Raw genomic sequence first — 72,089 nt, forward strand, 5'->3', positions numbered from 1 at the left:
AAAAGAGGGTTATTTCAGATGGGAGGATATTAAAGCAAGTTATGAGTTCAAGGAAATGATATAAGAGAATAAAAATATTGAGCATAAAATAGAAGGACTCATTGGAACTGCCCCCTTGGGTAGGGAAGAAGGGATGAGACCCAGAGAACAAGGAGAAAGACCAGATTCATCTGTACATGAAGGCGGCAGAATAGGAAATGGGTATCCTGGAGAGCAAACATGGGGCCAGGGACCTTTCCTAAGAGGAATTTCATCTGGTAAGGAAACTGAAGCCTCCCCCCTCCCCCCCTCCCCCGCCCCCAGGGATTTCCTAATCACACAGCTAGTTAACAGCAAAACCACTCCTAATCACTGGTGAAATTATACCACCACATCTCTAGCTGCTAGAAAAAATTCGTTACTCTTTCTACACCCTATTGGATTGTCCCTATCAGACTCATCTTTGTTGTTGTTTCATTGTTTATTTTCTTTAGTGATCCTGAATTTCTTTTAAACTGTTTGGTCATCTTCCAAGCACTAATATACTCAGAAGTATGGAATTATGCCCTGAATGCCCATGTATAAAGAGTTTATAGTCCCCCACTGACTATTTGAGAAAAAGAAAGATATATTAAAAAAACTGAATCCACCTACCACATCTTCACAATGGGATCAAAACTCCCCAAATTTGGGCTGCAGTGCCTGCAGAGTGGCCTGCCTACAAAGGATGTTTGTTGAAATCTACTGATGAAATCTGTGAAGCATTTATATATTATAAGTGTTGAAACTTCTTAATCTGAGCCAGTTCTTTCTCAATCCTGATAGCAATTCCAGAGTTTCCGGTGCAAAATCAACATACCTCTGTTCAATTCAGTTGCTCAATCATGTCTTACTCTGTGACCCCATGCACTGCAGCATGCCAGGCTTCCCTGTCCATCACCAACAGCTGGATCTTGCTCAAACTCATGTCCATCAAGTCAGTGGTGCCATCCAACCATCTCATCCTTTGTCGTCCCCTTCTTCTCCTGCCTTCAATATTTCCCATCACCAGGGTCTTTTCCAGTGAGTCAGTTCTTGACATCAGGTGGCCAAAGTATTAGAGCTTCAGCTTCAGCATCAGTCTTTCCAATGAATATTCAGGACTGGTTTCCTTTAGGATTGCCTGGTTTGAACTCCTTGCCGCTCCAAGGACTCCAAAAGTCTTCTCTAAAACCACAGTTCAAAAGCATCAATTCTGTGGTGTTCAGCTTCCTTTATGGTCCAACTCTCACATCCATACATGACTACTGGAAAAACCATAGCTTTGACTAGATGGACTTTTGTCGGTAAAGTAATGTCTCTGCTTTTAAACATGCTGTCTAGGTTGGTCATAGCTTTTCTTCCAGGGAAAAAGTGTTTTTTAATTTCATGGCTGCAGTCACCATCTATAGTGATTTTGGAGCCCAAGAAAATAAAGTCAGCCATTGTTTCCACGGTTTCCCCATCTATTTTCCATGAAGTGATGGGACCAGATGCCATGATCTTAGTTTTTTTAATATCGAGTTTGAAGCCAACTTTTTCACTGTCCTCTTTCACCTCCATCAAGAGGCTCTTTAGTTCCTCTTCACTTTCTACCATAAGGGTGGTGTCATCTGTATATCTGAGGTTATTGATATTTCTCACTTCAATCTTGATTCCAGCTTGTGCTTCATCCAGACTGGCATTTCACATGATGTACTCTGCATATAAGTTAAAGAAGCAGGGTGACAGTATATACCTTGACATACTCCTTTCCCAATTTGGAGCCAGTCTGTTGTTCCAATCTCAATTGTTGCTTCTCTCTCAATTGTCCTGCTATTCTTGTCTTGAAGTTTCAGTCCACAGGGAATGAATCTCCAATTGCTTTACCCAGTGTGGGGGTGTGGGGTTGTGGGGAGCGGGAGTGGGGAGGGGTTGTATCTACCTCCTTCCTCAGTTGTGTGACCCTGAGTCATTCATGTAAATATCAAATGATTCAGGCCCGGCTGTTCACCACTTATAAAATCAAACTCATAAAGATTGGTATTCTGTCTTTCATCAGAATGCTGGCAGTCTGGGGAGATGGAGTACTCTGTGTCCCCAAAGAACCACCTCAAAAAAGTATTCTTGGCCATGAAAGTTTTAAAGGAAAGGAGAGAAGTAATCTCAGTTAATCACTGAGATGGGTGGGGAGGAGGGTCAGAGTCATTGCCATCCCTTCACTGTGTACAGGCTTGTGTGCTGGTTCGTGGACTCCTCGTGATCTTCCTCTAGATGTTGTCTTGTTCACACAGTTTGTTTAGGAGATTACTAAAGGCAAAACTAGGGAAGAGATCTGGTCATCTGTTAATTACTTGTCATTCTTTTCTACTTCTTTGAAAGAACTAACAAATCAGGCAAGATATTGTGTGATTAAAAGATTTGAAAGGTGTACTCCAGACAGAGATGACCAGAGCTTGGGGGTTGAAAGAGACACGTGTACCCCAATGTTCACCGCAGCACTGTTTATAACAGCCAGGACATGGAAGCAACCTAGATGTCCATCAGCAGACGAATGGATAAGAAAGCTGTGATACATATACACAATGGAGTATTATTCAGCCATTAAAAAGAATACATTTGAATCAGTTCTAATGAGGTGGATGAAACTGCAGCCTATTATACAGAGTGAAGTAAGCCAGAAAGAAAAACACAAATACAGTATACTAACGCATATATTTGGAATTTAGAAAGATGGTAACGATAACCCTGTATGCAAGACAGCAAAAGAGACACAGATGTATAGAAAAGTCTTTTGGACTCTGTGGGAGAGGAGAGAGTGGGATGATTTGGGAGAATGGCATTGAAACATGTATAATATCATATGTGAAACGAATCACCAGTCCAGGTTCAATGCAGAATACAGGATGCTTGGGGCTAGTGCACTGGTATGACCCAAAGGGATGGTACGGGGAGGGAGGTGGGAGGCGGGGTTCAGGATGGGGAACATGTGCATACCCGTGGAGGATTCATGTTGATGTATGGCAAAACCAATACAATATTTTAAAGTAATTAGTCTCCAATTAAAATAAATAAATTTAAATTTAAAAAAATAAAATAAAAGTTAGTTACAATAGCTTTGCTAAAGTGTCAAGGAAAGTGCCTTCCTGCTGAGGGTGGTTTCCTGCAAAGAGCTGCTTACAATATAACCTCCCTGAGCCTCAAATTCCTTGAGCATAAAATAATATTTCTCTTCCAAATTAGCTGGGAAGATTAAATAACATAAAATGTGCAAAGAGAGGAGCCTCGTATCTCCCTCCCATTTGTACATCTGAAGTCTCAGCAATCTTGAGCTCCTTCCTCCACACTGAAACATTTACTTTTCCATAAGAAACTCTCAGGAAATGCCAAGAACTTTTAAAATCACCTACTGTGAATGCATATATGGCCAGCAATGCAAGTGGTGAATTTACAGGTAAATGGATTTTCCTTACATTCTTATTCCTTCATTTCTTTTATTATTATTATTATTTTTATTGGAGGATTAATCACTTTGCAATGTTGTGCTGGTTTCTGCCATACATCAACGTGAATTATCCACAGGTATCCACATGCCCCTTCCCTCCTGAATCCCCCCTCCCATGTCTCTCCCCATCCTATCAAGCTTGACAGGGAACATTAATGAAACAGCTAATTGTCACATGGATAAAAATTGGTGAATATCATTTCTGATGTACAACTGCTGAAAAAAATATTTGGGGCACATTCTGCTTGTCCCCTGACTAAAGCATTGAGTAAGCTCAGTGTAGCTAATATTGGAATGTCAATTGCCCTGGGAGTGCATGCTAATTAAAAATGGAGAGAAGCCAACAGGGGCAAGTGGTGTGTGGCACTCAAACATTTGGGCTTGGTAAAATACCGCAAATCTGATTGTTTGTATTGCAAACCCTTAGGACAGGAATGATGTTTTTTTGAATCTGTACAACCCCAAGGATCTGTTGTTGCTCTATAAACATGAAACAAAATAGTAATATTCATAGTTTGCTATGTACATTTGTCAAACCTCCTGAGTCTGATATATCCAGTTGAGATTATTTCTAGCAGCTGCTTAGAAACTTATTTCTAGAAAGATGACAGAAAGTCCTCTCTTTCTTTCCAGAACTTGTTGTTTTAGTCATCCTCCAAGAATAAAGAAATCATTCATCATCCAGAGAGCCTTTCTGAATTGAGAAGCTTTCTGAGAAGCTGTTAGTACCTCAACCCCACTTTTTCTGACCATGTATCTCTCTTGATTGCTCTTACAGAAATTGACCCACATTAAAGCTTTACACTTATCCTTCATTACTCATAAAATAAAAAGCAATTTATTATATAGTGAAATTAATCTAATATGCAATATCCAATTACTAGACAATGCATTGGGCTTGCCTGGTGACTCAGACAGTATGAAGAATCCTCCTGTAATGGAGGAGACCTGGGTTTGATTCCCAGTTCAATCCCCTGGAAGAGGACAGGGCAACCCACTCCAGTATTCTTGCCTGGAGAACCCCATGGACAGAGGAGCCTGTCAGGCAACAGTTCACGGGGTCATAAAGGGTCAGACATGACTGAGCAACTAAGCACAGCACACAGACCATGCATAACCTTAAAACAACTACCCAGGTTCAAATCACAGCGCTCTCATTTATTACTTGTATGACTTTGCACAATTCTTTTAACTCTCTATGTCTCACTTCTTCATGCCTAAAATTTGGATAATAATGTTACTTACTTAACAGAGTGGTTAGAAAGACTAAATGAATTAATATTTGTAGAATATTTAGAATAGTGTCCAGAACACAGTAAGAACTGCATAAAATAACTATTGGTTATTTTTATATAAGCCACAAAAGGATGACTAATGTTCAGTGCAAAACAAAAGACATCTAATGTCCATGTGCAACAGAAATAGTTTAGTTAACTACATTGATCACAGAAAACCCATCAACACAATCCTTCCATTTGACTTCCTTATCTGCCAAGACCAATAGTAGCTGAAATAACCACCACCTAAAACAAATAGGTGTCAATTCTAACAGAAATTGTCCATTTAGAAACCTGCCTTACTCTGATTTGAAAGAGTTGAACATAAGCAGTTTGTTGAGAAAAAGACATGAAAAGGAACATCTGCAGTACTAACATGTGAGGCCTATCTCTTTTGGTGAAAAAAAATGAGGAGCTCAGTGCATCCAACAGAAGGGATGTCACAGGAGCACTGCCTCTCCCTACCTCACTCTCATCCTTAATCTCAGTCACATCTGACTACTCACTATCCCCTAACACACCCCGGGTTTTGTGTCTGTGGCCCTCATGAGTCATCCTCCACCCACCTCACATATTTCTCTCTCACCCACCACCCTTTCCTCAGAGTAAACTCTATTCAACTTGACTGAATAGTCACAGATATAGAAAACAAATCTATTAAGCAGGAAGGAAGAGATAAACTGGGAGATTAGGATTGACATATACACACCCAACTTTACTCACTTCAGTTGCTCAGTCATGTCCGACTCTTTGTGACCCCATGGACTGCAGCATGCCAAGCTTCCCTGTCCATCACCAACTCCTGGAGCTTACTCAAACTCGTCCATCAAGTTGGTGATGCCATCCAACCATCTCATCCTCTGTCATCCCCTTCTCCTTCCACCTTCAGTCTTTCCCAGCATCAGGATCTTTTCCAATGAGTCAGTTATTCACATCAGATGGCCAAAGTATTGGAGCTTCAGCTTCAGCATCAATCCTTCCAATGAATATTCAGGACTGAACTCCTTTAGAATGGATTGGTTGGATCTCCTTGCAGTCCAAGGGACTCTCAAGAGTCTTCTCCTACACCACAGTTCAAAAGCATCAATTCTTTGGCATTCAGCTTTCTTTATGGTCCAACTCTCACAGCCATACATGACTACTGGAAGAACCGTAGCTTTGACTAGATGGACCTTTGTTGACAAAGTAATGTCTCTACTTTTTAATATGCTGTCTGGGTTGGTCATAGTTTTTCTTCCAAGGAGCAAATGGCTTTTAATTTCATGGCTGCAGTCACCATCTGCAGTGATTCTTGGAGCCACAAAAAAACAGTCTCTCACTGTTTCCACTGTTTCCCCATCTATTTGCCATGAAGTGATGGGACCAGATGCCATGATCTTAGTTTTCTGAATGTTGAGTTTTAAGCCATTTTCACTTCCCTCATTCATTTTATCAAGAGGTTCTTTAGTTCCTCTTTGCTTTCTGCCATAAGGGTGGTATCATCTGCATATCTGAGATTATTGATATTTCTCCCAGCAATCTTGATTCCACCTTGTGCTTCATCCAGCCCAGCATTTCACTTGATGTATTTTGTAGAAAAGTTAAACAAGCAGGCTGACAATATACAGCCTTAAGGTACTCCTTTCCTAATTTTGTACCAATCTGTTGTTCCACATCCAGTTCTAACTATTGCTTCTTGACGTGTATACAGATTTCTCAGGAGGCGGGTCAGATGTTCTGGTATTCCCATCACGCGAAGAATTTTCCACAGTATGTTGTAATCCACATAGTCAAAGGCTTTGGCACAGTCGATAAAGCAAAATTAAATATTTTTCTGGAACTCTCTTGCTTTTTCAGTGATCCAGCGAATGTTGGCAATTTGATCTTTGGTTCCACTGCCTTTTCTAAATCCAGCTTGAACTTCTGGAAGTTCATGGTTTATGTACTGTTGAAGCCTGGCTTAAAGAATTTTGAGCATTACTTTGATAGTGTGTGAGATGAGTGCTATTGTGTGGTAGCTTGAACATTCTTTGGCATTGCCTTCTTTGGGATTGGAACTATGTACTAAATAGATAACCAATAACCTACTGTATAGCACAGGAAATGCTATCAATACTCTGTAATAACCTATACAGAAAAAAATCTAAAAAATGGATATACGTATATGTATAACTGACTCACTTTGCTGTATGCCTGAAACTAACACATTGTAAATCAACTACATATCATGCTTAGTTTCTCAAAAGTCATGTCCACATCCTTTATGATCTCATGGACTGTAGCCTACCATGCTCCTCTGTCCATGGAGTTCTCCAGGCAAGAATGCTGAAGTGGGTTGCCATTTCCTCCTCCAGGAGATCTTCCCAACACAGAGATTGAGCCACTGTCTCCTGCACTGCCATTTGGATTCTTTACCACTGCACCACCAGAGAATAGTACTCCAATAGAATTAAAAAACAAACAAACAAAAAAAACTTGACTCAATAAACTCTCTAAAACACTCCCAGATTCCCAAGCAAATTTCCCAGCTCTCTCCTTTACATTCCACACAAATGACTTGCCTCCGATTTCTACTAAATGCAGAGATTCTTGAAGGCAAAGATTTGTCCCTACAATTCTTTCTCTACACTACCAACCTCCAGAAAAGTGAAACATACAAACTATCAATACAAGAGCAATATTTGCATAATAATTTAATTAACTCAACTGTTGTTTAAGAGGAGAAACTGAGACAAAATAAGGAAATTAGCAGCAGTCTTATATGCATAGAACACAGATCACTTCTTAGCAATTTCCTGAAGGTTAGCCCTGCCAAGAGATCTGCTCAAATTCCCAAATTGCTTTGTGAACAAAAAAGATAAGAAAAAAACTCTTATAAAGTCAGACTTATAGAATTCTAATATGTTGAAATTTATCCTGATTCTAACTTAGGACTCCTTCTCAGAAAACCAATGACATCAGTTGAACACTGTTTGGACTCTCCCATTAGTGTCCTGATGAAGAAAACTTGTTCTGGAAGTGAATGCCTGTACACACAAGTTCTTGCAGGATCAGAGGTTCTAGTTGGTGTGTATTGACGTGGGAAGGGCAAAAAAGAAATCAAGAAAACATTAATTGCCCCAAACTACTAATCTGTGAGAACTGAGGCAAAATATAAGGAATAATTCTGACATTTTATGCCACTCTGCATTGATATGTCCTGCCCAAAGTGATTTCTTTGTCTCAAAAAAATAGAATATTCAATTAGATCAATTAGTTGTTTTAACTGTGCCAGGAAATCAGACTTAAGTACTATGCTTATATGAAAAAAATATATGTATCACAAGAGTTAGTCAAAAGCACTCTATAAAGTCCATTCTGGAAGCCCTTTCTCAGATTCAAATCTGCCTGGAGCTTATTCCAGTAAGTGCATCTCAACAGTGACACCTGTGGATGCAGGAGGATATATGTGTTTGTCATCTCACTGATAGGGGAGTCAATGAAGTTACCTTTTGATTCCAAAGAAAATACTCCTTTGTACTTTCACAATTTAAAGTATTTATTTATCATTCATCTGCCCTTATTTAATCTAACTGATTTTTTCTTTTCTGAAGCTGAAGTTTGAAGTATTGCAGAAAGTCAAAGACACACAATGCATTTTCACTTGGGTCAAACTTATTTTCATAAATAAAACAAATAGCAGAAAAATAATCACTGTTTGTCCATTCTAACACAGGAAGGATAGAATATCTGACCAAAGTTAATCTGCCTTAAGATAAACACAGTAAGGAAAATTGAAGATGAAGCAAATTAATCAACTGTAAGGTGCTAGTGAAAACAGAAGATATCGGACATGCATCCTTGCCAAAGTTAAAGTCTCTATAAGGATAAAGCAAGGTGAAGATTGCTATCTAAACTGCTTACATTTTGTCACTAAAACCATAAGGATTTATTCAATTGAATTACAAAATAGAAAACTGATTAATTTTATGTTATCCCTCTTCTCGGTTCCTCCAAAAACAAAATCTGTGGACCTTAAGTTCTTTGAATAAATGTGATAATATTTATGCTTCCTTTTCAGAGCTCCTTTGTGACTTGAAGTCGATGACATTCACCTCTCACATCACACAAGTACTATATTCAACCTCACAATACAGTACAAATGGGATCAGAGTTTTGCACATAAATAGTGTCTACACAATAGCATAAATAGTTGCAAGTGGAAAATTCAAACAGCATTTTCCATGAAATGACCCAAAGCCACAGTCTGGGATAATTTTTTTCACTGAACTGATTGAAATAAGCTTTTGTTTTTAAAATCAAACACAAAAACCCGGTTTTCATTCAAACCCATCGAAATCAAAACTAAAAAGAAAACCACTACTTCCAAGTGCTACCCCTAAGTGAAAAGAAAGAGAAATTCATTTTCTAGGACTAACTACCTAAGTTCACGCATGAGCATACAAAAACATTAAAGTTCTAAAAAAGCTGGAATAAATACACTGAAAACTAATCACTGTAGTTTCTGGTAGGCAAAGAAGCATTAGCAGTAATATAACAATAATAGCATGGTGTAATGGAGAGAGGAACTAGAAATCTGAAGATATGGGTTGTGGTTCATTTGCATCTGTGGTAGATGACCTTGGAAATTTAAATTCCATTGAATAAATATCTAAACTTGTATTTCCTTACATAAAATAGAAGTCATAGCTGACCCTATTTAACTCTACAGAAATTAGCAGCTTTCTAAAGTCATCATCATCATTACCATCAACATTTTTATCATAACCCCCCCTCCAACACTGCCTTTAGGGAGAGGATGCATGGGGGTACGTTCAGTCACCAAGTTATGCCGGACTCTACTACCCCATGGACTGTAGCCCACCTGGCTCCTCTGTCCATGGGATTCTCCAGGCAAGAATCCTCGAGTGGGTTGCCATTTCCTCCTCCAGGGGATCTTCCCTACCCAGGGGTCAAACCGGCCTCACCTGCGCTGGTAGGCAGATTCTTTACCACTGAGCCACCTGGGAAGCCCTAGAGAGAGCACAATTTCCAGTTTCATTAACTGTTACTTAATTGAACACAAATGACAAAGATGTAAGGCCTATTTTTATCTTTTAAAAACAGTCTGCAGAAAATTAACAATGTTAACACTTTTAGTAATGAGCTAGAATTCTTATAAGAGTAGATACCTTGAATTGTCCAATTGACATCTGCACCAAATTTATATGAATAAATGTATTTGTTTATTTTTCTGATCACCAAAGTGGTAGGACATGCTTATGGTTAACAAATTTGGAAACCTTTGAAAGGTTTAAAGAATAATCTCCACCCCAACTAATAATACTGCTGCTGCTGTCGTGTCTGACTCTTAGCGACCTCAAAGACTGCAGCCTACCAGGCTCCTCTGTCCATGAGATTTTCCAGGCAAGAGTACTGGAGTGGGGTACCATTGCCTTCTCCGACTAATAATACTGACCCCCCCCAAAAAAAGTACTATTAACAACTTAGTGTTTCTACTAAGAGATTTTATTTTTATGCAACTTTAAGTGTTTTTTTGTAAGAATTATCTGTATTTCTAAGGAGCAAGTTTTTTGATTGGCCCGTTCCATCTTGTTATTTTATTTTCTATTTCATTAAATTGTGCTCATTCGGCTATAAAAACTAAGCAGACTGAAGTGTTTCAATAAAGCCCTTAACAATGCAGATTACATTCATTTCAAAAAAAAATAAAGAGGCAAAGGATTCTAAATGACTATATCTTGATTCCACATTTCATCTTAGTAACAAGAAAAAAATTACCTAGTATTAATAAAGAGGTATGCTTAGAAGTGAGGTAAGGGTCTAATAAGATCTCATACAGTCTCTATCATGTGAAGGCCCTCAAAACCAATGTCACTATGGTCACCAAATGTTGAAAATGGTCCTTTTTTACTCTTATTTCCCTCCTGTCAGTGGAGTTTATTGTTGTTCAGTGACTAAGTCATGTCCCACTATTTTCAACCCCATGCTGCAGCACGCCAGGCTTCTCTGTCCTCCACTACCTCCCAGAGTTTCATTTCCATTGAGTCGGTGGTGCTATCTAACCACCTCATCCTCTGTCATCCCATTCTCCTTTTACCTTCAATCTTTCCCAGCATCAGGGTCTTTTCCAGTGAGTCAACTCTTCGCATCAAGTGGAGCATCAGCTTCAGCATTGGTCCTTTCATTGAATCTTCAGGGTTGATTTCCTTTAGGATTGACTGGTTTGATTTCATGCAGCCCAAAAGACTCTCAAGAGTCTTCTGTAGCACCACAGTTCGAAGTCATCAATTCTTTGGCGTTCAGCCTTCTTTATAGTCCAACTCTTACATCCATACACGACTACTGGAAAAACCAGTTCAGTCAGTCAATCAGTTCAGTTGCTCAGTCGTGTCTGACTCTTTGTGACCCCATGGACTGCAGCACACCAGACTTCCCTGTCCATCATCAACTCCCTGAGCTTATTCAAACTCATATCCATTGAGTTGGTGATACCATCCAACGATCTCATTCTAAGCTTTGACTATATGGACCTTTGCCAGTTAAGTGATGTCTCTGCTTTTTAATACACTGAAAGTCAAAGCTTGAACATTGAGCCCTCACAGGATGAGAATAGGAACCAGGATAGGAGGTAAAGCACTGACAGCCAATTGGAAACACCCAAGCATAAGCTCTAGCAAGCCTCGGGCAGATTGACCTCTCAGAATTGTCATAGCCCAAAGACTCTGCTGAAGCCTTGTCTGATTGTCACATCAAGGGGACATGGCCTTTGCTCCTGTGCTCCCTTCTACTTAAGCACTTGCTGCACCTAACTGTGTTCACATCCGCAAAACTTGACTGTGAGCCCCTGAGCAGCAGACTCTACATCCATCTTCTGTGTATCTCTAATTAAACACCTGGCACTCAAAGAAATTTTATAATTAAATTAATGAACAAATGAAGTTTTGCCATTTAAGGGTACATCATTGCCATTCACAAAAATCTCAGTTCTACAACCAAAAATCATTGAAAAGCATATTAGATCTTCAAAGAAGCCCCTTGAAGAGATGAAAAGGGAAATTACATTGCAGATCTCATCATCTCCTGACTCCCCCAAAGCCCATCTATCACAGCAGCCCCTCTCAACCCTCTTCTTTCTCTGTCCCTCTTCTTCTCCTCTGCTCTCTCAAAACTCCTGACTGACTGGCCATTGTAGGAGTTGCCCCCAATTTCTTCCTAATATTTGAACTTTTCTCAGCACCAATCTAAAATTACACTGATTATTTACAGCAACACAACAGAAGTCCAGACTTGACAGCCTCCTGAGAGCCAAGTATCCCTACTCCTCAGAAGCAGGCTTGAGGGAAGGCTATAAATACTTAAGCATTAATATTATTATCCTTGTCACAGAAAAAAAAAGAATTAATGATTTCCTGGGCCCTCTCTGGGGATGACCTCAATGCCTCCATCCCTTGATCCTTTCATCTCATTACCATTTCCTCCCTACTATCTTTCCTCCTTCCAGTCAGAAACTGTCATACATAAGTAATGGGCCATGTACACAGATCCTGTTCCTTCAACGAGCAGGGACTCTTTCCTCTCCCACCCCCATGTCTCCACAGGGTGCTCAATGCCTGTGTGTCATCCCTGAGCAATTTTCATCAACTTGCTCAGAACTTGCCTGAGGAGAAGGGGGGCTGGAGCGGAACCGTCTCTTTAATGGGATTTTAATGTGATCTTCAGCAAACTAATCTTATTTAGATATCATAGGAAGCCATGTAATCTCATCTGGGCACTCTTATTTCCTACAGAAAAGGGAAAGCTTTGTAATTCATTTTCAGCAACAGGAACACTTTAATAAAATCTGCTTCTGAAGGTTAAATAATCAGACAAACAGCTGCCGCCCTGAGACCCTATATCCATTTCATTGATTGGGGCAAGCATGACAACAAAATGACCACTACAGAGGTTGTTTAAATAAAATTTATGCTGAGAGCTTAAGTTACTGTCATAGGTCTCGATTTTTTGCCAGTGTTTTCAGTGCTGAGGGAGGCAGGATGCAATGAGTCAGAGTCTGCAAGGATAGTCCTTAACATGGTTCTGCCACCTACTTGCCAGTTGCAACCTTGAGTCTTTCTAAGCCTCATTTCCTTACTAAAAATGACTTGCAATGGCCTGTTTTCAGACATTTGGCAACCATGACAGGCTCATAAAATAAGTATGCCTTCAAAGCTATATTTTTTAAAGGTTTGCTCAAGGCATAGTGATGGAAGGGGCTGGAGACCACAGTGAAACAGAAGCCCAAAGGAGCTGAGCTGAGACAGCACAACGCTCATTCAGTCTCTCCATCATCAACTCCAACAACAGCCCTGGGCCCAAGCACCTGAAACCCTCTATCCCTAGGAGTTCCAGGAAATATAGTCTTCTCTGTCACCCAGGGATGTTTTAGTACTTCACAGATGGACTCCCTGGAAACCCACCTAAATACCACATGCACAATCCAGTCCTGACTACTTTAAAACTCATAGGAAAATCTGAGCATTACTATCCACCAAGCTGAACAAGGGGCTAGACTGAATGTTTGTCTCCCCCAGATTCACATGTTGAAACCTAATCTCCAATGTGATGGTTTTGGAGGTGGAGTCTTTGGGAGGTGATCAGGTCATGATAGTGGAGTCCTCATGAAAGGGGTTAGTGTCCTTATAAGGAGACCTCAGGAAGAGTCTGGGGGAGAATATGCATGCTATATATAAGTTGTTTCAGTCACGTCTGACTCTCTGCGACCCCATGGACTGTAGCCCACCAGGCTCCTCTGTTGATGAGATTCTCCAGGCAAGAATACTGGAGTGGGTTGCCATGCCCTCCTCCAGGGAATCTTCCTGACCCAGGGATCAAACTTGCATCTCTTATGTCTCCTGCATTGGCAGGCAGGTTCTTTACCACTAGTGCCACCTGGGAAGCCCTTGAGGAAGAATGGATACATGTGTATGTATGGCTGAGTCTCTTTGCTGTCCATATGAACCTATCAACATTGTTAATCAGCTATACTTCAATACAAAGTAAACAATTTTTGAAAAGGAAACCCCAGGAAGCTCCCTCTCCCCTTCTGCTGTGTGAGAACACAGCAAGAAGGCAGCTGTCTAAACCAGGAAGTGAGACATCATCAGACACTGAATCTGCTGCTGCTTTGATTTTGGACTTCCCAGCCTCCAGAACTATAAGAAATAAATTTCTACTTTTTGTAAGTCACTCAGCCTATGGTTGGGCTTCGCTGGTGGCTAAGTCAGTAAAAAAAATCTGCCTGCAGGAGATCTCCTGCAATGCAGGAGACCCGGATTCAATCCCTGAGTTGGGAAGATCCCCTGGAGAAGGAAATGGCAACCTATTCCAGTATTCTTGCCTTGAGAATCCCACGGACAGAGGAGCCTGATGGGCTACCGTCCATGGGGTCACAAGAGTTAGACAACAGCTTAGGAACTACACCACCACCACCACCAGTCTGTGGTATTCTGTTTTAGCAGCCCAAGCAGACTAAGACAATCTTTACTACACTTCCTTCTTCTTTTTGTGTACATCTCTTACCCTGAAGTGTGAACTCATTCAGTTAGGGACTGGACTTGTCCATTTGTCTACCCCAGCACCTAACATAGGATCTGATACATAACAAATGTTTGTTGTTAACAAAGATTTGTGCTGGGTAAATATTTGTTGAATGAAAGGATGAGTCCATGTGTCATGCTTAATGGCTACAGACATAAAGATTCTATAGACATTATCATCTTTAATTCTCACCAAAAAACCTATGATATAAGTATAATTTCCTTCTTAAAAATTAACAAAGCTAGAGTTCAAAAAGGATCATTTGTATAATATACATTTTGTGGATGACTAGTTGGAATTTAAATCCTGGTTTCTCTGATTCCAAGGTCAAGTGTTTTTTTTTTTTTCATTTTATCATGATTTCTCACCAACTTATATGTAAACTGTGAGTTAGAATTAATATTAATTGATTTGAAGCATAAGTCATTGAATTTGTTAAGGATTACTTCTTAGCCCTTTCAACTTGATTAGATGACTCAAAGTAAACAATAATCATGAAGACAGTTCCCATTTCCTGAGTCTTGTCTATTGAGGTTTCTTTCCTAAAACTTCATCTCCTTTCTTGTAAGAAAAACCTTTCCCTAAGGGAGGGCCAACCCTGTGTAAGGCAATCAGGAGCCACAACCTACATATGTGATAAGATTTGAAGGAAACTTCTCCTTGTTCTCAAAATATCCTTACCACTCTATCTTAACCCAGGTCACAGTGACCAGATTCTCATGTAAAGATTTGTATATAGGAGGTCTGGAGGGAGTGGTATATTCAGAAACAATGCATTTAAAGAGCATGAGGATGGCCTGGGATAAAGGGAGGAGTTGAGCCATAGTGAATTTCTAGAGAAGCCTCAGCTGACTCTTCAGGGAGCTTTGGGGCTGAATAGCTCTTCGGAGTTGTCCCTACTTTAGGTAAGAAAGCTAGACCTTTATATCCCAGCACTGACCAATATTAGAGGCAAAGAGCTCCCTGCAAGGGTACTTAACTTGGTTGAGTCAGCTTCAAAAAGAGGAAGACAATGCCAGGAGCAGAACCATCAGAACTGTCATTCTCAGTAATTGAGGAATGCGTGTGTCCATCATAAGTGGGATGGGGTGGGGGATGGCATCTGGGCAGTGTAGCATCCATTACATCACTGTGTTTGGATCTACTTGCTTCATTAAGTAACTATTACCTTGGGAATAGCTTCTCCAGGACATATCTCCTACTGCTGTACCCGCTCTCAAGGCCACAGGGGATACTCATTGTCTCTCTTTTCTGCAACTCATGTCCGGTTTCCATCTCCATTTGTTAGCATCTTGCTGGGCTATGTGGCTTACACAGTGGAATGACTGAGACCCTCATTCTGAGAGGTCTGAGCCTTCTCAGTCTCTGCACATGTTCATTTATGTCATGTTGGGAAAGAAGTTATCAAGAGGACCTCCCACATGATGAATCACCTGGGCAACAAACTATTTCACTGTCCCTGTTGTGAAAGAGCAGCCCCACCTCTTCCTGACTGTCAGGATCAATGATCATTGCCAGCTAGTGACTCCTCCTGCTGGCTTCCTGATACGAGTAGCCCATGGGAGGTTAGTAGCAACAAGAGATTAACACTTAATGGACTCTTACTGTCTCCCCTCATGGAGGTATTCCTTCTCTCAGAATCAAGACCTCTAGACTTACAAAGTAAGGAGACAGGACGCACAAACTCTCCAATGGTTCATCACTCCTTTTTCTAACCTGTTTTCCTCGGACATTTGTACCCTTTCTAACCATGAGCTGTTGATTTAGAATGTACACTGCATCCCCCAGCTCATGTTACAGCTGCACATTTCAAAAGCCATTTCATCATTCTATCAAGCTCACAGCCTTTGTGGGTATGCTATATGATAGGGCCATAGGACCTCATGATCACATGCCCACTGCCTCATCTCCTTTGCTATGGGACCCTTCATCCTGGATATTGAAAAATTCCTTTGCCATTGAATCACAGTGGCCTATAAATCTTTGGATACCAGTGCTGGTTGAGGCACAGAGCACAGGGAAAGAAAAATCACACCCATATATTCATTGACCCCACTCAAGACAAATCACTGTCCTTCAAGGGTAAAAGGGATCCAATGTAATCAGCACACCACAAAATGTCCAGTTGCTCTCCTCAAATGATGGTGCTGCAGCAGGGGCTCAGGATTCAACTCTGTTGCAGAAAGGTTGAACCCTCAGCAGCAGCACAGTCATATCAGCCTCAGTAAAAGAAAGCCATGCTGCTGACCTTTAGCATAGCTTCCATCCCTACCATCAGGGCACTCATTTGTGAGCTCCTGCAATAGTCTGATGGCAGAGGCTGGCTGACATGAACTGTCTGAGACTGTCTTACTCTAGCTGTTCACTGCCTCTCCCATGGTGGATGCTCACTGATGGGCTTACAAAGATCACCCTTCATGCCCACTTCCCTGTGTCCATCCATATGACTTCATGCTCCCAATCTAAATATTTTTCATTCCAGACCCCTTACCAACTAGCCAAGACATTCATGAATATTTATGAGTTTATATATATTTTTTTAATGTGTGTGTGTGTGTATGTGCTCACTTGTGTCCGATTCTTTGTGACCCCATGTACTGTTGCCCTCCAGGCGCCACTCTCCATGAGATTTCTTAGGCAAGAATACTGGAGTGTGTTGTTATTTCCTCCTCCAGGGGTTCTTCCCAACCCAGGGATTGAACCCACATCCCCAGTGTCTCCTGCATTGTAGGCATCTTCTTCACCACTGAGCCATGAAAGAAGGCCATGTATGTTTTTACATAGTGTCAATCCTAATTCCCAAAAAAGTGGGTAATTGATTACAGCACCCAAATCTTTGCCCCTGAAATGTTTCCCAGTGCTGTTGCTTTTCAAAGAAAGCCTTAACTGGGACTGAAGTGTAGCATTAGCTCCTTTTCGGCATATATCTCTTGCCCCCAGGGACACCATGTTCTATTAACTATCTCTAGAGCTCTCTATGGGTTGTACCCCGGGCTGCCATTCTAACCTTGCCACTCATTACAATTTTACCCATTTTGCTTTTGATAAAGTGTCACCAGCCAGCCTCTATTATTTCAGGATCTGACCATCCCTATTGCAATCAGGGAGCCTGGTTCTGTAACAGCACCTCCTACTGTCAGCCCTGGTTTAATCTCAGTGCTGCTGGGTCCCCTCTCACCAGGGCATCCCTAATTGCTCTGGTAAATGGAGTGTCCTGCAGGCCCTCCTAAAGAACAATCAGCTTTCCTCCTTTTCATTGCATATCCACACTAACATGCCTTCTTTTTCTGAGCCTTTTGTGCCTTTCTTCTATTGTCTGCCACAGCAGTTGTGGTATTTCTACTTCCCATTGCTTTCTCTAATCTTCCAAGAGTCATTCCAGCAGCTTGTTAGCACAGTCTCCCAGGGTCCTTTTCTGTATCGTGGGAGAGTTGAATCCTGTATCACAGGAGAGGGCTCTCATTTTCATCAATTCTGCCTTATCCAACTTTAGTGTTTATCACCCCTTGATTCAGCACCCTTAAGATCCAATCCCATAAATGCTATCTCAACTCTGCAGGTACGTAATGGTTATGTCCTACAGTACCTTTGGTTTAGAGTTTGTTTTTTCCTCAGCAGACCTGGCACCTCACTGGCCAAGTTATGTCATGATTTGACAATATTTATGGGTCTGGTGGTCAAGAGAGGAGAGTAAAGTTTCATCATAAGGTCAGCACATAGCATCTTGCAAGCAGAGGTCTCTGCCTTGTCTTCAAGCAAGGCAGGAAAGGCTAGTCTTTTAAAGGAAGGAGTGAGCCACTTCTGCAAGCCAGAGGGTACAGGGAGAGGGATGATCTCAAACTTCTTGAATGCACAGACACAGGTGTCACTGTCTCAAGACTTCAAGTCCCATTCTATCTAAACTACAGTCCTGTCTTTGTCATAGAAGACTTGCTGAGGCTTCAAATTTAACCTTCTCTGGACTTCAGTGATTCTGGGCCTGATCCTTAGCCAAAGATTTTTAGTGACTCGAGTGAGAATTTCTATGAGAGTAGGCACACTGAATTGTCCAATTGACCTCTGTACCAAATTTATATAAATAGGATTTATTTATTTATTTTTCCAAGTACCAAAGTGGTAGGACATATTTATTTTTAGCAAATTTGGAAACTTTTGAAACATATAAAGAATAAAATTAATATCAGCTTTGTCTGCTCTCCAGCTACAAAAAACAAAGAGTCTCTCTTTTTTTTTCCCAAGAGTCTCTTTTATATTATCAAGGAGGTTTTCTCAGTGGCACAGTTTGCCCTAAATTGGTAATTAATCACCTTCAGCCTTCTGTCATCTCTTTCCGATGCACTGAAAGCACTTAGCAACAGTCATCTCATTCCATATTCTTTAGATTCACTGCTTGCCCTCTACCTTCAAAACATCTGAGATATTACACCTTCCACTGATACTTGTGGACTTAAAAAATAATTGCAACCTAAAAGTTGGGAGTTATGTTTTATTTGGTGGGAATTTTTAGGATTTCAAGCCCAGGAGGCAGCATCTCAAGTAACCCTGAGAGAACTGTTCTGAGAAAAAGAGGGGAGGATCCAGGGTATATAGAAGTTCTTCAAGAAAGGGAAGGTAGTCTAAACATCAAAAGATTAATATTAATGAAAGGAAACCATAGATCCCAAGTTAAGGAATTTAGCACTTTTCTATGTATGGGAAGATGCAAGAATCTGGATTCATTGAAATTATTCCTTTCATATGCACCTCAGCTATCTGGGACGGTAGCCTGTGTTTTCACATCCTGAGTTTCCTCACGGCTCATCATAGGGAGTGGTAACAGACTGATGGCTGCTAGATGGCAGATGAAGCACAAGCTGGAACCAAGATTGCCAGTACAAACCACAGTAATATCAGACATGCAGATGGCACCACCCTAATGGCAGAAAGCAAAAAGAAACTGAAGGCCCTCTTGATGAAAAGAGGAAAAGGTTAAAGAGGAGAGGGAAAAAGCTGGCTTCAAACTCAACATTCAAAAACAAAGATCATGGCATCTGGTCCCATCACTTCATGGCAAATGGATGGGGAAAAGATGGAAATTGTGACAGACTTTATTTTCTTAGGCTCCAAAATCACTGCAGATGGTGATTGCAACCATGAAATTAAAAGACACTTGCTCCTTAGAAGGAAAGCTATGACAAACCTAGACAGCATATTGAAAAGCAGAGACATCACTTTGCTGACAAAGGTCCGTATAATCAAAGCTATGGTTTTTCCAGTAGTCGTGTATGGATGTGAGTGTTGGACCATCAAGCAGGCTGAGTGCCAGAGAATTGATGCTTTTAAACTGTGGTGCTGGAGAAGACTCTTGAGAGTCCCTTGGACTGCAAGGAGATCAAACCAATCAATCCTAAAGAAAATCAACTTTGGATAATCATTGGAAGAACTGATGCTAACGTTAAAACTCCAATACTTTGGCCACCTGATGCAAAGAGCCAACTCATTGGAAAAGATCTTGATGCTGGGAAAGATTGAGGGCAGGACGAGTAGCGGACGACAGAGGATGAGATGGTTGGATGGCATCATCAACTCAATGGACATGAATTTGAGCAAATTCCAGGAGATAGTGAAGAACAGGGAAGCCTGGTGTGCTGCAGTCCATGGGGTAGTAAAGAATCAGACACGACTGAGTGACTGAACAACAACAAGATGGCAGGTATTCTCTCTTTCCTGAGTTCCCTCAGGGCTCACCAGCTCACCATTGCTGATAGCTGCAATTGCTGACGACAATGACATCCTCTGTTTACTGATATGGCAGGAAATATTCCACTTCTCATATTCCATCCCTGTAACTGTATTCCATTCCATAACTGTATCTACTGCATACCTTGGGATCCTCCTTGCCAGCCAGTCAGTGGAAGACCTAGTTCCAAAATCCTATTTGAGAGACTGCTCCCTATGATCACGCCTGGTACCCACAGTCTTAGGTACAAGATTGCATACAGCATTTTCATGGAGGAGTATGCTTAGGGAAAAAAAAATTCTGAGGAAATTAAGAAAGCTATTTGAGCAGAGATAAGCTGAGATACAAACCATGAGTAACACCAACTTCAGCCATGCCCATAGGGAGCTCTGCCTCTAGGAGGGCCTTTCAGAGTTGTTCCCAAATGGAACAACTGAACAACGATTGAATGTGGCTGGTGTGCTTCTTTGGGCAAGGTAGCCCCTGTGATTCTTGGAGAGAAATGCACTGTAAATCATTAGCAGTCAACCCTGAGCAGCTAGGGGAATGAGAACCTCTATGTAGAAGGAGGGACCTGGGTCCTGCACCACAGCACCCATCACACCTTTCTTTGCATTAAGACATCAAAGGATATTGTTCATGTGCAAAAGATAATAATACAGATTTGCTCATTGATAACCATTAACATGCCAGATCACAGGATCACAGCAGTTTATGGGATTAAACCCAGCAAAGAGCAAGTGACTAAGAAACAGAAGATAAGTCTGGCAAATATTGATGAGACCAGAGATAAGAACGTAGTGGGCCTTGCAGGGTCCTTTTAGGACACTCCAGCTTGGACAGTCCCATAGCCAGGGGATAGGAAAAAAGCTCAAGTTTCCTAGTCTTAACTTCAAAAATATTCATTCACCACCTAAAAGTTGAGAGTATGTTTTATTCAGTGGGAATTTTTAGGATTTCAAACTCAGATAACATCTCAAGTAATTCTGGGCAAACTGCTCTGAAGAGACAAAGGGAGAAGCAGGTTATATCAAAGTTCTGCAACAAAGGACAGGTCGTCTGAACAAAAGATTCACTAAAGATTATTATTAATGAAAGAAAACCAGATAGCTCAAGTTAAGGAATTTAGCGCTTTTCTGTACATGAAGATGTAAGCATATGCACTCACTGAAATAATTTCTTTCATATGCACCTCAGCTGTCTGGGGCCAGAATCCTGTGTTTTCACATCCTGAGCTTCCTTGGGGCTCACCTCAGGAAGTAGCCGTAGTCTGATGGCTGCTAGATAGCAGATATTCTTCTCCTTCCTAAGTTCCTTAGGGGCTCACTGGCTCACATTGGAAGGCTGTAATCACTGTTTACTGCAATATGCTTGTTTACTGATATGACAGGAAATAATTCCATTTCTTACCAGGAAAAAAGAAGAGAAGGAGGAATGAGAGAGGAAGGAACAAAGAAGGGAAGGCAAGCTTTTGTCAACTACAAGATAGCACAAATGCCAAGAGATTTTACCAGCAACTGAACAATGACAAGGGCATTTGCCATCTGCCTATGCTGCTGCAGCTGATGACCTTCAACACTCTCCGAAGGGAATTCAGAGTGGAGTGAGGCACTCTGTGCTCCAGGTAATCTGATGGGACAGGTCTTTAGTTAGATATCTTCAGGAACCGATTTCATGGTCCCAGTCATTACATCACCTCATATCTAAAAAAAACACTAAATCTCTTCATGGTGACGTCAGCTCCTCATGACTAGCAGAAAACCTTTTGTAAAATGAGTGCTTGGTTGCATTGAACTCCCCTTTCACCAAAATCTTATTTATTAAACTTCCTCCACTGCCTCTTTGGAGTAGTCTCTCAGAGCTATCTGAGGTGCTGATTTCCAGGCTGCAGACCTCATTTTGTCCCCGAAAAAACTTAACTGGAAAATCTCACATTGTGCATGTCCATGCCCAGTATGGAACTCTCTGCAACAGACTTGAAGTCTTTTATCATATATTCAGTTCAGTTCAGTCGCTCAGTCGTATCCAACTCTTTGCGACCCCATGGACTGTAGCATGCCAGGCTTCCCTGTCCATTATCAACTCTGTCCGTAACCAAAGTTACCTATCCTCATTTGTGGAAAAAAAAAAAAAAGAATCAAGATGAATACCCATGAGTTCAATCTTCTCCCTCAAAGGAGTCAAAGAAACCAAAGTACATATTCCTTTGAGACATACATATTTATATGACCTACCCCTTGATTTTCTGGGTTGAAACTTACTTCAGATAGACATTTCTTTATTTTTAACATTCTTATGTGATTCTGTCATTCTTTCCATCTGTTCTTAAATCATTTTTTAGATCCTAGAGAGTGCCAGGCTCACTACTGGCACCCAGGCACGCAGTGATAAGGTTGCTACCCTCAAGGGTCTCACAGCCTCATGAGAAAAGCTTCCTATGAAAAAATAAATTACAGCAGGATTTAAGTCCTCTGGGCTTCCCTGATGGCTCAGCAGGTAAAGAATCCACCTGCTGCATTGGAGACGCAGGAGGTACTGGTTCGATCCCTGGGTTGGGAAAATCCCCTGGAGGAGGAAATGGCAACCCATTCCAGTATTCTTGCCTGGTAAATCCCACGGACAGAGGAACCTGGTGGGCTACAGTCCAAAGGGTTGCAAAGAGTCAGACACAACTAAGCGCATAAGTCCTCTACTGGGCAAGTACACAGCACCTCGGGAGCAGAGAGGAGGAGCAACCTGAACAGCGGCACGAGGTGACTCAGGAAACATCTCTGAGCCACCTTGAGTGTGCTGACTAAACCAACCAAGTTCACAAAATATCTTTGTCATCTCATATTTTATTTTCCACTCTGTCTGTTTGAGACAGTTCAAGAACTGGTATGCTTCAGATTCTTTCTCTGACTTTTTATTCCCAATATGGGAACAAGAACTTCTGAAAAGTACAATAATCCTTGCCATATGCAGATAATCTTTACATAAAATTCTAATATAAATGGCTTATCTCTATGTAAATTTCTACAATGACAATAATAACTTTAAGTTAGTTTTTTATTTCAAACGAAACATCAGATATTTCAAGTTGAGAAAATGAGAGCAAAAGATAGAGGGAGAGAGAGAGAAGAGAGAAAGCACGCCAGAAATGTGAAATTAAAATTGAGGAAGGCAAAAATGGATGGCAATGCTAGAGTAGAAATTTATATATTATAGTTTTGGAAGAATTGGAACAAGTTAAACTTGAACCATACAGTTTCACTCCTATGCTCTTTAGGTTGGCTGGAGTTAAAATACACATGAGGACCTAACAGACCCAGGTCCACAAGTTCCACATTTAAATGAATTCTGTAATGAAGCTTGAGAAAAGTGTTATGGAAATTTATAAATATGTTATTCAAAGGATAAAGTTTCTATATCACTTAGGAAGTCTATTATCTGCAAGTGACAGAGATTGGACCACAATAATTCTAACAAATAGTGGTTTCTTTTTCTCTTAGCACATGAGTATAAGATGACCATTGCAGCCTCCACAATCCAGTCCTTACTCAGAGAAGAAGGAGAGGAGCAAAGTGCTACCGCTAATCCATTCTTATTTTCAGTAAAGCAAATGATTCCCCAGAAGTGTCCTCAGCAGACTTCTGTGTAAGTTTGTGGCAAGATTTGTGTCCCACAGCCACTGGTCACTGCAAAGACTTAGATAAAGGAATATTTCAATGTCCAGCCTCTATATTGAGAAGTACCAATTAAGAATGGGTTGGGGGAGCCAATTAAGAGTATTAACCTAATTTTCACCAGTGACATTAAGACATTTCACATTAGGGTAAAATTTTAAGAAACATCTATTCATTCATGACAACTAAGATATCTAAATAAAGGTTATAAAACATTTTCTGTCTCATTCAAGTTATTAAACATCTCTGGGAATATAGTGGGATCTTAGAGTATGGAATTTGTAGGATAAACCATAGATAAGGGGGGAAATTGCCTGTTTGATGGATCTATATATTATACTAAAACAAAAATTAGATAGCTTAATGCTAAAATTTCCAAAGAGTAATGTCCTAAAAAGCTTCTAGAGAAATACAGAAAACAAATGAAGTTAACTGTACTTAATCAAATAATGTCACTTGTGGAAGACTTTCTCACAGATCATTGGACCCTATCCTAATGTAACTGAATCCTTGCGGTATTATGTTTAAGTCTTATAAACTTATTCTTGTGTTGCAGTTAAAATTTAGCTTTAAATATAATGTTTTCATTGCAAGAAGAATAATTGGCTTTTCATAATATATACATTGAAAGGACTGATTAAATCAATCATGTGCCTAAGCTGCCCCAATGCCTGTCTGCTGCCATTGCTAAGAACCATGACCATACTCAGGTTGCCCCATGAAAGTGAAAGCTCCCTTCATGATGCGCCAGTACGTTTTTCCGTGATGTTCTTCAGATCAGCCTTAAATGACAAGACACATGCCCAGATCTATGCAGTTGCTGTCACACTTGTTAGAATCTGTAGCCAGAACTACTACTCTCTAACTGAATGGGGCTGACTGGCCACAGCAACTCAAGACATGCTTAGACGATACCAACTGTTTCCCTCCGTTATCAGGATTTGTATACATTGTCTATATTTGTGAGAACTATAACATGTACCCTTCCCTGGACCAGGGGCTCCCATTTTCTTCCCTTCTCCACTTCTAGAGAGGTTAAAAGCTACATTAAAGCTTTCTTTTGTTTACTCAGTAATACCCCTACTTGTTTAGAGAAGCTTCAAATATTCTGTGTGTATATGGATGGATTTTTTTGTATGCTTGTTTCAAATCCACCTTGAACTGATGCATAGTCTTACTAAACATGGCTAAACAGGACACAATAGGAACTTATCAACATCTAAACTAGTGTACATTCTACAGTAAGACAAATCTACTGGTCATGCAATTGAATCCCACAGAAACACTGAATCACTGTAAGAGTTTCTAAGTAATCTCAACTTCTCTACTCTTGTGAATGAGAATTTTCCACAATGGACACATGTAGTTTAGAGAATCTTGTTTAAAGAAAAGGAAACTGCTCTTAGTTTCTTTTCGAAACCAGCATTTAGTATTCACTCACGTAATAGTACTGAGATCATTGACATTCTCAATTTTATCTGCAGAATCTATTCTTTCATTTTATGAACACTAAAACATTTATGAAGCTTTACCTCTTGAAATGCCTAAGTTTTTTATGTTTTAATTCTCTTACTCAAGTCACCTCAAAGGTGGTGAAAGCATCCTCTAGTTTTATCTACACATAGAACATTCTGGAATCATGATTAACCACCAGTCTACTGGGACTCCCTACTAGCTAACTGCTTCCAAAAGGGAAAAGAATTGTCTAATGTAGACAATGAATGTGTTGCTACAAGCCAAAGGCTGACTGAACATTATGGGTGTATGAATCAATTCATACAGCTGTAAAAAATATTCTGATGCATGTTCTGTGAATACTTTGTAATTGAAAATCCATTAACAGCATAAATGGAGATGAATAATGCTTAAATGTACTGACCAGGTGTGCCAAAATAAATGTGTGAAATGTATTCTAAAAGTGAGGTAAGATAATCCCCATAAAGCTGTCCAGTTTTTCCTCCCTTCTACTAGAAAATCATTGAAGGTGATTTAGATTGTTCTGAGACAAATCTGTTGACAGGGACTCTAATAAGATGAATGAGAGCAGAGAAGTATTTGGCATAGCAAGAGGAGCTTTAAAAAATGTGAATTTGCAGGCTACAAACAAATATCTAATACATTTCAGAGACAATCTCAACCAGGACTCAAAAATTAGTAGAAACAAAGTGAAATGCTGATGTTTCAAAAATAAGCTAAGCAAGAGGAATGGGCAAGAATAATAGTGTCACATTACCAGAATTAGAATTCATTCAGAAGGATATTGGGCTAAATTTTGTTTTCCTTCCAAAGCGCCTTATATAATTAGAATGAGAGCATGTTTTCCATGTCTGTGAGCATGATTGTTCTCCAGTGATCCAATCTAAGGGAAAAAAGATGCTAGATAGAATTGCAATATTGTGCATTAGGGAAGTGACATTCATATTACTATTTTCATTTCAATTCATTCTATAAGACTTACCATTCTGGGGATCTGATTTTCACATCATAAAATGAATATTCAAATACTAATTTACATATCACATATGGTTTGGATTTGAGTCATTTCTCCCCATACTGGAGGGATTTCTCTCAAGCAAATCTATGTGCATTCTTTTAGATACTTTTATTTAAAAATAAAAACCTAGAAAGAACTTAAGTAATCCAAGAAAAAAATCTGAACTACATATAAACTACATTTCTTCACTGTCTCAAATTTATAAAGTAGCCAGTCTAAATTATTTCCGAACTTTGGATACCTATTCACTTAAAATCCAAAGTCATTAAAAGAAGAATAAAACTCAGATGTTGAAATTAAGATTTGGAGATAAAAACATCAGAGAAAAGAAAATACAAGTGAAAATTACAAAAGCCATTAATACAAAGCCTATGGCAGGATATAATGTGTTATTAAAAATAATGCTAAATATTCAGTTAATTAACTGCATGAGACTCTAGTTAATTTAAATTTTCTAGATAATTGAGACTTTCCTTAAAATTTTTTTCTTTTTTGTGTGTGTCTATCCCTTAAAAAACTTTGAAATCATGACTGGATATTAACGCAAATGGAACAGAGATTTAAAAAGTAAAAGATGTGGGTTGAGCATGATGCTTTTCTGCAGGGTCATACCTGTGTATGTTTAAGTTTATCACATTTGCAGTATGAAATTATACTGGCAAGGTCAAGTAGGAAGAACCTACCATTTAGTTTATGCTTATGATGTGCTGGGCACCCTAACAGGTGCTTTCATACTTGAACTCATTTATTACTCCAGATGATCTTTAAGAGAGAAACTATCCTCATTTTACAAATAAAAAAATCATACTCTGGTTTCTCTTCAGATCATATAAATCTTTCATCTTTTACAAATAAGAAAATCAAAGCTCAGAATAGTTAATAAATTCTGCCCAAAATCACAGTGAGTAATAGGCAAGATGGCAACTCTAACTCAAGTCTGTCTAAGTCCATAGTCTTTCCGTCATGTCGCCATTACCTAGTTTCTACACCTAATTCTATCATGATTGGGCTACAACATCTGAGACCATATCTTTTACATTTATTGACCTTAGTTTATGAATCTCTAAAATTGGAATGTTCCTATCTATAGCAGAAACTACTAGTTGTCCCCTATCTTTTTTTCATTGTATTGGAACTCCAATATTCAGGTAAGCACGTGGCATAAATGTTACGTTTCCCGTGTTCCTTTGCACCTAGGCATGGCTATGTGACTAAGACAACTGATTAATCATCATTGGGTTGTGAGCAGAAGTGATAGGTATAAGGGCCAGTCATATTCTTAAAGGAACTTGTATGATCTTCTCGGTCCCTTTACTCTTTGAAAGCTGGAATGCAGAGATGATGGCAACAAATTCTGAACTTGACAGACAAGCCCAACAATTGATAGTTGCTTTAAGCAGTAAAGGAGGAGAAACTTGGGTATCTGAAAGCATAGAATGCCAAAGATCTCCATGTTGCTTATCTTGAGAAACATCTCTGTTTTAAGTTTTTGTATGTGTGTGTTTTTTTTGTCGGGGGGGGGTGCTCTTTATTACATCTAACTTTAATCCTGATCAATACTGTTCTCCTCCAATTCTAGATTTTATAATTGCAAATTTTTTATAGCAATTGCTATCAAATATGGTATGTTTGATGATTAGATAAATGAGTAAGTGAGCAAGAATTATTTTTGTTGGTTGTGGAAGTCATTTGAATCCTCCCCTAAAAGTAGCAAATAGAAATAAAATTTTGTGATTTACTTTCACTTAATCACAACTTTACTATTTTATACAATTTTCTAGGAAGAATAATTAATTTTCTCTTGTCTTTAAAGGGAGTTTTTTTTTCAATTATTAAGTAATCTAATTACTGAATGCTTTCTTATGGGTCATTTATTAAAAGGCTCAAAAAGGGCAAGGGTTTCAGATATGGTCAGTCATATTGGAACCAGGATGAAAATGTAAATCAAAATTTTTGAACTACATCTAATTTTTCCCAAATATTTTATATCAAAGTACAAAAATCTCTGCTCTAACTATTCTGTATATGGAAATTTAAGGTATACACAAATACACATGCCAAGAGGAAATAAAATGTTTCATAACCAGAACTCCAAAACAAGACTTAAGGATCTAACTGGAAAGCAGAGCAAATCAATCTTCCATAATGGATCTGATAAAATAAGGATAACTGGATGCAGTAGGGGGAGAATGGTTTAATTACATGTGCAGCATTTGATTTGACCAAGATGGGATCTGGAATGGTTGTATGATTGCAATTGAGTTCTCAAAGACAGAGAAGATTGAGCTGGAAATCATGCGAAGAAGAAATGATTGTCTTCCCTCTGCTGGCAGAAGAAACTCTGGGAGGGAATGAATTTCCCACAAAGCATAACTTGAACCAAACCATCAGTCAAGGTAAATGCAGAGCAAAATTTCAACTCAACAGTCCTATTGAAGCAGACTGGCTCTGCTGCCTTGCTTGGCTATAAGCTGCAGTTCTTATTGGGGAAGCATTTTGAATTAAATGTAGAACAGTTGATAGCCCACTTCTCTGTAGGGGAGCTAAACCCTCACATTTTCATAATGCCATTGTCAAGACAGATGATTATTCATTCATTAATTCAATAAGTATTTACTAAGTAACTACCCTATGCCATGTGCTGTTCTGGAAGCTGGAGATACAGCAGGAAACAATGCAGACATGATCAGTGTTCTCATGAAACTTACATTATGGAAGGAGAAAAGGACAGATAAGAAACAAATAAAGAATGTCAGATGCCAATAAGTACAATGAAGAAAATTAAGCAAAGAAGAAAAATAAGAACATATTGGGAAGGAACAGTGGGGTTTCATATAAAGGGATCAAAGAAAGCCTCCCTAAAAGATGACATTGAAGCAATAACTGCATAAAGATATTTGGGGAAATGATTCATTGGGAAGAGGAAAGACATAATTCCAAAACCCTAAAGGTGTAGCACAACCACTAAGTTCAAGGAACAGTAAGATGGTAAGAGCACCTGGAACTGAGTAAAGAAGGTGGAAAAAGGAGGAGAGGTAAGAAGTGAAACCAGATAACAAAGGATGCCAAAGGCTCAGGGTAAGGACTGGACACTAATAGGAAGAAATTAGATGACTCTGAACAGAGAAAAAAACATGATCCCCGTTATTTCCTAGAAGGAATCCTCTGCCCGTTGAGTGGAAAATAAAGTAGATGGACAGGGTCAAAGCAGTAAGACCAGTTAGGGGCTACCACCACAGTCCAGGTGGGAGGTGATTACAAATGAAGTAGTGGAAATATGAGCTGAGGAGGTGAGCATGGCTGGATTCTGGACAGATTTCTTAGATAAAGCTAATTCTATGCTGCATTATGGGCTTCACAGGTGGCACTAGTGATAAAGAACCTGCTTGCCAATGGAGGAAACAAGAGAAACACGGGTTCCATTCCTGAGTCGGGATGATCCCCTGGAGGAGGGCACTTCTATAATCTTGCCTGGAGAATCCTGTGGACAAAGGATCACAAAGAGTGATCATAGGGTGACAAAGAGTCGGACACGACTGAAGTGACTTAGCACACACACATGCACATTGCATTATGAGAGAAAGAAAACTACAGAGTTCTTTCTTGGCCTGAGCAATCCAGAGTCGCCATGTACTGAGATGGGGAAGTCGGTGAGGGAACACAGTTTAAAGGTAAGAAGCACAAGTTCAGGTTTAGACGTGTCACGCTTGAGATAGTTATTGGATTCCTGGTAGAGACATAAAGCAGATAACCAAATATTCAATTTTGAAATTTAGAGGAAAGATTAGGACTAGAGAGATAACTTGGAAGGGGGTGGAGAGGACTGTAAATCTAGTGTATGAGAACACCTGGGGAGCTAGGATAAATAGAGAAAAGAAGCAGTTTGAAGACTGAGTTTGACATGTCATAATAATGATGAATGGGCAGAGACTTCTAGTTGCCTTTCCAATGTCACTTTACCCTTCTTCCTAATAAAAGAAACTTGATATTAATGAAAAGCTGAAATGTTCCAAACTTAAAAATAAAAACTGCATTTCCCAGATTTCCTTGTAGAAAAGTACAGTGTGTTAAGGTAACTCTGCAAAGAAGGTTGACTCAACTTGAAAGTGTATCCTTTTATACTTCCTCTTTCCTTTTTTTCCTGCCTAGAAGCGGTTATGATGACCAGAACTGCAACAGCCAGTTTTCTCCCCTGAGGAAACATGGATAGTAGAAGCCATGTGCACAGAGAAATAGGGCAGATAGCAGGAGGCTGGAACACTGATGATACATGAGCCACCTTACCAGCCTAGACTATCTACCTGCAGCACTCAAGTCACATAAGAGAAAGGCACACGTACCTTTCTTCAGTTCAGTTCAGTTCAGTTGCTCGTCGTGTCCGACTCTGCGACCACATGAATCGCAGCAGGCCAGGCATCCCTGTCCATCACCAACTCCTGGAGTTCACCCAAACTCATGTGCATCCAGTCATTGATGCCATCCAGCCATCTCATCCTCTGTCATCCCCTTCTCCTCCTGCCCCCAATCCCTCCCAGCATCAGTGTCTTTTCCAATGAGTCAACTCTTCGCATGAGGTGACCAAAGTATTGGAGTTTCAGCCTCAGCATCAGTCCTTCCAATGAACACCCAGGACTCATCTCCTTTAGAATGGACTGGTTGGATCTCCTTGTAGTCCAAGAGACTCTCAAGAGCCTTCTCCAACACCACAGCTCAAAAGCATCAATTCTTTGGCACTCAGCTTTCTTCACAGTCCAACTCTCACATCCATACATGACTACTGGAAAAACCATAGCCTTGACTAGATGGACTTTTGTTGGCAAAGTAATATCTCTGCTTTTTAATATGCTATCTAGGTTGGTCATAACTATCCTTAGTACCTTTCTTAAGCCACTATTTTTCTGAGTTCTCTTATTAGCAGCCAGATATAAACTCTAATTAATACAAGGATGGACCAGCAAAAGAGGCTGAGGATTGGCTGAGTACAGCAGTATAGAAAGAGAGTGGATTTTAGTGGCTTAGTGTTTTCAAGAGAAAAACTAGGTCACATTGTGATAACAGGCTGTAACAGGAAAATTGAGAAACAGCCATTGGATTTGGCGACACAGAGGCCATTGGTGAGCTTGACAAGAATGATCTTGTTAAGAAGTGACAGCAAAGGTCTGAATAGAGTAGGTATGAGAAAAAATAAGAGTGGACTAAGTGGATGTAGACAACTCTTCAGTTTGCCATTAGGGAAATGAGGTGTTACCTGGAGGAAGGATTCGGGATTCAGAGAAGGTTAATTTTAAGATTACAGTGTTTTGGATACTGATGAGAATGCTACTGTAGAAAGTGAGGAGAGGTGATGCAGAAAGGGAGTAAGAACAACTAGTAGAGTGGTGTCCTTGATGAGGTGATAAGGGTGGATCCACAGTCCAAGCCCTTGCTTGGTGATGAGGCTCATTCTCTTTTCTCACTCTGCTTCAATTACTTAAGTTTTGTACCTCTGACATACAGGCTAAGTACATGCTTATCACTACATTTTCAGAACAGCCATTGTGCCAACCATTATACTCTAGATCCACAAAGTTTAGCAGACAAAATGAGACAGAGAAATATATTAGGAGTCTGAAGCCAGACAGTCCTGGGTTTGAATCCTTGCTCTGTGTCTGTGTCCTGAAATGAGTTCTTAACCTCCCCAAACTTTATCAGCTGTGTATCTTTGCTGAGAGAAAGAAATAATACATGTGCAAAAAGCACATGGCAAGTTGCTCTGCAAGGTTAGCTACTACAGTCATCAATTACTCTCCTTCACATGCACTTTTAACTAGGTGCCTTCTAGATGCAGTGTGCAATGAGGCAGGAGCAAAAATGGGAAAGACCATTAGTGTCTATGAACGCATGAAGTTTCCATGTACCAAAGAGATTTTTTTATGACTTCATGATTTTTTCATGTGATCTGATCAGATAAAAAAATAACTGGTTCTTTCTCTATTCGACTTTAGGAAAAAACTACAGCAGGGACTTTGCCCTTTTAAATGTTTCATTAAGCAAGATGAGTGCTTGCTCTATACAACTTCAAAAATAACCACCACGGTACTTGTGATGGAGGAAGATTCCAGCCTACCTGAGCACACTTGAATCTATGTGCTTTCCCTAGGGCAAAGACCTGTCTGATACATTCATCACCTGAACATGTAGCAAAGATTTTCTCTGCCTTTATCTTGTCACCTCCAAGCCCTGTACCACCATATGGTCTATTCTGTGAAAATGATTAAACAGACTTTCTGCCATGGGTAAAAGCTGTATTTCCCACTGGATACAGCAAAATCCCTGTAACTTTATCCCAGTAGAGTGAGTCTAGAATTCTAAGTGACTCAATGGGACAGGTAGAAGAGAAAGCCAGTATGCTGACAGGCCCATAATTTGTGGTTTCTATTGGCATAAAGAAAAATACAGTCCGTGTGCTATTTCTCCTGGACAAAATGGAGGTCAGAAGGCTGCATTCAAAAATAATCTTAAACATCAAAGGCTTTGCACAGGTGATCTCTCTCCCTAGAATGCCCTTTCCCATCTATTCACCCAAGTTTCTTAAACTCTTGTTTTTTTGGCCGCATCATGTAGTATGTAGGATCTTACTTCCCTGACTAGGGATAGAACCCCCACGCTCTGCAGTAGAAGCACAGTTTTATCCACTGGATTTCCAGGGAATCCTCATATCCTCAATATTTGCTGCAGTACTGTCACATGTTCCACGTAGTGAAGTTGTCTGCCTTGGCCAAGTCTCCCTGTGATTTCCAAACTCTCGGGGCTTCTCACTATTATAACATTTATCACACTGCATAAGAATTTTGCATTTACTTGTCTACTTTACACACACACACACACACACATACACACACACCCTGTTTCCCTAAGGGTTATTTTAATCTCTGAAATTTCAATGCCTGCATGCATGTGTGCTAAGTCCCTTCAATCATGTCTGACTCTTTGTGACCCTATGGATTGTAGCCTGCCAGGCTCCTCTGTCCATGGGATTCTCCAGGCAAGAATACAGGAGTGGGTTGCCATTACCTTCTCCAGGGGATCTTCCCAACCCAGGGATGGAACCCTTGTCTCTTATGTCTCCTGCATTGGTAAGCAAGTTCTTTACCACTAGCACCACCCAGGAAGCTCATTAAATACATTTTAAATAAATATACTTCATAATTAACAGACATACACAAATACATACCAAAATGCACTAAAATGATACAGTATTTCTAGGAGGTAGTGCTATTCTCTTTTTTCTTTGATTTTTGTTGAATTTACCAAAAGTTAAACAATAAATATACTACTTTCAATTTTTTTCAATAATAATATTTTGTTCTATTTAGTAATGATGATAAGCTACTAATTGACTGACCACTAGTAAGATACCTGCTTGGAGACGTATTGTTTAGTGACTGTATGGCTTTTTACAATTTTCTCAACCTTTTGAAGACTCTGTTTCATCCATAAAATATGTGGATTAAATAGATTATTATGTGGATTAAGTAAGACAACATGTATATAAAATGCTTTTTGTAGTACTTGATACATAGTAGATGTTCAATTTTAAAAGGTGGTAGGTTGGACATACTGTTTTTAGAAATGCAGTTTATAGTCAGGAAACAAAAAATTTCTCTTTAGTGAAAATAGAGAAACAACTGCTACAAACCACCATGATAACTTTAATTTCTCAAGTGGAATATGAGGCAGTTTTTGCTTGGCAAATACCTGCAATCACTATCACCAGCTACCTGAGTCCTTGTCAACCCCTCCATTCTCCATCCCTGCCGGGGCCTGGGAGCTACACATGGCAGCCACCCCAGGCCTCTGTGACCATGTGAGTTCAAGACACCAGCCTAGACCCCCATGACTGACACACAGCATTACGTGAGCTGTCAGGGCTAGACACTCTGGCTGTGTACTTATATCCTACCAGCCTGATATCTGTCAGCAGCCTCCACCTCTGTGTGCTCACAGCAAGACCCAGTAGCCACAGGAGTACATGCTGACAGCTAGAACCCTCACACTGCCAGTGCTCCTGCTGTTGACCCTAGCCTTGCTAACTTCTCTGGCCTACCACTATATGTGTGTTTGCAACTAGATCCTGCATGACACAGGCATCTGCAGCTGGTACCTATAGCCCAATGTGTGCACACCACTAGCTCTGAACACTGGTGCTGCTTTTCCTTGTCCCTAGCCACTAGACTGAAGGTACAGTTGATGAACCCAACAGCCCTTGCAGCCTCTGTGAACACCCCTGCAGCACTCACCAAGGATTACACAGTTGTGGAAGCTGTGAATCCCCAGGGGCCCCCAGTCCCAGAGTCACCATACACCTCCACGCTTGGCTCCCTGTCCCACTAGACCCAGTAACACACCATGCTCTAACATGTGCCTACCCACAGATGAAAGTCATCCCTTACCAAAGTTATTTCATAAAGTCTGGGAAAAGTGACTGCTCCTTCAAATGTGCTATAGGGAATGAAGAAGCAGGGAGAGATAGGGAACACAGTAAACCTCCAGTGAGTGTGTGCGTGCTCAGCTGCTCAGTCACGTCCGATGCTTTACTACCCCAAAGACTGCAGCCCACCGAGCTCCTCTGTCTATGGGATTCTCTAGGCAAGAATACTGGAGTGGGTTGCCATTTCCTTCTCCAGGTGATCTTCCCAATGCAGGGATCAAACCCACATCTCCTGTGTCTCCTGAATTGCAGGTGGATTCTTTACCACTGAGCCACTGGGGAAGACCCTAAACCTCCAGTAACTGGTCCCAAGGATAAGAAGATACAGGACTTATCCATTAAAGTATTCAAAGTCACTGTTTTAAAGAAGCTTAGAGAGCTACAAGAGAAGAAAATTTCTTTTTTTAATTTGAGTATAATTGCTTTACAATGTTGTGTTAGTTCCAGCTGTACAATAATGTAAATCAACTGTAAATATACATGTATCCCCTCCCTCTTGAGCCTCCCTCCTACCCCCTCATCGCACTCCTCTAGGTCATCATAAAGCACAGAGTTGAGCTCCCTGTGTTATACAGCAGCTCCCCACTAGCTATCTATTTTACACATGGCACTGCATATATGTAAATACTACTCTGGAAAATAAAATGAGACATTCAACAGAGAGATAGAAAACATAAGAAAGAATCAAAAGAAATTTTGGTGCTGCAGAATATAATGACTAAACTGAAGAATTCAATAATGAGCCTTAACAGTAGACTAAACTAAGCAGAATAAAGAATCAGTGAGCTCAAAGACATATCTTTTCAAATTACCACTCATAAGAAAAAGAATGAAAAAGAATGAAAAAAGCCAACAGGTCTCATGTGTCATGATGAAAAGAAACAAAGCATTATTGGAGTCCTGGAAAGAGAAGAGAAGGAGAAAGGGCTGGAAAGTTTATTTAAAGAAATACCAACTGAGAACTTCCCAAACCTGGGGAGAGTTTTTGGTATCCAAGTTTATAAAGCTAACCAGTTCAGTTCAGTTCAGTCGCTCAGTCGTGTCTGACTTTTTGGGACCCCATGAATCACAGCACGCCAGGCCTCCCTATCCATCACCAACTCCCGGAGTTCACTCAAACTCATGTCCATCGAGTCGGTGATGCCATCCAGCCATCTCATCCTCTGTCGTCCCCTTCTCCTCCTGTCCCCAATTCCTCCCAGCATCAGAGTCTTTTCCAATGAGTCAACTCTTTGCATGAGGTGGCCAAAGTACTGGAGTTTCAGCTTTAGCATCAGTCCTTCCAATGTACATGCAGGACTGGTCTCCTTTAGGATGGACTGGTTGGACCTCCTTGCAGTCCAAGGGACTCTCAAGAATCTTCTCCAACACCACAGTTCAAAAGCATCAATTCTTCGGTGCTCAGCTTTCTTCACAGTACAACTCTCACATCCATACATGACCACTGGAAAAACCATAGCCTTGACTAGACAGACCTTTGTTGGCAAAGTAATGTCTCTGCTTTTTAATATGCTGTCCAGGTTGATCATAACTTTCCTTCCAAGGAGTAAGCATCTTTTAATTTCATGGCTGCAGTCACCATCTGCAGTGATTTTGGAGCCCCCCAAAATAAAGTCTGACACTGTTTCCACTGTTTCCCCATCTATTTCCCATGAAGTGATGGGACCAGATGCCATGATCTTAGTTTACTGAATAGGTCATCCTAAAATTTTGATCCAAAACCATCTTACCCAAGGCACTTTATAATTTTTTTAAAATGAAGACAGACAGAAACATTTTAAAGCAGCAAAGAAAAAAATCTTATACAAGTATATCCTGTAGGGCTATTAGATTTCTCAGCACAGACCTTTCAGGGCAGGAGACAATGAAGTAATAAATTCAAAGTGTTGAAAGAAAGAAACTGCCAACCAAGAGTACTATCCCAGCAAAGCTGTCCTTCAGAAATAAAGATGAGATACAGACTTTTTAAAACAAACTAAAGCCAAAAATGTTTATCACTATTAGACCTCCCTTACAAGAAATGCTTAAAGGACTTTTTCAAGCTAAAAGACTGCTTACTAACATAAAAATCTTATGAATAAACAACATACTGGTAAAGGCAAGTACACAGTCAAATTCAGAATACTCTAATACTGTAATATAGAGGTTATTAACTATTTAACACTAGTATAAAGGCTAAAGGACAAAAGTATTAAGGATCGGTACAGCTACAACAATTTGCTAAAGTATACACAATATAAAAAGATGTAAGTAAGACAGAAAAGAACATAAATATGGGTGAAAGGAGAATAAAGCATGGTGTATGCAAAGTTAAGTTATCAGCTCAAAGTAGACTGTTATAAGATGATTCAAGTAAGCCTCAGGGTAACCTCAAAACAAAAACCTAAACAAAATATTCAACAATATATACACAAAACAAAACAGACATTAATACATACACAAAAGATAGAGAAGGCAATCAAAGTACACTACTAAGGAAAATCATCAAATCACAAAGGGAAATAACAAAAGAACAAAAAGAAAAAAACTACAAAACATCCAGAAAAGTAGTTTATCAAAAGGGAAAGTCCTTAACTGTAAATAACTACTTCAGATGTAAATGGATTAAAAATTTCAATCAAAAGGCATAGAATGGCTAACTGAATTTTTTAAAGACACAACTATATTGAAAAAGAATATGTGGGTGTATAACTGAATCACTTTGATGTACATGCAAAACTAATACAACATTGTAAATCAACTATACTTAAATAAAAAATAAAATTATGAAAAAGCATGAGTATGTGCTGTTAATAAGAGACTCACTTCAGCTTCAGGGACATATATAGGTCCAAAGTGAAGAGGCAGACAAAGATACTCCACACACATGTAAATTAAAAGAAAAAAAAGAGTAACTATATTTATTTCAGAAAAAAATATACACTCTGTCAAAAACTGAAACAAGACAAAGATCATTATATAATGATAAAGCAGTCAATTCATTAAGAGGATATAACAGCTATAACTACACATGCACTCAACATTGCAGCAGCTAAACATAAGTGAATACTAACAGATCTGAAGGAAAAATTCGCACAATATAATACAAAGAGGAAAATTCAATATCTACTTTCAACAGTGGATAAATCATGCAGACAGAAAATCAGTAAGAAAACATTGGACTTGAACTATGTTTTGACTAAATGAACCTAACACACATATACAAAACATTCCATCCAAAAGCAGCAGAATACATTCTTCTCAGCATACACAGAACATTCTGCAAGATAAATCATATATTAGTTAATAAAATGAGTCTCAGAAAAATGTAAAAGACTCAGATTATAACAAGTATTTTTTTACTTCCCTGGTGGTACAGTGGATAAGAATCTGCCTGCCAATGCATGGGACACAGGTTCAATCCCTGGTCTAGGAGGATTCCACATGTCTCAGAGCAATTGGACCAGGACTTCCCTGGTGGCTCAGGTGGTAGCGTCTGTCTACAATGAGGGAGACCTGGGTTCAATCCCTGGGTCGGGAAGATTCCCCTGGAGAAGGAAATGGCAATCCACTCCAGTACTATTGCCTAAAAAATCCAATGGACAGAGGATCCTGGTAGGCTACAGTCCATGGGCTCTCAAAGAGTCGGACACAACTGAGCGACTTCACTTTCACCACAACTACTGAGCCTGTGCTCTAGAGCCCACAAGCCACAATGACTAAAGCCCACATGTCTAGAGCCTGTGCTCTGCAATAAAAGAAGCTACTGCAGTGAGAAGCCCATGCACCACAATGAAGCGTAGCCTTCACTTGCCACAACTAGAAAAAAGCCCACACCGCAATGAAGACCCATCACAGCCAAAAATAAATTAAATTAAATTAAAAAATTATAAAAAAATAACAAGTGTTTTTTTTTTTCAGAACAAAATAGTTTGAAATCAGAAATCATAATAGAAAGAAAACTGAAAAATTCACAAATACGTGGAAATTAGACAACAAACTCTTGAACAGTCAATGGGTCAAAGAAGAAATCAAAAATGGAAGAAAAAATATATTGAAACAAACACAAATGGAAACACTGCATACCAAAACTTAAGGCATACAGCAAAAGTAATACTCAGAGGGAAGTTTGGAGTACTAAATGCCTACATTACGAAAAAAGAAAAATCTCAAATAAACAACCTAACTTTATACATTAAAGAATTAGAAAAACAAGAACTAAGCAAAAAGTTAGCAGAAGGAAGGAGATTTAAAAAATCAGCAGAAATAAATGAAATGAAGATCATAAGATCAAGAAGTTGAGTTGGTGTTTTGAAAAGATAAAATTGACAAACTACTACCTAGCTTTAATAAGAAAATAAAAAAGAAACAACTCAAATAAAATTATAAATTAAAGAGGAAACTTTACAATTGATACCACGAAATACAAAGGATCTTAAGAGATGACTATGAACAATTTTGAGCAAGCTCCAGGAGATGGTGAAGGACAGGGAAGACTGACCTGCTACAGTCCATGGGGTCACAAAGAGTTAGACACAACTGAGTGACTAAACAACAAGAAACAAACAATTATAAGCCAACAATCAGACAACCTAGAAGAAATTAATAGATCCCTAAAAATATACATCCTATCAAGTATGATCTATAAAGAAATAGAAAATCTGAACAAACAAATAACATGTATTTTGAATTTGTAATCAAAAAGTCCCAAAGAAAATCCCAGGACCAGATGGCTTGTGAATTCTACCAAATATTTAAAGAGTTAATGCCAATTCTTCTCAAACTCATCTAGAAAAATGAAGAGTAAGCAACATTTTCAAATATATTTTACAATTACCCTGATACTAAAGCCAGATAAGGACACTACAAGAAAAGAAAACTATAAGACAGTACCCCTGATTGACATAGACGTAAAAATCCTAAACAAAATACTAGTAAACTGAATTCATCAGCACATGAAGGGGATCATACACTATAATCAAGTGGGATTTATCCCTGAGATACAAGGATAGTTTGATATACGCAAATCAACAAATGTGATAAGACATGTTAATAAAATCTAAGGCAAAACCCATATAATCATCTCAACAGATGCAAAATTTAACATCCTTTCCTGATAAAAACTCTCAAAATATTGGATATAGAAGGACTATCCTTCAACATAATAAAGGTCACATATGACCAACTCACAGCTTACATCACACTCAAGGGTGAAAGGTTGAAAGCTTTCTTCATAAGAACCCGGGTAGTACCATGGTTCATACTCTTAATTCAACATAGTACTAGAAGTCCTAATTAGAGTAATTAGACAAGAAAAAGAAATAAAATACATCTAATATGGAAAGGAAGAAGTGAAATTGTTTCTGTTTGCTGATGACATGACCTTGTACATAGAAAATCCTAAGATTCCCCCAAAAATTGTTAGATGTAATAAATGAATTCTGTGAAATTTCAGGATAAGAATGTAACATACAAAAATCAGTTATATTTCTGTACACTAAAATCAACTACCTGAAAAAGAAATAAAGAAATAACAATCCCTTAAAGAATAATAGAAACAATAAAATACTCAAGAATAATTTATCCAAAGTTAAAGATCTATATACTTAAAACTATAACATTGATGAAATAAATTGAAGAAGACACAAATAAATGGGAAAATATCTCATATTATGGATCAGGAGAGTTAACATTGCTAAAATGTCCATTCTACCTACTTATCTATATATTTAAATCAATCTTTATCAAGATTCCAATGGCATTTTTCACAGAAATAGACAAAGCAATCCTAAAAAGAAATTTTGAGAAAGAACAAAGTCAAAGGCATGCTTCCTGATTTCAAACTATATTAATAATCTACAGTAATTAAAATGATATAGTACCTGCATAAAAACAGACATAAAACAATGGAACAAAAAAAAAAAAAAAACAATGGAACAGAACTGAAAGCCTAGAAATAAACCCTGGCATATATGGTCAGCTAATATTTGATAAGGATAAGGAACCAGACCACCGGATCTGCCTCTTGAGAAATTTGTACGCAGGTCAGGAAGCAACAGTTAGAACTGGACATGCAACAACAGACTGGTTCCAAATAGGAAAAGGAGTACGTCAAGGCTGTATATTCTCACCCTGCTTATTTAACTTACATGCAGAGTACATCATGAGAAACGCTGGGCTGGAAGAAGCACAAGCTGGAATCAAGATTGCCGGGAGAAATATCAATAACCTCAGACATGCAGATGACACCACCCTTATGGCAGAAAGTGAAGAGGAACTCAAAAGCCTCTTGATGAAAATGAAAGTGGAGAGTGAAAAAGTTGGCTTAAAGCTCAACATTCAGAAAATGAAGATCATGGCATCTAGTCCCATCACTTCATGGGAAATAGATGGGGAAACAGTGGAAACAGTGTCAGACTTTATTTTTCTGGGCTCCAAAATCACTGCAGATGGTGACTGCAGCCATGAAATTAAAAGATGCTTACTCCTTGGAAGGAAAGTTATGACCAACCTAGATAGCATATTCAAAAGCAGAGACATTACTTTACCAACAAAGGTTCGTCTAGTCAAGGCTATGGTTTTCCCTGTGGTCATGTATGCATGTGAGAGTTGGACTGTGAAGAAGGCTGAGCACCGAAGAATTGATGCTTTTGAACTGTGATGTTGGAGAAGACTCTTGAGAGTCCCTTGGACTGCAAGATCCAACCAGTCCATTGTGAAGGAGATCAGCCCTGGGATTTCTCTGGACGGAATGATGCTAAAGCTGAAACTTTAGTACCTTGGCCACCTCATGCGAAGAGTTGACTCATTGGAAAAGACTTTGATGCTGGGAGGGATTGGGGGCAGGAGGAGAAGGGGACGACAGAGGATGAGATGGCTGGATGGCATCACTGGCTCGATGGACATGAGTCTGAGTGAGCTCCAGGAGTTGGTGATGGACAGGGAGGCCAGGCATGCTGCGATTCATGGGGTCGCAAAGAGTCGCACACCACTGAGCGACTGATCTGATCTGATCTGATCTGAAGGAAACCAATAGTACTCATTGAGGAAAGGAGAGTCTCATCAATAAACGGTATTGGGAAAACTAGATATCCATAGGTAAAAGAATGAATTTGGACAAATCTATATCACACCACTCACAAAAATTAACTCAAAATGGATTAAAGACGTAAACATGAGACCTGAATGCGTAAAACTCCTAACAGAAAGCACAAGGAAAAATCCCTTGACATTGGTCTTAGCAATGAGTTTTTGGATATGACACGGAAAGCACAAGGAACAAAAGCAAAAGTGTCAGGACTGAGTGACTGAGCACGCACGCGCACACACACACATACACACACCCCCTTATTAAGACTAAACTGGATTAAACTGACTGAAAATTTTCTGCCCCAGGTAATCTCCTTGGCTCCTTGGTCAACTGCTGTTCACTCCACTTTCTCTGAGACTTCCTTGGACCCCGCACAGAGCACAGAGATGCAGTAGAAAGAGCTGTGTGCTTTTCTTGAAGAGGACTGAGGACTTCACTGCAGCAAATCTTCCTGATAGTCATTAGAGTTCATAATCCTTTGGGTATGTCATCCTTCATATTTAGGCAAGAGTTTTCAATAATAATTATACTTTGGAATCACCTGATAAGCTTTTAAAAAATTACTATTTCCCCAGGACCAACTTCATTAGAATATCTGAAGATGATGACCCCCATCTCCAAGAGTTTGATAAAGCTCTATGGCTAATTCTAATGTGTAGCCACAGTTGAGAACTCTGCTATCAAAGCTTCATAGTATTAATACTAGAAATTCCCCTGCTGAAATGCAAAAAAAAAAAAAAAGAAAAAAGAGCAAAAGTGAAAAAAACAATTACCAGTCACCAACATCTCTGCTGCTGCTGCTGCTGCTGCTGCTAAGTCGCTTCAGTAGTGTCCAACTCTCTGCGACCCCATGGACGGCAGCCCACCAGGCTCCCCCATCCTTGGGATTCTCCAGGCAAGAACACTGGAGTGGGGTGCCATTTCCTTCTCCAATGCATGAAAGTGAAAAGTGAAAGTGAAGTCGCTCAGTCATGTCCGACTCTTAACGACCCCATGGACTGCAGCCTACCAGGCTCCTCCAGGGGATTTTCCAGGCAAGAGTACTGGAGTGGGGTGCCATTGCCTTCTCCGATCAACATCTCTAGAATGAACTAATTTTATGAGATAAATTCAAATCTGGCTGGCTAGCCAGAGCAGACGGAAGACTTCAGAGTGTTCAGGCATTGTCCATGAAAGACTAGGAGTGAGAAGATGGGAATATATAAAAGAGAGATGTGATATTGGGTATCAGGAAGCAGTATTAAGGTTTCATAGGAATATAATAGTGTCCAAGCTCACACTTGAGGTTAGCTCGCCCACAAGCCACAAGGCACTGGGTCCCAGGATGAAAAAAGAGTTTATCTGTTGGCTTCCCTGGTGGCTCAGTGGTATAGAATTCTCATGCCAATGCAGGAGATATGGGTTAAATTCCTGTTCTGGAAAGATCTCATATGCCTTATGGCAACTAGTCCATGTGCCACTTGTACTGAGGCTGTACTCTAGAGACTGGGAGCTGTAACTACTGAAGCCCTTAATCCCAGACCCCATGTGCCACAACAAGAGAAGCTACTACAGTGAGAAGCCCGCACACCACAACAAAGTGTAGCCCCCACCCACCACAACTAGAGAAAGCCCATATGCAGCAACGAAGACCCAGTACAGCCAAAAATAAATAAATAATAAATAAAATTATTTTTAAAAAAGGATTTACCTGCTCATTGACTTTCAGCCACACAGAGGGCAGATCAAAAGCAGTATCATTGTATAGAAACCCATTTTGGTGGAATGGGAAGAAGACACTGACTGGCTCCTACTGTAGTACAAACAGATACAAAGGAGAACCACACATCGATTTCAAAACAAAGAAAACATTGTCTTACTGGCAAAGACACCTCCCATACAGCGCTATGCAAACTCAAAAGGGCTGAGGGCTGATGCTTGGGTTCCAGCCCTCTTGACTTTACTGGGTAAATGGATGCCCTTGGGCTAGCTATTTAATGGTCCTCACTGTCCCTGATAGAAGGAGTTGTATTCTGATCTCAAAGGCATTGTCTGGTTCTGGCATTCTGTTGTTCTCTGTGAGGTAAGTCATGCTGAAGGGAAGTGGGTCAGAGTGTTCACCGCTCAGCACACCCTTCCTCTAACTGCCTACTTGGTTACATAGCACCAGGCCATCAAGCCAATCCTTCACTTTCATCCTTGTACCTGAAAACTCTAACTCTTGAAACATTGCCATTATGCGTTTTCACCTACCTTTTGTCAGAGGTTTCATTTCAGGTGAAACTCACCTGAAATGAATTGATTAGCAATTGAAATAGCAATTGAAAAAAATCAGAAAAGAAGGAGCCAGGCCTTCCAGAAATAAGAAAAGTATGAATATTAGCCAGAGCAAGAGGAGGGGTCCTATTTGCACAGATGTTCTTAACTGAGAGCTTTCATAAAATAAGCAAAATCTACCCGATTTTTCATTATCCCATTCTGTTTTGTTGCTTCAGTCAAATTGTCTGATACCTCTTACCTGCTGCGGAGGCCTAGTGGGGGATCCAGGAAGTGTCGACCTCATATAAGCAAAAGTGGATGATGTGACGGACCAGACAGATCTGTTACCCACAGTCAGGTGGGGACCAGCAGACCACTGCAAGATTATTTCAGAAGACAGCATGAGGTTTAGAAGTAGGGAAGCAAAGACAAATGGCCAAATGACCATCAACATGAAGAAAGTCTCATTTTGAGTATCAGAAGTTGATGTACTTCTGGAGGGATTGGGTACCTACGATGAAGACAGCAGAGGCCTCTCGGTTCAATAGAGAAACAGGAGGGTGTGTGGGCAAGCACAGACGCATACAGCTAAGCTCAGAAGTACCCAGAATGGCTTTTAATGTGGGTAGGTCACATCAACCAAGAGCCCCAGATGAGACAGACACAAATGGCCAGCCCTTCTCAATAAAAACAAGGTAAACTTTTTCTTTCTTTAAAATCTTTATTAAATCAAATGAAGCCAGGGTCCCGTGGCTGTGATTTATTGCACTGGGAAAAGCCAGAACAACCAAATGACATATTTTCTTTTACTCCCGGCAAGTAATTAGGCTCTGTGTTGCTAACGGGCCTGTCAGCAGCCCTGTCAAGAAAAAAGAAAACCCAGCTACTTAGAAATGCTAGGCTTTTTGCATTACTCACTTTCTCCTTTGTCCTTAAAGACATAGTCCTTCTTTGCTGGTCCACTGTCTCTGCATAAGTAAGACGGGGAGAAGGATCAGCAGTGGCAGCATGGCCAGTCACTGACCACAGACTGGATCTGTTGTGTTGGAGGAAAACGAAAGAGCTCTTCCTCCTCTCCATGGGCAAATTTTGCATAAGAATCACTGATAACACTTGCCATGGTTCACCTCTGTTAATCCTTGCAGCCACCCTGAAAGTTTAGCTCTCATTTATCAAGGGGGAAAGTAATTTTTAAATTTGCAGAGATTAATTCACCCAAGGCCAGGCAGATCCTGGCGGAAGGGGCAGGATTTGAACCCATGTCGGCCTTCCTCTCTAGGCCATTCTGGGTCCAGTAGTGCCTTAAAGCATACAAGGCTTAGGTGGCATCTAACACCACACCTGGGGACTTTCCTAGTGTTCTGGTGGTTAAGAATCCACCTCGCAGGGGGAATGGATACATGTATGCTGCTGCTGCTGCTGCTAAGTTGCTTTGGTCATGTCCGACTCTGTGCGACCCCATAGATGGCAGCCCACCAGGCTCCCCCGTCCCTGGGATTCTCCCGGCAAGAACACTGGAGTGGGTTGCCATTTCCTTCTCCAATGCATGAAAGTGAAAAGTGAAAGTGAAGTCACTCAGTCATGTCTGACCCTTAGCAACCCCATGGACTGCAGCCCACCAGGCTCCTCCGTCCATGGGATTTTCCAGGCAAGAGTACTGGAGTGGGGTGCCATTGTGGCTAAATCCATTCTCTGTTCACTTGAAACTACCTCAACATTATTAATCGGCTATATCCCAAAACAAAATTAAAAGCTAAAAAAATAAGAATCTGTCTTGCAATGCAGGAGACACTGGTTCAATCAATCCCTGGTCCAGAAAGATCCAACATGCCTCGGGGCAACTATGCCCGTGCACCGCAAGTACTGAGCGGTGTACCACATGCTACAACTACTGAAGCCCTGGAGCCCATGCTCCACAACAAGAGAAGCCAGTGCAATGAGAAGCCCATGCACGGCAGCTAGATTCTGCTTCTCAGCAACTAGAGAAAACCTGACACAGCAGCAGAGACCCAGCATGGCCAAAAATAAAATAAGTACACAAAATAAAACACCATGCCTGGAATGGAGCAGTTGCTTCATTGATGTTAACTATCTTCTTCCCTTTCTTCTCAGTGATGACAATTGCTCAAATATCATATATACAAAGATTGTATACATTTGTGATGTTCAATTTTGCCCCATGAGGGTTATTTGGCAACATGAGGAGACACTTTTGGTAGTCACAACTGGGAAGGGAGAGATGTAACTGTCATCTACTGAACAGAGGTCAGGGACACAGGTCAATATGCCAGAGTGCACAGGACAAACACCCACAACAGACATGTATGATGCAAAGTGCTAACAGGGACAAAGATAAGAAACTCTGAAATAAATAAAATAAAGGTATGGTAGTATAAAATAAAAGATATTCATACTCTTCCCCTTTTATTCCCTGATGCAGACATTCCTCACACTATCTAAATGAGAGCAAATTTTCAGAGATAGCCAGTGGCTAGTGCCAGGTTGGACACCCTAAAAGAAACTGAGTCCACGGAGCTTGTGTGTGCCGACCATATTTCTTGAGCACTTTCCCTCTCCAGATACTCGGCTTCTACTGAGTTACTCACTTCTCCAACCACTGCTCCCTAAGCCCTCCCTTGATAGGTTTAAAAAAAAAAAAAAAAAAAAACAGACCCAGTGTGCTAGGGTTCTGAATTCACATGTGTGATATATGGAAGGCAAAAGGGAGACAGGCTTTTTTTTTCTGGTTGCAGAGTTACAGAGATATTGGGTTTTTCTATATCCACGGCCATGATAGTCAGCAGCCCCATGGTGTGGAGAGGCAGTTGTGTGGTGGCAGTACCTGGATGGCAGCAGCTCTGCTAGTGGTGGCCCCCTGCCTGCCCTCTTCCCTCACTGGGGTGGAGGTGGATACCCCACATCGGGCCAGTGCAGCCACTGAGTTTCAGCACCTACTCCTGGATGCCAAGCCCAGAGCTGCTCCTCCACTCTTCCCATCAGTTGCTGTTGTAGTTCAGTTGCTCAGTCATGTCTAACTCTTTACTACCCCACAAACTGCAGCATGCCAGGCTTGCCTGTCCTTCATTATCTCACTGAGTTTACTCAAACTCATGTCCATTGAGTTGATGATGCCATCCAACCATTTCATCCTCCGTTACCCCCTTGTCCTCTTGCCCTCAATCTTTCCCAGCATCAGGGTCTTTTCCAATGAGTCAAGACTTTGCATCAGGTGGCCTTATACTAGTTTTGATGCCATTCCTTGAGCTTATCACCATTTCATGTCAATCCCCTTAATCTCACTCACTTGCCCATGAAGTTCTTTTATTAAGCTATCTTCAATTAAACTTTCTGTCTGCACTTTCTACTTCTTATCAGTAACCCGACTGACTCTCCTCCTTTCCCCTTTATAAAATGCTCTGCATGGACAAAGTAATCAATATTACTTTTTATACATTTTATCTATTTTTTTCATGCACATAGATCCAGAGAAAAGGTTGATGACCTTATAGAGATGCCTGGCATGCAAGACAGAAACGAATCACCAGTCCAAGTTCAATGCAGGATACAGGATGCTTGGGGCTAGTGCACTGGCATGACCCAGAGGGATGGAATGAGGAGGGAGGTGGGAGGGGGGTTCAGGATTGGAAACACATGTACACCCGTGACGGATTCATGTTGATGTATGGCAAAACCAATATAATATTGTAAAGTAATTAGCCTCCAATTAAAATAAGTAAATTTAAATTTAAAAAAATAATTTAGTGCAATAGTAGTAGTAAGTAGTAATAAAAACAATAATAATAGTAGCTAAAATATTAGTGCCTACTATGTGCAAAAACTATGTGCTTAGTCATTCAGTCATGTCTGACTCTTTGCAACCCCATGGACTGTACCCCTCCATCCAGGGTTGTCTGTCTATGGGGATTCTCCAGGCAAGAGTACTGGAGTGGGTTGCCATGCCCTCCTCCAGGGGATCTTCCCAACCGTGGGATCCAACCCAGGTATCCCACATTGCAGGAAGATTCTTTACCGTCTGAGCCACCAGGGAAGCCCATAAAGTTCCTTTATTAAGCTATCTTCAGTTAAACCTGAAGCAAAAAGCTATAACAAATGCTTTATATACATTGTCCTATTAAATTCACACAACCCTACAGAGTATTTATCTTCTACCATTTACAGATGAAGAAATTGAGTCACAAGTAAAAGCCACATAACTAGTAAGTGGCAAAAGCAGGATCTGGACTTAGAAGTGATAGAAAAGTAATCAGTCTTTTCATTATACCTCTTATTTATGTTTTTGGTGAATAGAACTCTTGCACTTTCAAGTGGCAGAAATCTAACCAGATCTGGCTTAAAGATAAAAAGGTTATAAAGGTACTGCAGAAGCTCACAGAATCAAAACAGGAGGTTAACAACCTGGATTTGGAAATCATGGGATCTGAACATCTGAATCCCCTTCCAGCCCTGTTCCAAATCCAGCTCCATTGAATAAAACTCAGATACTACCCCCACCACACACACACACACACACAGGACCCTGTCTGACTCTTAATCACTTCTCTGAGACCAGCTTCCTCTTCTCTCCTAGGCCTTTCCATGCAAGCAGATACGTAAGATGAAAAATCTGGAAGAAAAGCCCTAGAAACAAATCTAGGATTCATAATACAACAGTTTAGCCAGCATCTCACAGACTCATCTACTTTGCCATCTACTCATCAACCTTGCCACCAGGCAAGAAAAGGCTTTTCTCCAGTTACTCAAGTACAAAAAATTCCAGGAAAGTTCTCTGATTTGTCCACCTGGGTTACATGTCCAACTTCTAGAAAAATTAGTATAGTCAGAAGGATAGTTTTATTTGAGTAACATCTCCATCCCTGTAGGTGGGAAAGAGATGATGCTTTGATTGGCAGTTGCTTGAGAAACAGAGGGATAAAAGGAGACAAAACCAGAAGAAGGGAAAGAGGCACTGGGCACACAACGACAATAAATACACATTATGAAGTCCTTGCAAATCACCTTTGTCAATACATGCCTCATTTTGGAGATTTGAAAGAATGACGACTCAAACTGAACTCAGATAATACTTGAAACCTTGAAAGTTTTAATTCTCTATTTCTTCTGAAAACTATATGAGATGAACTATCTGGTACTAGCAAATCAGAGTACAAGTGGGAATGATTAGACCATTAACATTTTTAGTTCTTGACAGCTCAGTGGATTAGTCCCCTAAGGTGACACATGCCCAAGCAGACCAAGGTGTTATCAGTCTAGGCACAGGAAAGCATGGAAAGAATGCAGATCTAGTATCTCCGGTAGCCCCTAGAAATCCAGCCAAGAAGGAAACTAGGAAGCATAATGAGAAAATAATGCTGACAATAGTAGTAGATAAGAGTTGGCTCTCACAATGTACCAGAAACTATTTCAAAGTGTTGCTCAGTCGTGGCCGACTCTTTACAACCTCATGGACTGTAGCCTGTCGGACTCCTCTGTTCATGGGATTTTCCAGGCAAGAAACTGGAGTGGGTAACCATTTCCTTCTCCAGGGGATCTTCTCAACCCAGGAATCAATCCAGGGTCTCCCACATTGCAACCAGATTCTTTATAATCTAAGCCACTTCTACTAATTTAATTTCCACAACAACCCTAAAAGGTAGACACTATAGGATCATCCTCAGAGTGAGTTTAAGTAACATGCCCAAAGTAAGTGATCCAAACACAAGCATTCTCACTCTAGAACTTGTACCTTGAAACACTGCACTATACCCTAGAAAATAATCTGGAATCATTAGAGCAAACCTGAACTTGCCTAACCATTGGGTTGCTATTGTAATTAAGAATTTAGGAACCAAAAGAAAAGGCCCTTCTCACCTCTCATGTGTGCATGCATGCTCAGTCACTTTAGTCCATCCGACTCTTTGAAACCCCATGGACTATACCCCGCCAGGCTCCTCTGTCCATGTGGTTTTCTCATAGCAAGAATACTGGAGTGGGTTGCCATGCCCTACTGCAGAGGATCTTCCCAACCCAGGGATTGAACCTGCATTTCCTGCTTCTCCTGCATTGCAGGCAGATTCTTCACCGCCAAGCCACCAGGGAAGCCCCTTACCTCTCATGTGGGCTGTGCTTAGTCGCTCAGTCACGTCCGACTCTTTGCAACCCCATGAACTGTAAGCCTGCCAGGCTCATCTGTTCATGGGGATTCTCCAGGCAAGAATATTGGAGTGGGTTGCCATGCCCTCCTCCTTACCTCTCATGTATGCTCACAAATGTCATATTACCAATGAAACAATGTCAATAGTGAGAGGTAGGTGAAGGATTTCTTCAACAAGCCATGCAAAATATATATCATCAGGATGACAGCTGGTAAATTTGACATCAAAATTTAATATTTTTATATAATAAAAGACATAATAAAATTCAAAGTCACAAACCAGAAAAAGTGCTGTTAATATTCAAAGCTAACAAAAGATTACAATCCCACATACATATAAAAAAAAAAAATCCTACGAATTAGCAACCCAAGAGAAAAAAATAGACGAATTATAAAAAAGCATTTCACAGACACAGATGCATAAAAAGACTGTCAAGGCCATGTACAGTCAGGAAGACATGAATACAGCACTATAGGGGAGCACAACTTGCCACCCCAAAATGTCTCTTTGGTATGCAAATTATTTCAAACTGAAAACCATCCAGGCCCAAAAGACTCAGGGAGAAACTTCATCTTCCCCTGATTGCCTAAAAAGTTTAGATAGAGGGCCTGTTCCCCCAGTGCAGATATCACCAGAAAAATCTGCAAGAAATATGGGTGAGATGTGATGGGGAAACAGGGCCTAGAGATCAGAGTCCATCCTGTGTCCCGTTGTATCTGCAGGCCCAGCAAACCTTTGTTTACCAAATGTTTGCTTTTCCATCTCCATGTGACTTGCCTTCCTCCCCCTTGAAGCCCCAGTCACCTACCCTCAACTTCCTCTTTAGTCTTCAACTAAAGATGGTGTTTAAGTTCAGAGCTTCATCTATTTTGGCAAGTTACTCAACTCCAATTTCCTTGGTCTCTCCCATGTTAACATGTTATTAAACTTTGTTTGATTTTTTTCCTGTTAATCTACTTCATGTTGATTTAATTCTTAGACTATCCAAAAGAACCTAGAAGGGTAGTGAAAATTTTTTTCCTCTCTGATAGCACCAGTGAGAAACAAATGCACACCTACCCAATTGGCAATGAAGCTCAAGGCTCATGAGGTCTGCTGCTGGCAAAGATGTGGAAGGTAGGAGCTTCATATCCTTCTGCCTTCTGGTGTAGTGTGAGCGGATGGGACAAGCACACCTCTTTGGAGAACAACTTGACAATACCCATCAATCCTGCATCCAGGGATCCCTCCTAAGACCAGTGCACAAGGAAACATCCCCAAGAATGTGGGTGGAAGCAATGTTTGCAATTTTGAGAAATTTCAAACAGTTGTATTTTGCTAAACACAGGACGATCATAAATTAATTGAAGCATATTTCTTTAATGGAATATTCCACTGCAGTTCAAAAGAATGAAGGGACACACATGCATCAAAATAGATAGAAATGAAAATGCAGTGTTAAATGAAAAAGCAAGTTATGCCATGATATGAAGAGTTTATACCAATGTTATAAATTTTAATTTATATAAACTATATACAGTATAAAATTTAATGTGCATACAGCATTTATGTATAGTAATAAATGTTAGTTTATGTTTATATAAATATATAATTTAATGTTTAATTAAAGTAATTATCATAATATTAAAACAAAGTTGATACAGTATATAAATATAATTTTATATAATTTATGTAATATATATTTATATAGAATATAAAACTTCACTTATATACATATGAGTTTCTGTCTTTTAAGTTGATAGTATTTTATATAAATATGAATATATCATAAAAATATGAAATATATGTAGAATATTTTTAATTATTGCCATCATGCTTGCCTCTGGGAGAATATGGGAGCCAGAGGGATACAGAGGAGCTTTAATTATGCTTGCAATGATTTATTTCTTAAAAAATAACACATCTGGGTGGAAGGTACATGGGTGTTTGCTATATTTCTATTTCCAATATTTTTTATTTTAAAAAATTTATGTAACAAAAATATATATAGATGCCTCCAAGTTTCATCCTTATGAGAGAAGTAAGGACTAGGTTGATGTACTGAGGGCAGTAAGGGGGTCATGTCTGGACCTTAGGGCCTGGCACAGACCTGGTGAAGGGACAGGTCAGCCCATGGACCTGCCCGGACAGGGATGGAAAGACTGCTAATGGAACAATCTCAAACATACTCCCAGAGGAGACTCAGGGCTCTGGGAAGCCAGGGAACTTCAATGCAACCAGTGAGAAGAGAATCTTTCTGAGCAATAGGAGATAATCCAAAAATCCATTTCAATTTGGCTTAGGAAAGAACATCCATGCCTTCATTTTAAGACAAGGATATCTGATGCTCTGAAAAGTTATGCTGCAGTCAGATTCTGAAGTTAAGAAGTGCCCTCTCATTGGGCAGCCTCCCAGTTCTAGGCTAAATTAGAAACTGACAACTCCATTTCTCCATCTCTCTGCCAGAAATACAACAGGGTCCCTCTAGACTTGGTATGTGAACCCTTGCACAAGTCACTTTCTTCTCTGGGTTTCTATTTCCGCATGTATGAAACACATGTTAACCTGTATATGTCTGTAAATATGCATGTATGCAGGCTTCCCAGGTGGCTCAGTGGTAAAAAATATGCCTGGTGATGCAGGAGAAGCAGGAGATGCTGGTTCCATCCCTGAGTTGGGAAGATACCCTGGAGTAGGAAATGGTGACCCACTCCACTATTCTTGCCTGGAAAATCCCATGGACAGAAGAGGTCTGGCGGCTACAGTTCACGACTGAGCAACTGAGCATGCACACATGCCTGCATGTATGCACACATGCATAAACATGCATGTGCAAAATTTCTCCAGAGCTACTATCTCTCTGTTTCATACAACTGTGTTAGGATCATTCACATATGGTTTGTGCCAATATCAATAAAGGGAGTAAAATGAGTTGAATAATGAAGGTTATGGAGCAGGGGATGATTATTCAAATAAATCCATCTCCCATAACTACCTAGAGAGCAGTTGGTATTGATTATGCACAATCATATAGAAAGATCCTATTTCTTTGTAGCTTTGAGACCCTGGACAAATTATTTCCTCACTCTCTGCTTCAATTTCCTCTGTGTAAAAATACGTTAATATCATCCATGTTTTGTTGTTGAGGGGAGAAAAAAATAAGATAATATATGTGAAATCATATATAGGATCCTCCAAACTGTAAGTATTTAGTAACTGATAATGTCTTTATATTTACATCTGCAGTAGAGTGTTTATCTATATGCATTCAAGTCTGAATATGGGTATTTATCTCTGTGTATGGATATCCATTTCTCCAAGTCTGCCCAAGAATATCCAGGGGGAAAAAAAATGATTAGATTTATCAAGTGAAGTTTTCCAGGCTGCCTTTCTGACTCGAGGCAAGTGAGTATCTGGCAGAGTTTTCAGTTTGCACAGCCACAGCAGTTTCAACCTCGCCACCACAACAGCACCTGGGGATACCTCTTTGTCAGAGATCCTCTGGTTGATGTTTTTAAAAGTCTAGGCCTCCCTGTTATGCTTATAACATGTTCATGGGTGGTGTGCTTGGAACTGAAAAGGCCCAGGACACAAGATCACATACCATTTTTTTTCCATCCTCATTGGCAACCAGTATATTACAAGCCTTCTCCATTAGAGAATCCCAGGAGCCACACTCCAGGCCCCAGGCTTTCCTTAGCCTGCATCTCCATGACTCTTACATCCATTGCTGATCAATGGTATTGATTCATTTGCCCAGAGTTTTCCCTTTTACTCCATAGCATAAAGTAAATAAAAGTTAGTCCAGAGTTGAGCTGTACACTAAATGTCGCCTTTAAAACATTTTCCATAACTGAACTTTTTTCTTTTCTGTGACTCCCTAGCACACAAGAATAGCAGGACAACTTCTCTGGGCTGGGAGCTGTCCCTCTTCCAGGGCATTATTCCATATGGTTAGCCCCTAATCTGTAAGATCAGAGAAATGCTGAGGAATATCTTACTCAGCCAGTGGGCCCCTCATTTCCAGCTACTCCTAGGCCTGTTGGGTGTGTAAGAAAAGGTCTGTGGCCTCTAGATTGGCCTCTGTGTGTGTGTGTGTGTGTGCTCAGTCACTCAATCGTGTCCAACTCTTTGCAACCCCATGAACAGTAGCCCACCAGGCTTCTCTGTGCATGGAATTTTCCAGGCAAGAACACTGGAGTGGGTTGCCATTTCCTTCTCCAGGCAATCTTCCTGATGCAGGGATCGAACCCGAGTTTCTTGTGCCTCCTACATTGGCAGCTGGATTCTTTTGTCACTACACAACCTAGTTTCCAGGAAACACTGACTTCCTTCTTACTTCCTAAGTAGTAGGCCTCTCTACTTAGACTCACCACATACCCTCTTCTTCCCCAGGGTCTTCCCTCCTAACAGAAGACCCACTAGGGAAAGACAGCATGGGCTTTCTTAACTCTTGGATCTCATAAGTCGATCTTGCGTTCCGCCCTGACCATCATCTTCCTCAAATCCATTTCAGAGACCCACCAGCTACCTATTTTTCATCACCTCTCTCTTTTTTCTCAGCCTGGGGTATCATTTTTGCAGTCTCACAATCTGAAAAATACCAGGAAGAAAAACATTAGGTTAATATTCTAAACATTTTATCCCACCCAAAATGTCATTTGTGCCCAGGTCTCAATATATATGAAAGTCAAGGAGGAGGTGGACTTCTATAGGTCACATGCATTACTGAGTTCACACACAGTTCCAGGAACTCTGCTGGGCACTGAGGATATAGAGACGAACAGGACAAGGCCCTTGCTCTCCAGTCACTCCCAGTATATTAGAAGAGGGAACCAGGAAAACAAATAGCTGCCATGCAATATGATGAGTGCAATTAAAAGGTACTCATCAGATCAAAGAAGGAGAGTTCAGTTCTCTGGTGGACAGGGATGGTGTCTTGGTCAGTTAGGACTGCTATAACGAAGTACCACATAGACTAGGTGGCTTATAAACAACAGAAGCTAATTCCTCATAGTTCTGGAGGCTGGAAGTCCAAGATCAGGGTGCCAGCATAGTCGGGTTCTGCTGAAGACTCTCTTCCAAGTTGCAGACTGCCGACTTCTTATAACCTCAGTTGATGGAGGGTAGAGAGAATTCTCTGAGATCCTTTTTATAAGGTACTAATACCATTAATGAGGTACCATGACTTCACTATCTCCCAAAATTCCCACCTCCAAACACCATCACACTGGGGATTACGAGTTTAGCATTTGAATCTGGATGGACACATACATTCAGTCCTTTGTAGATGAATAGGATGATTCAGAAGGTCTTTCTGGAATGGATGTTGAAGAGCCCCTCTGACCAGAAGCATCCCTTCCTTCTCCTCCCTGCAAACACAGTCATGCATACTCTGACAATTCCATTGGCATTGGCCCAGGATGCTACTTAAAGTCCTAGAAATAAATTCTTGGTGGTAAGGCATCATGTTATCATGAAAGTGTAACACATTAGCCTACAAATACACTAAGCAGATTTATTTATGATTGATTATTAACATGACCCATTGTCACCTAATAGACACTGGAAGTTTGAAGGAGAACCAGGTCCTAATTGAAGGGAAAACAGAAGGGAGGCTTAAGCAGGGCCACTATCTTGGCTTCCCCCAAAGCATAGCCTAAGATGGGAATTCTTACTCAAGTGGCTTATGAAAGAATGCTTCCAGGAGAAGAGAGAAGGAAGCAGTCTAAGATGGGGAACAGAGCAAGGATGTGGTCTCAACTTGTGATGAGCTTCAGTATAATTCAGGACTGGTTCCAGCTGGAGGTAAGATGGGAGCAGAGGATGGGACAGCAGGCAGCCACCTTCTATCAGGAAAGTTCCCATTGGCTGAGAGGGAGACGGGAAAGGTAGTCAACAACCACTCCTCACAGCAGTGAATGAATATCCATCAGGCAGGCACCAACAGCATCCAGCATAGGTCAGGGACCAGCAGGGAGCCTGGGGTCCCCAGCATCCCCAGGGCAATTGGTAGACTTGGAAGACAAAGAAGAGAATGATGCCAGAAGAGGAAAGACCCATCAACCCAGGAGACTCTTAAGGACAGTTCCTGGTAAATTGTATGTCTCCTCTGGTACTGCCCTGAAAGAAAGGAGTGCTTCCCGCACCTTGTTCTGTACTTTCCCACCATTTGACTTAGGAAAGCCTTAGAATCTAGCAGTGGGAGGCACTTCCAAAGCCCTGATCTGCCTTCCCTCAACTGTGACTGCAAGATCCCATCTCCTCATTCTCCAGGTGACAAAGGGCTGTGAACAATCACTGCATCCATTACTGGTCCCCAAGATTACATTTTCCCCTGTAATTTCTAGGAAAGCTAGTACTTCCTGGAGCGTGACACTTAGACTACAGCTGCAAGTGTGGACGGGAGGTGAGATACTGCCAACCTTCACCTCCAAATGATTCTCTGTGGTTTCCCCTCAGCAGGGCAAGCCTTGGGGAGCTGCTGAGAAACAGATCAGGCAGCCCAATTCTCAGCTGGAAAGTGTTACTACCATGCTGGGGAATTGGTTTTGGCTTTGGCCAAGCTTCTGGGGAGAAAAAAGCAGAAGCAAATGTGAGGATTGGCTCTTCAGGAATCTAAGGGACTAATGGATGTGCCAAAGAACCAAAAAAAAAAACAACTTTGTATATGTTGTTAGGAATTATGGCTCATAAAATGTGCCCTACCCAGTCTTGGGGTTCCTTGAGCTAAACCAAGGTCTTTCCTTCTAAAATCAAATACTAGCCATTTTCCCAATTCAAATGAATTAACAAATATAATTTTCTCTATTTACATCTTCTTTCTATTATTTTCTCCCATAACTCAGTCATTTGTTTGCTGGTATAAAGCAAGTATCTACTTGCTATGAATTAAAAAAAAAAACCTGTGGGAAAACCAGTTATGTTTGGTTCATGCTTACTGAATGTGTGATCATGGTTCTGATCTTATATTCCATGTAGAAATGTTAGAACAGTAACTGCCATTTACAGGCCTATTATGCTTTGAGATGCTAGATATTTTATCTCTAGTATTCTCACATGTAATTTAGACAGCGGCTGCTGCTAAGTTGCTTCATTCGTGTCCAACTCTGTGCAACCCCATAGACGGCAGCCCACCAGGCTTCTCTGTCCCTGGGATTCTCCAGGCAAGAATACTGGAGTGGATTGAACTCCAGTGCATGAAAGCATTACCCGTGTTTTACAAATAAAAACATGAATGGATAAACTGAGGCACTAAGAGTCTCCAAGTTAATAAAATATTTACACAAAAGTTAATGAATTATTTACACACCAAAATTTTTACTGTGATAGTCATATAATAAAGAAACCTAAGTTCGTCTTGAAGGTGAGCTAAGGTGTCCTGAGAAAGTGATATTTTAAAAAATTTTTATGTTTTACTGTAAAACATATGGTATATGGGCTATACTAGTGGTTCTCAAACAAGTGCAGTGTTCCCTCCTGGGGATATCTGGCAACGTCTGGAACCATTTCTCATTCTCACAAATGGCAGAAACACACTTTCCCAAGTGGAGAATGGTGTCAACTGGGTCCCAAATTGAACCACAGGCTTTGAAGCAGGCCTCCTTCTGAAAGACAATTTTATCATTTCTAGTAAGAAATAATCAGAGAAGGCAATGGCACCCCACTCCAGTACTCTTGCCTGGAAAACCCCATGGATGGAGGAGCCTGGTTGGCTGCAGTCCATGGGGTCGCTAAGAGTTGGACACGACTAAGTGACTTCACTTTCACTTTTCACTTTCATGCATTGGAGAAGAAAATGGCAACCCACTCCAGTGTTCTTGCCTGGAGAATCCCAAGGATGCAGGAGCCTGGTGGGCTGTCGTCTATGGGGTCACACAGAGTCAGACATGACTGAAGCAACTTAGCAGCAGTAAGAAATAATAGAAAGACATGGACAGACAGAGAGTGAGGGAGAGAGACGTGAGCAAAAGTACTGAGCAGAGACAATCCCAGCCAACACCATAAAAACTTTCTACAAAATTTTCCTTTCCCCACGTACATTCCACCCAGGGCTACTTTCATTCTGGGTCTTTCTCTTTTCTACATCAGAAGAAATTCACTTTTTTGATACTTTCCTCAGAATGTTAGCATTTGATGGTGTTTGGTAAGCCATGAAGACTGGATTGAGGTACATCCGCAAGTAGCTTCAAGATGTTTGGGACATAAAAGTCATCCCATAACAGAGATGAGCACTATTATTACACACAAAAGATAAGATGGTAGCCATGGGCTCTGAGCAAACTTGAAGAAAGGTCCAAGTACAGACCAGCCCTATGTTTTTCATCCAAAAATTTATCACCTTCCTGAAATTTCTATCATTACAGCCAATTTGGGGGTGACAGTTCCTTTAAACTTGATGAAGAAGAATCCATGCATTGCATTTTACTCCTCATCCTGTATGCAAATAGAGTAGTCACTATGACTTATAGTCAAATTCCTTTCCACATTACTTTCCTTAATATTATCTGCTGCCACTTTAGCCATCACTGCTGCAGCTCCATTAGCTACATAGAGCAGTCCAAATGCAACACCTCACCCAACTCCCCCCCGCCATAAAATTACCATTTGCTCTGTTCACATTAAGTGATGATTTGCAATGTCCTCCCTTTTCCTGTTCACAATTCTGCCAACAACATTTCTTAATGCAAATAGCAAAAACTAAATTACAAGCATGATCCAATTTTGCTCTGCATAATTAGTGGATTAAACATCAGAGAAAATCCACTTATTTTCACAGATCATCCAACTTCCTACCTCCAACTCCCAACACCATGACTCTCTACACAAAGAAATAAAGTCTCCATAAGCACAAGGAGAGAAAGATCTTCATGTCTAAAGGACAATCACAGCCTTCAAATTGGTTTTCAGATGACCAAGTATAATCCTTTCGTAGTTGGATTTTTTCCCTAAGAAAACAAAGCTGGGAATCTGAATGACAACACCCCTGTCACAAGTATTCATTGAAGCTGCACATTTTTTCAGAGATTTTGGAATGCTCCCTTGATGACTGAAAAACACCAAGCCACTCAGCTTGTCTCATCTTGGCTTCTGAAACTGGATCGTTCAGGTTTAATTCTTGGTTTTGCCAGCTGTATAATATTGGGCAGTTTACTTAACTTTTCTCCATCCATTTCCCTACCTCTAAAATGGGCAGGGTTGTGAGAGTTAATACCTACAAGAATCTTAAAACAATATCTGGCACATAGTAAATATTCAAATTGGTCTGCATTATTCCTCTATGCCTAGAGACCAGCTGAGGAGTACAGGAACCCTCAAACCAACCACTCACCACCCTGCATGTGGGATGGGGATCAGGATTCACAAGTGTGACAGAGGCCTGAGCTGCAAGTTATGCTCATAAACATGTGGTCCATCCACCCAGCACTGCCACAGGCTGATGCAGATGGATGCTGGAAACAACTATCCCCAATAGTTAAAGAAACAAATGAAAGATACTCATGATGTAAGGGCAGAATGTGGTCAGGGAAGACAGAGAGAGCAAAAAAAAGAAAAAAGACTACTCAAATTTTCTCCTGTATCTCTTCCCTCCCAAATGTCTACACTAGACACTTATAGAGTAAATTAAAACATCAACAGTTGAGTGTCCTGTCACCAAAAAGCAATCATGATTGCATAGCTCTCCTATTACCTTAGCTGCATAAGTATGATTGCTGTCATACTAGTGCTTTAGGGACATTTTCTCATCTAATACTCAAGACAAGTGCTAGTAAGCGGGATAAGTGCTATTACAAATACAAAATGCTATTTACAAAGTGCTATTTACAAAAACTTCAATTTACAAATAAGGAAACTGAGAACTTAAGTACATGCCCAAGATGGCACAACTTGTAACTGACAGAATTCAAACTAAAAACACAAATCTATTAACTCCAGAGCTCATATTCTTCACCACCATACTGTGACTCCTTGAAGATTCATGGAGCTTGGATGAGTGATAAGTCCAGTATTTGGAAAGTTGGCACTGACTGAGTGGTGTGTAGTACCTCTATCAGTTCTGGTCAAAAGGAAGAAAGCGTAGTAAGACCCACCAAGATAACAGAGAGGCTTTCTTCTCAGTGAACTGAAGAATCTCTTTGTAAAATGTCATTTTGGGGAAGGTAATCAGTCTAGACAGTGGAGTAGAAGGACATATGCTCACCCCTTCTTAGGAGAACACCAAAGTCACAACTAACTGCTAAACAATCATCAACAACAACAACAAATAAAACACTGGAACCTACCAACAAAGATACCCTACATCCAAAGACAAAGAAGCCACAATAATATGGTAGGAGGGATGCACTCACAATGATATCAAATCCCACACCCACTAGGAAGGCAACCCACAAACTGGAAAATAATTATGCTTCAAAAGTTTCCCCATTGGAGTGAAAGTTCTGAGCCTCATATCAGGCTTTCCAGCCTAAGGGAATGGAAGGAGGAGCTCCCCCCACCACCCCAACCCAAGAACCAGGCTTTGAAGGACAGTGGAGTTTGGTCACAGGAATTACACAGGACTTGGGGAAAAACAAATTCTACCTTTTGAGGGTGAATACAAAGTCTCATGCCCACCAATATCCACAGGAAAAAAAGCAGTGACCCCATGAGAGTCTGGGACAGACTTACCTGCTGGTATTGGAGGGTCTCCTGCAGAGGTAGGGGGTGGCTGTGGCTCACTGTGGGGACAAAGACATTGGCAGCAGAAGTTCTAGGAAGTACTCAATGGCATGAGCCCTCCTGGAGGTCACTGTTAGCACAACCAAACAGCCTGTAGTCTTCTGTGCTGTGTCACCTGAGGACAAACAACTGACAGGAAGGGAACACAGCCCCACCCATCAGCAGCCATGCAGCTTAAAATCTTACAGAGTATGGCCATGCCCACCAGAGGGAAAAGAACCAACTCTACCTACCACCAGTCCCTTTCATCAGGAAGCCTGAACAAGCCTCTTAGATAGCCTCATGCACCATAAGATAGCAGAACAGAAACTGAAATCACAGAAAATTAGACAAAATGAAATGGTAGAGTAATACATCTCAGATGAAGGAGCAAGATAAAACTCCAGAAGAACAACTAAGTGAAATGGAGATAGGCAACCTTCTGGAAAAAGAATTAAGAATAATGGTAGTGAAGGTGATCCAGGATCTTGGAAAAAGAATGGAGGTAAGGATTGAGAAGACGCAATAAATGTTTAACAAAGACCTAGAAGAACTGATGAACAATACAATATCTGAAGTGAAAAATATACTAGAAGGACTCAATAGTAGACTAACTGAGGCAGAAGAACAGATAAGTGAACTGGAAGACAGAATGGTGGAAATCACTGCTAAGAAAGAGAATAAAGAAAAAAAAAAAAGAAGAAGAAGAAAAGAAATGAAGACAGTCTAAAAGACTTCTGGGACAACATTAAGCATGTCAATGTTTGCATTATAGGGGTCCCTTGAGGAGAAGAGAGAGAGAAAAGGCCTGAAAAAATATTTGAAGAGATAATAGCTTAAAACTCCTCTAACATGGGAAAGAAAACAGTCACCCAATCCAGGAGGTGCAAAGAGTCATAGGCAGGATAAACCCAAGGAAGAGTGTGCCAAGATACATAGCAATAGAATTGACAAAAATTAAAGACAAAGAAAAATATTAAAAACAACAAGGGAAATGAAACAAATAACATACAAGGGAATTCTCATAATGTTATTAGCTGATTTTTCAGCAGAAAACTCTGCAGGCCAGAAGGGAGCAGAATGATATATTTAAAGTGGTGAAAGGGAAGAACCTACAATCAAGAACACTCTACTCAGTAAGGCTCTCGTTCAGGTTTGATGGGGAAATCAAAGATTTTCAATGAAATAGAATTCAGCGCCACCAGACCAGCTTTGCAACACATGTAAAGGAAATTCTCTAAGTAGAAGGGAAAAGGCCATTGCTAGAAACAAGAAAAATTAAGAATGGAAAAGTTCATCAGTAAAGGCAAACACAGTAAAGGTAGAAAATCATCCACACAAAATTTGATATCAAAACCAGCAATTTTGAGAAGGGAAGAACACAAGCATAGAATATTGGAAATGCATTTGAAATTAAAAGACCAGCAACTTTACCAATCTTGTTTGGTAACTTAAACCAATCTTGTTTGTATATAGACTGCTATATCAAAGTCTCATGATAATCACAAACTGAAAATCTACAATAGACAGACACACCAGAAAAAAAAAGAAATTGAAACACAATTCTAAACATAGTCATCAAATCACAAAAGAAGAGAACAAAAGAGGAAGGGAAGAAAAAAAGACCTACAGAAACAAATCCAAAACAGTTAACAAAATGGCAATAAAAAAACCTATTTATCAATAATTACCTTATATACAAGTGGATTAAATGCTCCAACCAAAAGACAGACTGGCTGAATGGATATAAAAACAAAATCTATATATATGCTGTCTACAACAGACTCAACCAGACCTAGGGACACATACAGACTGAAATTGAGGGAATGGAAAAAGGTATTCCATGCAAATAGAAATCAAAGGAAATTTGGGGCAGCATACTCATATCAGACAAAATAGACTTTAAAATAAAGACTTATAAGAGATAAAGAAAGACACTACATAATGATCAAGGGATCAATCCAAGAAGATATAACAACTGAAAATATTTATGCATCCAACATAGGAGCACTTCAATATATAAGGCAAATACTAATGTCCATAAAGGGAAAAATCAATAGTAACCCAATAATAGTGGGAGATTTTAACACCCCACTTTTATCAATGGATAGGTTCATCTAGACAGAAAATCAATATGGAAACATAAGCCTTAGCTGACACTTAGACCAGGTGGACTTAAGTGACATTTATAAAACATTCCATCCAAAAGCAGAAGGATACATTCTTCTCAAGTGCTCATAGAACATTCTCCAGACTTGAACACATGCTGGGCCACAAAGCAAGCCTTGGTAAATTTAAGAAAATTGAAGTCATATCAAGCATTTATTAAACCACAACACTATGAGATTAGAAATAAACGACAATAAAAAAATATATAAAAGCCACAAACATGTAGATGCCGAACAATACGCTACTAAGTAAACAATGGATCACTGAAGAAATCAAAGAGGAAATAAAAATTACCTGGAGACAAATGAAAATGAGGGCACGATGATCTAAAACCTATGGGATGCAGCAAAAGCAGTTCTAAGAGGGAAGTTTATAGCAATACAATATTTCCTCGAGAAAAATCACAAATAAACAACATCACCTTACACCAAAAGCAACAGAGAAAGAAGAACAAACAAAACCCAAAATTAGAAGAAGAAATCATAAGCATCAGAGCAGAAATAAATGAAATAGAAATGAGGAAACAATAGAAAAGAAACTAAAAGCTGGTTCTTTGAGAAGATAAGCCAAATTGATAAACCTTTAGCTAGACTCATCAAGGACGAAAAGGAATGGGCTCAAATCAACAAAATTAGAAGTGAAAAAGGAGAAGTTATAACCAACACCATGGAAATAGAAAGAATCATAAGAGACTACAAGCAACTATATGCCAATAAAATGGACAACCTGGAAGAAATGGACATATTCTTATAGAGGTACAATCTCCCAAGACCAAACCAGGAAGAAATAGAAAATATGAATAAACAAATCACAAGAACTAAAATTGAATGTGTGATTTTAAAACTCCCAACAAACAAAAGTCCAAGACCAAATGGCTTCACAGGTGAATTCTATCAAACATTTAGAAAAGAGTTAACTTCTAAATAGTTCCTTCTAAAACTATTCCAAAAAATTGCAGAGGAAGGAACACTTCCAAACTCATTTTATGAAGCCACCATCACCGTGATACCAAAACTAAATAAAGATACTACAAAAAAAAGAGAGAAAGAAATCCAATATCACTGATAAACATAGATGCAAAAATCCTCGACAAATACTAGCAAACAAAATCCAACAGTACATTAAAAGGATTATACACCATGATCAAGTGGGATTTATCCCAGGGATGCAATGACTCTTCAATATACACAAATCAATCAATGTGATATGCCATATTTACAAATTGAAAGATAAAAACCATATGATCACCTCAATAGATGCAGAAAAGGCTTTTGACAAAATTCAGTACATGTTTATGATAAAAAAAAAAACTCCAGAAAATGGGCAAGGAAGGAACCTACCCCAACAGAATAAAGGCCATGTACAGCAAACCCACAGCAAATGTTGTTCTCAACAATGAAAAACTGAAAGAATTTCCTCAAAAATCAGGAACAAGACAAGGATCCTAATTCTCACCACTATTATTCAACATAGTTTTGGAAATCCTAGCCTTGGAAATAAGAGTGAAAAAAGAAATAAAATAAAATGCATCTAGATTGGAAAAAAAGAAGTAAAACTGTCACTGTTTTCAAACAACATGATCCTATATATAGAAAACCCTAAAGAAAATTATTAGAGCTAATCAATGAATTTAGTAAAGCTGCATGATACAAAATTAATGCACAGAAGAACCTGTGTATACTGTATACTAACATTCCTGTATACTAACAATGAAAACTCAGAGAAATTAAGAAAACAGTCCCATTTACCATTGCAACAAAAAGAATAAAATACCTAGGAATAAACCTATCTAAGGAGACAAAAGATCTGTATGCAGAAAGCTATAAGATGTTGATGAAAGAAACCAAAGATGACACCAACAGATGGAGAGATATATCATGTTCTTGGATTGGAGGAATCAATATTGTGAAAATGACTATACTACCCAAAGCAACCTACAGATTCAATGCAATCCTTATCAAGTTACCAATGGCATTTTTCACAAACTAGAACAAAAATATGTACAATTAGTATGGAAACACAAAAGATCCCCCTGCCAAAGCAATTTTGATAAAGGAAAACAGAACAGGAGGAATCAGTCTCCCTGACTTCTCAGACTATATTACAAAGCTACAGTTACCAAACTAGCATGGTACTGGCACGAAAACAGAAATATAGATCAATGGAAAATGTTTCTAGAAAGGCCAGAAATGAATCCAATCACTTATAGTCAAATAATCTACCACAGAGGAGGCAAGACTATACAATGGAGAAAAGAGAGTTTCTTCAATAAGTGGTTCTGGAACACTTGGACACCAGCATGTTAAAAGAAAAAGAAAGAAAGAAATTGGAACACCCTTTAACACCACACACAAAAATAAACTCAAACTTAATTAAAGACCTAAACTCGAGACCAGATACTGTAAAACTTTTAGAGGAAAACATAGGCAGAATGCTCTCTGACATAAATCTCAGCAATGTCATTTTTAATCCATTCCCCCAGAGTAATAGAAATAAAAACTAAAATAAACAAATGAGACCAAGTTAAACTCACGAACTTTTGCACAGCAAAGGAAAGCATAAAGAAAATGAAAAGACAATCCAAAGAATGGGAGAAAATATTTGCAAATGATGCAACCAAAAAAAGGATTAGTATCCAAAATTTATAAACAGCTCATATGGCTCAATACTATAAAAACAAACAACCCAATCAGAAAATTGGCAGAAGACCTTAATAAGCATTTCTCCAAAGAAGATATACAGATGGCAAAGAGGCACAGGAGAAGATTAACAGAGAAATGCAAATCAAAACTACAATGAGATATCACCTCACACCAGTCAGAATGACCATCATCCAAAAAAAAAAAAAAAAAAATCTACAAACAATGAAGCTTAGAGAGGGTGTAGGGGAAGAGCAACTCTCCTACACTGTTGGTAAGAATGTAAATTGGTACAACCACTGTGGAAAACAGGATGGAGTTTCCTTAAAAAACTAAAATAGAGTTATCATATGATCCAGCAATCCCACTCCTGGACATATATCTGGAGAAATACTTGATTTGAAAGTATACATACACCCCAATATTCATTGCAGCACTGTTTACAGTAGCCAAGAACAGAAGCAACCTAAATGTCCATGAACAATTATTTAGATAAAGAAATGGTACATATATACAATGAACCATTAGTGGGCCATTAAAAAGAGTGAAATTATTATGCCATTTGCAGCAACATGGAAGGACCTGGAGATTATGATACTAAGTAAATTAAGTCAAACAGAGAAAGACAAAAATTGTGTGAAGTCCCTTATATGTGGAAACTTTTTTTAAATGATACAAATGTACTTATTTAGAAAACAGAAACAGACTCACAGATTTAGAGAACAGACTCTTTGGTTACCTGGGCAGAAGGCCAAGGGGATAGACTGGGAGATTAGGATTGACATGTACACGCTGCTAGATTTAGAACAGATAACCAAAAAGGACCTACTATATAGCACAGGGAACACTGCTCAATATTCTGTAATAATCTAAATGGGGAATAAGTTTGAAAAGTGATAGATACATGCATGTATATAACTTAATCTCTTTGCTGTACACCTGCAAAAAATTTTAAGAAAATAATAATAAAAGAGGAAGAAAACTTCCCATCCAAAGGAAAGGGAAGAAGGAAAGGGCAGTGCAGGGGCAGGGAATTAAGAAGCACAACCTACTAATAGAAAATAAGCTACAATGATATAATGTACAACAGGAGGAATATAGTCAATGTTTTGTATTAGCTATCAATGGAGTATAACCTTTAAAACGTGTAAATCACAGTATTATATACCTACAACTTATATGATATTATACATCAACTAAACTTGTGGAGTCTCCTGCATTGCAGGTGGATTCTGTACCAACTGAGCTATCAGGGAAGCCCATTTTTTAAAATGTCATCCCTAAATGTCTTTTCTCATCTCAAACCTACCCCTTTCCTGCTGAAATAAGCATGAACAGCCTTGCATTCATTCAATATGTTCTTGTTGGCTTCAGCATATAGTAGGTGCTCAGAATATAGGCAACAAGGTAAATTGCCAGAATGGAATTCTTTCCTGTGTAATTCTTACCACCAACATTCATTGCCCTCACAAGGCACCACACTCAGTGCTGCAGGGACACAAAAACCTAAGACATCATCTCTGACCTTAAGAAGTTAAAGGTCCAGCAGGGTCCATAGCAGAATACTGAGTCTAAGAGAAGGACAGGTTAGGGTCTCAGAGGAAGATGTAATCAGGCAGTGCAGGAACATTCCTAACGAACCAGATGGAGGAGGTAGCACTTGCTAACGGCCAGCAAAGTGTCAGGGCCCCTAACTTGCTCTGCACACTGGGAGTCAGCTCTTAAAGACAGGTAGGAGGTCAACAACAGAAGTGAGACTGTGAAAAACAAGCAATGTCTCATAAAGGAGATCTCTGACACTTGAAAACAGAGATTGGAAGATACGTAGAGTTTTAATATATCCATAGAGACTGACAGAGGTTCCCGGACTTGTCTCTGATGTAAATGCAGGTCTTCTGGGTTTACTTTTGATTTCTTTGGGTAATTTCCTTACTGAGAAGAGAGATTTTGTAAATATTAAATTGACTTTGTAAGAAGATAAGCATTGAAGTCAGACAGACCCAGGCTGAAATCTACCCTCTTCTACTAAGCAGTTGTCTAAACTCTCCATGCCCCAGGCCCTCTCCCCTGGGAGATGAGGTCATTAAAAAGAATAAATAAAACTATGCATGCAAATATCTAACACTGAGGCTGGCTCAGTGGGAATCAATAAAGTAGGGAATCAATAAAGGTTTCCTCCCCAGGTCTGCTAATGATTGGTTTCATTTGCACTTCAACCAGTCAAGAGTTTTTCCCAGAACTCAGGTCTCTAGTAGTGCATGGAAGTGTGTGCATGCTCAGTCACGTCTGACGCCATGGACTGTACCTGACAGTCTCCCTCTGTCCATGGAATTTTCCAGACAAGAATACTGGGTTGCCATTTCCCACTCCAGGGGATCTTCCCAACTCAAGAATTGAAACCACGTCTCCTGTATCTCCTGCATTGGCAGGGGCCACCAGTGACTTTACCACCGGGCCACTTGGGCAGCCAGAACTCAGGTGTGAGATTTTGTAACCAAGGGATTCTTTGAAGGAACGGATTCTTTAAAGTTCAGGTCCATACATTACATTCCCCTACCGCCCCTACTCGTCCAGGAATGCAGCTAACACTCCCCACATGAGGTTAAGAGAGGAAAAATTACCTAGACAAATTGGTTCATGTCAAAAAAGTTATCAGCTTTGTTTGAGAAAAGCTACATTTTTCCCCTTTAATTATAGAGTAAAAAATTAACAAAAACTTTATCCAAACACTGTCTGTTCTATTATGATTACTGTTCAAACAAACAGAGATGATCTGATTGATTCTTTTCAATGACTGAGAATCAGATAGGAGATGGAAAGCTTTTTCTGCAAAGATCAGAGAGTGAACACATTAGACTTTGAAGACCATAGTGTCTCTGTCACGGCACTCAGCTATAAAACAGCCATGAACAAAGCTTCATAAATGAATGAGCTTGGCTGTGTTGCAATAAAACTTTATAAACACTGAAATTTGAATTTTATATAATTTTCATATATCACAAAGTATTAATCTTGTACTGATTCCCCCCCCAACCATTTAAAAATGTCATTCTTAATTTGTTTTGTTTTTGTTTAGTTGCTAAGCCACGTCCAGCTCTTTTGTAACCCCATGGACTGTAGCCTATCGTGTTCCTCTGTTCTCGGGATTTCCAGGCAAGAATACTGGAGTGGGATACCATTCCCTTCTCCAGGGGATCTTCCTGACTCAGGGATTGAATTCGGGTCTCCTGCATTGGCAGGCGGATTCTTTACCACTGTGCCACCAGGGAAGCCACAAAACAGTAAGGAGACAGGATTTGGTTCATGATCCTTTGCTTGCCAACCCTGACTTAAATATTTAGACTCTCAAAAAAAAAAAAAAAAAAGCCTCAGGAAATATTTTGTCCAAGCCCCATATGTTATAGTTGAGTGTCAGACCACAGCAGGTAAGTGACTTGTTCAAGATCAGACGGGTCTTTCCCATCAGTATCAGAATCTCAATACAAACAGTATGGCTATTCAATGTCAGGTAATTGCTAGCTTAAAAACAGAAAAAAAGAACCACTCTCCCCACTGCTGTTGATTACGTTCAATATCAGCCAGTTTAACAACTCCCTCTACCCGCACCCCCAGAATGTTTCAGTTTATTCTCTCATTTTACAACTTGGTTATGAGACAATTGTATTAAAGATTCTTAGAAGTGAAATAGGATGAGTGATCTGTGTCACAACAAGGACCAAAAGTGTATTTTCACCACCTGAATCTTAATAGGAAACATTCTGAAAGACTGAAACATTTCTTCAACCTTAGGAAACTATAAAAGACAACAATTGTAACTTCACCTTCACACAAACTACACAAGGAAATAAAAACTACGAAATGTAAAATGCGATTTTCCCTTTTAAAAATTGCTTTACATATTTTAATTCTTGTATTTCCCTTAGGGGTTAGATATTTCGGTCACATAGTTATCCAATTAAAATGAAAACTTTCTGCTTTATCCTTTAGGCGAGGACAGCTGCCAGCTGTTAAGTTTTATAAAGTCTTTAATCTTGTCCATAAATATTTAACAAGAATTGGTTGGTACACAAGCTGAAGTAAAGCAAGAAATCAAAGAGAGACTCTTGAAAATAACCTCTGTGTTATGTGAAAGCTGTCTAAAACAAAAGCCCAATGACCAATGTCTTTTTTTTTGTTAAAATAACCACTAAAACCTTTCTCAGTATTTTGATCACTCCTTTAGCCCATTTCCCCTCACAAATGCACAAAATAGGTAGATTACAAAGAGATGAAATGTGAGTATCCATGCCCTTTTCTCAAAGATCCTGCCATTTGTTTCTGAAAGAGAATCATGAGTTTCCATGGAAACCCACAATGAGGATCTCTAAGCACTTTGGCAGCATTTGAAAATACAGACTCTTCATTTGCATTCTCATACACACACACAGACATCCTTACAGACCCACACACATACACCACATACGCACACCTAAGCACAGACCACCACCACCACCACAATCTTATGCGTCTATCACAATGTCCCAAACAGGCTGAAAATTCAGAATAAACAGCTAATCATGAAGACACCAAGGATTCGTACCCTCTCTGATCTGCTGGAAAGAGAAGGCTGCTGTTTGCCTTGACCTAATCTTTGGACATCATCCCTATCCCTCCCATCCTGATTCCATTTTGCCTGCCTGCAAATCTTCTCTTCCACATCCTCCTGGGCAGAGACCCTTCAAGAGTTTTCCTTGTTCATTCTCTTTCATGTAGGGTCACATATCTTTCTAAAGAATGGAGAATTTGTGCTACTGACAAAGATCTTTTAGACCAGAAGATATTCCCCGCTTGACTCTGTAACTAACAGATTTCAGAATTGAGCACTCCTTGCTGGTAAGAAATTCTTCTTTAGACCTAACTGAAATCTTTCAACTATTCATTAAACTCACTTGATTTTTTTCCTTGCTCCATCCACAGAAAAGGGAAACATTAGATGTTAACCACTTCCTTTAGATCAAAGTAGACTGTCAGAGGAAAGACAGAGATCCAAAAGGAGGGAGGAAAGGCAAGAGGGAGAGAGAAAGAGAAAGACATTAATTGATGCTCCTTAGCATTCCTTACTTAAATTCAGGATTTTCTAATTCTGGATACTCCAGAGAACCCAGACTCCTTGCTGTGGGAATTATCATGGCCTTTGATGTTGCCTTCCTGTAACTTCTGTCCATCCTGATTCTGTTCTTTTATACCAGACCTGCATGTCCGCTGTCCACTCAACACCTAAAGCATTTATCAACAAATACATAGGGAGGGCCAGCTATGTATCAGGTATTATTCTCAGCACTGGGCTTATAGCAATAAACAAGGTAACACAAATCCCTGTTTACAGACCACCCCCATCTTGACCCAGACTGACTATGATTCTGTGCCTTTTCCAGCCCACCCCTGACTCATGGTTTGCACACCCATTTATGATCCTGATCTTTCCCATCCCCCACTGGAGCTAATATTGATTTCCCTTGATTCTAGACTCGTCTTCAAGTTGGTTCAGAGCTTCCCAGTGATGATTTTGTTTTTATACTATCTCAAACTGAGTCCCCAGACACCCCAATAACTGGAGCAGAGAATCTTCATCCCGATAGTTTTTAACTTTTTTGTATGTTGTATTCTCTGTGTGTGAGGTAAATTTAAGTGCCTTGTGTATGTGTTAGTCACTCAGTCATGTCCAGCTCTTTGAGACTCCATGGACTGTAGCCCACAAGACTCTTCTATCCATGGAATTCTCCAGGCAAGAATACTGGAGTGGGTCACCATTCCCTTCTCCAGGGGATCTTCCTGACTCAGGGATAGAATCCAGATCTCCTTCATGACAGGCAGATTCTTTATCAACTGAGCTACCACAAAAGCCCCATTTAAGTGCCTTACACACATTAATTCATTTAATCCTTTTCAGTTCAGTTCAGTTCAGTTCAGTTCAATCACTCAGTCGTGTCCGACTCTTTGTGACCCCATGAATCGCAGCACGCCAGGCCTCCCTGTCCATCACCAACTCCCAGAGTTCACTCAAATTCATGTCCATCGAGTCAGTGATGCCATCCAGCCATCTCATCCTCTGTCGTCCCCTTCTCCTCCTGCCCCCAATCCCTCCCAGCATCATGATATCTAAAATGAGGTACATTCAACCTTACCCCTATTCTCTGACTGACAAATGAATAGTGAAGTTGTGACTTGCCCTAAGTCACCCACCCCAAAACTGGCAAACCTAAGGTTGCCACCCTGCATCTGAGAACTTGGATTTTCAATTGCTCCAGGCATTCCCATTGCTTTTTGTTGTATTTTTGCTCATATTACCTTTCCCCAAGTTCATCTGAAATGTGATCCTTACCATACAAATTATCCATCACTCAGTGTTCATCTCTCATGTCTCCAGTGAAACTTAGTGGCCCTAGGCCAAGGGCATCACCTTGCAGGTACCACATTTTTCATCCCTCAGGTTGATAAAGAG

This window comes from Bos indicus, chromosome 2, assembly GCF_029378745.1.
Source record: "Bos indicus isolate NIAB-ARS_2022 breed Sahiwal x Tharparkar chromosome 2, NIAB-ARS_B.indTharparkar_mat_pri_1.0, whole genome shotgun sequence".
Taxonomy (NCBI): domain Eukaryota; kingdom Metazoa; phylum Chordata; class Mammalia; order Artiodactyla; family Bovidae; genus Bos; species Bos indicus.